Raw genomic sequence first — 60703 nt, 5'->3', positions numbered from 1 at the left:
TGATCTCTCTCTGTCAAATAAATAAATAAAATCTTTTTTAAAAAAAGTATATAGAAGGGCCCTTCGGTGGCCCAGTGTGTTAGGCATCCCACTCTTGTTTTCAGCTCAGGCCCGATCTCTTGGTGATGAAATGAGCCTCATGCAGGGCTCACCCTCAGCATGGAGCCTGCTTGAGATTCTCTCTCTCTCCCTCTGCCCCTTCTGCTCATGCTCTCTCTCTCTCCAGAATAAATAAATCTTTAAAAATAAATAAAATCTGGGGTGCCTGGGTGGCTCAGTTCGTTAAGCGACTGCCTTCAGCTCTGCTCAGGGTCCTAGGATCGAGCCCCACATGGGGCTCCCTGCTCAGCAGGGAGCCTGCTTCTCCCTCTCCCACTCCCCTGCTTGTGTTCCCTCTCTCGCTGTGTGTTTCTCTCTGTCGAATAAATAAAATCTTAAAAATAACTAACTAGGGGTGCTTGAGTGCCTCAGTGGGTTAGGCCTTCTGCCTTTGGCTCAGGTCATGATCTCAGGGTCCTAGGTCGAGCCCCACGTCCGACTCTCTGCTCCTCGGGAAGCCTGCTTCCCCCTCTCTCTCTGCCTACTTGTGGTCTCCCTCTGTCAAATAAATAAATAAAATTTAAACTAACTAACTAAATAAAACCTACAGAGATAGAAAGTAGATTAATAGTTGCCCAGGGCTGAAGGCAGGAAGAGGAAAATGGTTAAGAACTTTTTGAGATTATGAAAATATTATAAAATGGCGATTATTGCATATATTTTTTAATACATTGTACTGAAAATCATTGCACTGTACACTTTAAAGGGGTCCATTGATATGTCTGGATAAACTGTTCAAATGAAGGGGTAAACGCATTAAGTTTTTCAGTGCCAGAGTTTTGCCATCCAATCTGTTAAGTGTTTTAGTAGTTTTCAGGTGCAACCCAAATTTATAGGATGATTTGTTTTTCTTATATCAGTGAAAATAAGAATTCAATTGCCTTAGGAATATTATAGCCTTTCACACGTCAAAGTCCTCTAAGCACACACTCAAAATTTGATGTAAATTTCCTTCCAGTGTGAAAGGTACACCTGAGAACTTATTGAACCCGGCTCATAGTTTGTGGTTGTTCCCAGAGGAGTCCCTGTGCTTAGCATAGAGCTGTAAGATTCTAACTTCCCATCAGAGCCAAGGGGTGAGAGGTTAAGGGGTTCTTTAAATTACCAAATATATGTGGGTGGCCAAGGGAAGGGTGGAAAGCTGCAATCAATGGTCAAAAATCAAAATGGGGAGGGGGCTCCTGGGTTGCTCAGGGGGTTAAGCGTCTGACCTGCTCAGGTCATGGTCTCAGGGTCCTGGGATCGAGCCTCTCGTCGGGCTCCCCACTCAGCGGGGAGTCTGCTTCTTCCTCTAGCTTTCTCTGCTTGTACTCTCTCTCTCAAATAAATAAAATCTCTTAAAATATAAAGATGGGGGCGGACCCATTATTATATATGGCGAGGTGACTTTTAAGCGTCTGTGTTTTTAAACGAGGGTCACAATTCCACGAGCGCTTTCTTGCCAAGCTCCCGACCTCTAGACAACAACAAACCCTCCTATTCCAGTTTTTTGGCATGGTCGCCCCCTCTTCCTCCACCACTGGTAAGACCATCTAGAAACTGAGGTTTTTTTTTTGTTTTGTTTTTTGTTTTTTTAAGATTTTATTTATTTGTCAGAGAGAGGGCAAGCAGGGGGAGCAGCAGGCAGAGGGAGAAGCAGGCTCCCTGCTGAGAAAGGAGACCCACGCAGGGCTCGATGGGAGGACACTGAGGTCATGACGCGGGCAGAAGGCAGACGTTTAACAGGCTGAGCCACCTGAGTCTTGAATTCCCTGGGCACACCTGCCTCCCATTCCGGTGCAGGTAAATGCAAACATCCTGGAGAGGCCAAGTACTGGTGCAAAAGTGAAAGCAGTGTCAGTTCACCCACGTGACCACCAGCTGCAGTTACTCTGTCCAATCAGGGGCGCCGCCAGGGCAGGTGGGTGTGGCCACGCTCCGCAGCCACGTGGACGCTTGTGATCTTGCTCACGGTCAAGTCTCACCTCCGCTTAAAGGTCCCGGGTGGCTCTGCTGCCACGTCTATAGCGCGGAGAGCTGTCCCGGGTGCGGGAGCCATAGGGACGACGCTAGTGGATCGAGAAGCCGGGAAATGGTGAGTGTGCGGGGCCGGGTGTGCCAGGAAGGGGGTTAGGGGCTGGCGACGGGCGGTGGCGGGGACCCAACCTCCCGCGGGAGCCCCCGAGTCTGCGGAGCCAGAATCCCTGGTGGCCCCGTTCCGACCTTAGTCCCGTCCCGGGTGCCCGCCTCCTGTCCCGTCTCTGCGTGCAGCCGTGTGTCCCCCAGTCCTGCGGTGACCACGGGGATCATCAGGGAACAGTCGTGACTCTGTTTTTGAGGTTAGCGTGTGTGCGGGTGCTGTGGTCTGTGGGGTCCCCAGTCCTTCCTTTTGTCCTGAGGGGCACCCGTTTTCTCCTGAGGGATCCACATTTGGGGGAAGCAGAGGGTCAAATCCAGGATCCTTTCCCCCAGCCTAGCTCTTCCTAAGGGTAGCAGTAAATCCCGAAATTTCTGTATCGCTCTCCGCGTCCCCAAACGCCGCCTTCTGATTCACAGCATCGTCCACTATTAGTCTCCGTGGTGCGTTTCAACCTGAGCCGGTGTTTTAATTGCTTATCAGTTTCCCATAGTCCATGGCCAGCTGTTTTTAAAAGGTATATTTTTTGTTTGTGGTTATTTTTTTTTAATATTGTAATTCTATTTTTCTTTTCAGTGTTCTAAGATTCATTGTTTATGCACCCCACCCAGCGCTCCAAGCAATACGTGCCCTCCTTAATACCCACCGCCAGGCTCACCCATCCCCCCCCCCCAAAACCCTCAGTTTGTTTCTCAGGGTCCACAGTCTCTCATGGTTCCTCTCCCCCTCCGATTTCCCCAACTCACTTCTCCTCTCCTTCTCCCAGTGTTCTTCGTGTTATTCCTTATGCTCCACAAGTAAGTGAAACCATATGATAAATGGCTCTCTTTGCTTGATTTATTTCACTCAGCATAATCTCTTCCAGTCCCCACCCTGTTGATACAAAAGTTGGGTATTCATCCTTTCTGATGGAGACATAATATTCCATTGTCTGTATGGACCACATCTTCTTTATCTATTTGTCTGTTGAAAGGCATTTTGGCTCTTTGCACAGTTTGGCGACCGTGGCCATTGCTGCTATAAACATTGGAATACAGATGGCCCTTCTTTTCACTACATCTGTATCTTTGGGGTAAATACCCAGTAGTGCAATTGCAGGGTCATAGAGTAGCTCCATTTTTAATTTCTTAAGGCAGACAGATGAAAAAATGTTTGTGGTTATTTTACATGAGAAGCAGCAAATTAACCACCAGGAGCTATGTTGTATGAAATCCCACGCCTCTCCCTCACCACCCTACACCTTCCAGGATGTTTCCTGGGCACAGACATCCTATGGGAAGTCCTTTGGGTAGAGATGTATCTTTGGAAACTTTTCTGGGTGATCTCTCCTGTCAGCACTGCTCCTCCCTAGGTTTGTCCCCTTCAAAGTTTGTTTTCACTTGGGTTTGATTCTCAATAAATTAAAAAAAAAATAAATCAATAAATCTTGAAACACAGTGTAAAATATTTCCAAAGAGGCAAGAAAGAACTAAATTTCAGAACTTAAAAAAAAAAAAAAATAATGGATTCCATATTATAACATTCCATTTGCTAAAAGATTCTTCTTTCCCTTTTTTTGTATTCCCCTGGGGGCATTTAGTAATATTTGGAGGTTCTTGAGTTTGGATGATTTTAAATGGAATATTGAGGCTTAGACTTGCAACACCTAGGAGTGTTCAGATTTGTTTTCCAAGCAATTTCTTGCCATGTCAATGACAGTTAATTGACATCTTTATTTACTGAAAGGAATAGAGATTTGTGAATTTTCTGGTTGAACTAGAAAAAGTGCCTTACAATTTTTTCTTTCACACTCAAAAAACTGGGTTTGAGTGATTTTACTGAATTCTCTGAACACTGGGCTTATTGCTTTTTAAATATCAGTGGTGGTCCAAAGCAACCTGGCTTTGAGGTCAGAGTCTCTAAGCTAATGGCACAGGGAAGTACCACTTGGTTCTTCCTGGGAAGCCTCCCCCTGCAGATGTCCTGCAGCTCACAGGAGCCCTGTCTGCTGGGAGAAGCTACACCCCCCTGGATAGGTGGGGATGCATGTTCAGTGGTAGGTGGGTGGTGAGCAGGCGATGGCTTCCTATGGTTGTGGCCGCCAGCTCACAGACACAGGTTGGAGTTCTGCCTCCATAGATAGTGTAGGTGCACTCAGGTCTAAACTGTATACATTTGTATGTGATTGTATACATCAGTTGCCTACATTGAGAAAGTCTGTGAAGATCAGGAGTTCTGTCTTTTGACCAAGGGTCTATGACTGTGGGAGTTATTTGGGTCAGAATCCTGCTGAGATGGTCCTCACTTGTGAGAATGGAAGCCAGAGGGAGGGAGCATTTCCATTATGCTTTTGGGGTGAGTTTATTGGTATGGCTGCTCAGGCATCCCTACCCTCTCTTACCAGGGACTGTGCCACCCGCTCCAGGGCTTCCGTCTCCACCAGAGGAGTCCAGAGCCAAAGCTTGGGAAGGTGTTTGAACTTCAGAATGTGGCTTTTCCTCTTCAGTTATAGGGAAGCAGGCTGCTTATCTCAGCTGATTCAAAATTTTGCATTTCTTTCCTTTGGGTTCCTTTATCATTTGAACATTGTGGCCCTAATATACCTTTAATTTCCTTTTGTTGTCTGATTGCTGAGGCTAGGACTTCTAGTACTATGTGGAATAGCAGTGGTGATAATGGATATCCCTGCCGTGTTCCTGACCTTATTGTGGCCCTAATATAACTGATTTTCCCTTAGCATTTTGGAATTTGTTTCCTGTGTGAGTATGTAAGAGTTTTCATTTCTTGGGGTTTGAAAATTTCTTGGGGTTTGAGAAGTATGGTGTGAGTTAGGCAAAAACATTCTGGAGCCCGGGCTCTTTGTACCTTTTAGGAGAGAGAACCTCAAGAGGTGAGATGGGTGAGTTTAAGTTCTCAGATGCATTTCCAATTTTTTTAAAAAAAATTTTTATTAACATAGAATTTATTTTTTGTTTCAGGAGTACAGGTCTGTGATTCATCAGTCTTACACAATTCACAGCACTCACCATAGCATATACCCTCCCCAATGTCCATCCCTCAGCCACACCTGACTTCTGCCCCCACCTTCACTCCAGCAGCCTTCAGTTTGTTTCTTAAGATTAAGAGTCTCTTATGGTTTGTCTCCCTCTCTGGTTTCGTCCTGTTTCACTTTTTCTTCTCTTCCCCCATGATCCTTTGCCTTGTTCCTCAAACTCCATGTTTCAGTGAGATCCTATGATAATGGTCTTTCTCTGGTTGACTTATTTTAGTTAACATAATACCTTCTAAGTCCATCCATGTTATTGCAAATGGCAAGATTTCATTTTCTGATGGCTGTATAATATTCACACACACACACACACACACACACACACACACATCACATCACATCTTCTTTATCCATTCATCAGTCGATGGACATCTAGGTTCTTTCCATAGTTTGGCTATCGTGGACATTGCTGCTATAAACATTGGGGTGCAGGTGCCCCTTTGAATCACCACATTTCTATCTTTAGGGTAAATACCCAGCAGTGCAATTGATGGGTTGTAGGGTAGCTCCATTTTCAACTTTTTGAGGAACCTCCACACTGTTTTCCAGAGTGGCTGCACCAGCCTGCATTTCCACCAACAGTGTAGGAGTGTTCCCTTTTCTCTGCAACCTCACCAATACCTGTTGTTTCCTGACTTGTTAATTTTAGCCATTCTGACTGGTTTGAGGTGGTATTTCATTGTGGTTTTGATTTGTATTTCCCTGACACTGAGTGATGCTGAGCACTTTTTCATGAGTTTGTTGGCCATTTGGATGTCTTCTTTGTAGAAATGTCTGTTCATGTCTTCTGCCCATTTCTTGATTGGATTATTTGTTCTTTGGGTGTTGAGTTTGATAAGTTCTTTATAGATTTTGGATACTAGCCCTTTATCTGATATGTCATTTGCAAATATCTTCCCCCATTTTGTCTGTTGTCTTTTGGTTTTGTTGACTATTTCCTTTGCTGTGCACAAACTTTTGATCTTGATGAGACCCAGTAGTTCATTTTTGCTCTTGCTTCCCTTGCCTTTGGTGATGTTTCTAGGAAGAAGCTGCTGCAGCTGAGGTCAAAGAGGTTACTGTCTGTGTCCTCCTCAAGGATTTTGTTGGATTCCTGTCTCACACTGAGGTCTTTCATCCATTTTGAGTCTATTTTTGTGTGGGGTTAAGGAAATGGTCCAGTTTCATTCTTCTCCATGTAGCTGCCCAATTTTCCCAATACAATTTGTTGAAGAGACTTTTTTTTTTTCCACTGGGCATTCTTTCCTGCTTTGTTGAAGAGTAGTTGACCATAGAGTTAAGGGTCAATTTCCAGGCTCTCTGTTCTGTTCCACTGAGCCATGTGTCTGCTTTTTGCCAGTACCATACTGTCTTCATGATTACAGTTTGGTAATAGTGCTTGAAGTCTGGAATTGTGATGCCACCAGCTCTGGTTTTCTTTTTTAACATTCGTCTGGCTATTCAGGGTCTCTTCTGGTTCCATAAAAATTTTAGGGTTATTTGTTCCATTTCTGTGAAAAAGTTGATGGTCTTTTGATAGGAATTGCATTAAATGTGTAGATTGCTCTAGATGGCATGGACATTTAAACAATTTTTATTGTTCCAATCCATGAGCATGGAACATTTTTCCATTGCTTTGTGTCTCCCTCAATTTCTTTCATGAGTATTCTATAGTTTTCTGAGTACAGATTCTTTTTCTCTTTGATTAGGTTTATTCCTAGGTATCTTATACTTTCAGGTGCAATTGTAAATGGGATCAATGCCTTAATTTCACTTTCTTCCATCTTATTGTTGGTATACAGAAATGCAACTGATTTCTATGCATTCATTTTGATATACTGACACTTTCCTGAATTCCTTTATGAGTTCTAGCAGTTTTGGGGTGGAGTCTTTTGGGTTTTCCACATAAAGTATCATGTCATCTGCGAAGAGTGATGGGTTTGACTTCTTTGCTGATATGGATGCTTTTTATTTCTTTTGTTGTCTGATTGCTGAGGCTAGGACTTCTAGTACTATGTTGAATAGCAGTGGTGATGGTGGACATCCCTGTGTGTCCCTGACACTAGGGAAAAAGCTCTCTTTTTCCCCATTGAGAATGATATTTGCTATGGGTTTTTCATAGATGGCTTTTATGATAGAGAGGTATGTACCCTCTATCCCTACACTGTGAAGAGTTTTGATCAAGACAGGATGCTGTACTTTGTCAAATGATTTTTCTGTATCTATTGAGAATATCCTATCGTTCTTGTTCTTTTTTTTTATTAATGTAATATCACATTGATTGATTTGCAGATGTTGAACCAAACTTGCAGCCCTGGAATAAATCCCACCTGGTCGTGGTCAATAATCCTTTTAATGTACTGTTGGATCCTATTGGCTAGTATTTTGTGAGAATTTTTGTATCCATGTTCTTCAGGGATATTGGTCTGTAATTCTTCTTTTTGATGGGGTCTTTATCTGCTTTGTGGATCAAGGTAATGCTGGCCTCATAAAATGAGTTTGGTAGCTTTCCTTCCATTTCTATGTTTTGGACAATTACAGAATATTAGGTATTAATTCTTCTTTAAGTGTTTGGTAGAGTTCCCCCAAGAAGCCATCTGACCCTGGGCTCTTGTTTTTTGGGAGATTTTTAAAATTACTGTTTCAATTTCCTTGCTGGTTATGGGTCTGTTCAGGTTTTCTATTTCTTCCTGGTTCAGTTTTGGTAGTTTATACATCTCTAGGAATGCATCCATTTCTTCAAGATTGTCTAGTTTGCTGGCATATAGTTGCTCATAATATGTTTTTATAATTGTTTGTATTTCTTTAGTATTGGTTCTGATCTCTCCTCTTTCACTCATAATTTTATTTATTTGGGTCCTTAATCTTTTCTTTTTGATAAATCTGGTATCACTTATCTCTTGAATTCTCCCCTTATGATCCAGTAATTGTTTATCTCTCTTTTTCTCAGCTTCTCAATTCTATATCATCTGGTCTTCCATATCACTAATTCTCTCTTCTGCCTCATTTACCCTAGCAGTAAGAGTCTCCATTTTTTATTGCACCTTGTTAATAGCCTTTTTGATTTTGACTTGGTTAGATTTTAGTTTTTTGGTTTTTTTTTTTAAGATTTCATTTTCTTTATTCAAGAGACAGAGACAGAAATAGCGACAGAGAGCATGAGTGCAGAGGAGAGTGAGAAGCAGGCTCCCTACTGAGCAGGAAGGGAGAAGTAGACTCCCCGCTGAGCAGGGAGCCTGATGTGGGACTCGATCCCAGGACCTTGGGGATCATGACCTGAGACACTTAACCAACTCAGCCACCCAGGTGCCCCTAGTTGAAATATTTTTTAAAAGATTTGTTGTTGTTTTATAATCTCTACATCCAACATGGGGCTTAAACTCATGGCCCCAAGACCAAGAGTCACATGCTCTTCTGACTGAGCCAGAGAGGTGCCCCAGCTGAAATATTTTAAAATTTCTCTCAGGACTCCTTTGATGTATGTGTTATGTAGAAGTCTTCCATATTTTGTGGTTTTCCAGCTATGATTCTGCTACTGATTTCTAGTTTAAAACCATTGTGGTCTGAGAGCATACTTTGTAGGGTTTCTAGTCTTTACTGTTTTTCAGGTGTGTTTTATGGCCTAGAATGTAGTCTCTCTGGACTTGTTCCATGTTCTCTTGAGATAAATGTCTTGAGATGAATGTTCATCCTGCAGTCGGATGAAGTCATCTATAAATATCTATAAATCTATAAATATCACAAATATAAATATCACATAAGACTTGTTGATTCATAGTACTGCTCCTTCAACAATTCATTTGCCAGTTTTCTACCTGCTGGGTCTGTCTGATAGGGGAATGTCAAAGTCTTCAACTGTAATTGTGGATTTGCCTATCTTCTCTTACAGTTCTGCACATTCTGCATCAGTTATTTTGACAATCTGTTGTTTGGCACATATATATTAAGGTTTGATATGTTTTCCTGAGAATTAGCACATTCACTAGTAGGTAATTCTGTTTTCGCCCAGATAATCTTCTTTGTTCTGAAGTTGGCTTTGTGTGAAACAGTTATTTAAAGTTCATAGCCTGGTCATTCAAAGTCTCTTCTGTACCTGAGTCTTCTTTTGATGATTGCTTTGCCCCTTAAGAATGTTTTATCTCAGGGTGCCTGGGTGGCTCAGTGAGTTAAAGCCTCTACCTTCAGCCCAGGTCATGGTCTCAGGGTCCTGAGATCAAGCCCTATGCCAGACTCTCTGCTCAGTGGGGAGTCTGCTTCCCCTCCTCTCTGCCTACTTGTGATATCTGTCAAATAAATAAATAAAAATGTTTTAAAAAAATAATGTTTTCTCTTCCCTTTCAGTATGTCTTCCAATTTGGGGCTGAAAGCCAGACATGGTATATCCGTTAATAGGATTTGAGGAAAGTAAGCCTTTAATTGGGAGGTTTTATGTATTCTTGAAAGCGTTTAATACTTATTTTGGCTGTAGGTATCATGGGCTTCAGTATCCTCCAGTGTCCTTGAATTTTTCTCCCCAGTGTGTCTGGGTATCCCACCAACTCAATCTTAGGTAGAGTCTGTGTCTTGCAGCTATTTTAATCCAGTTCTTACATTAGGAATCTGCCAATATGATGAGTAGGTTTTTTGGGAAGGGACATATCCTATTATGATTAGACCTGTGATGTCTTTGGCAAATCCCTTTTCTTTGGAGGATGGCTTAAATTACAGAGAACAGAATGCATTGTGTATGTATCAAAACATTTCCTCCTGTTTTCTGCATGAACCACGAGGCAATTTTTTCTGATCTTCAGGGTGAGAACCTGGTTTGGAAGAATTTATGAATTGTAGGGAGCACCCCAAGACCTGGGCTCCTCAACCCACTTAATTCTCAAAGTGGTCTGTCCTCAAGCAACTCATCTCTTACATTTTGTGCTCCTATAGGTTCCTCGCTCAACAGTGAGTGGAAACTTGCAGTTCATTACTCATAGGCACTTTAAGAAGGTAGGGCAAGTACAGCTGGGTTTGGGTGGCTGGATCAACAGGGGAAAAGCAGGTACACCCTTTAATGTGTCAAGGAGTTGAGGTTGTGATTTTCAAGCTTTGAGCCCCCTACCGTCAGCACAAATAGAGAAGGGCCATGTGTGAACCCTCTTAGTTTTGTTGTCCATTGTGGGCCAGGCAGGGTGAGTGGGTATCTAAAGCCAACAGTCAAACATCAAAAAAGAGTCGGTGTCTTTTTTTTAAAAAATATTTTATTTATTTATTTGCCAGAGAGCACAAGCAGGGGGAGTGTCAGAGAGAGGGAGGACGAGGCTCCCCTCTGAGCAGGGAGCCCAACACAGGGCTCCATCCCAGCACTTCAGGATCATGATGTTAGCTGAAGGCAGACACTTAACCGACTGAGCCACCCAGGGACCCCAGGAGTTAGTGTCTTTATTAATGTTCACTCTTTGGTGATTGTTGACTGAATAATGGCATATTGCATTTACACAAATTTGAATATGAATTTTATTTTAAAGATTTTTATTGACAGAGAACATGCCAAAGAGGAGAGAGAGCACAAGCAGGGAGGAGGATCAGAGGGAGAGGGAGAAGCAGCCTCTCCAGTGAGCAGGGAGTCCAATACGGGGCTCAATCCCAGGACCCCAAGATCATGACCTGAGCCGAAGACAGATGCTTAACCAATTGAGCCTCCTAGGTGCCCCGAATATGAATTTTTAAAGCCACATGAAAAGTCCAAGCAACATGTTATAATCAAGATGAGGAAAACTTGAAAAAGCATAAGAATCTAGTCATCCTAAGGTTTTGGGAGAGACCCGGGAATATCATGTCAGTAGGCTTTCAGAGCTCTATTCAATTATTTTAGTAATGTATTTGGTTCTTTTCATCCATTGTCTCATTTGTTGAGTTACTGATGACACTTTGCCAGTGCTGTCTACATGTGCAGCAAGTAATACCTTTAAGGGACTGGAACTCTCCTCGCCTGGCCAGTAAATAGTCCAAAGCCGAGTAGTCATCAGCTACCGTAGTTGCCAGTTTCCCTCCATGGAAAACGTCTAAAACATCAGCTGTCTGCTACATGTGCTTAGAGTGTTTGGGACATTTTTTGATTGGGACCAATTACATGAGTTTGTTGAATAACGTCATCTGTGCCCGGACAGTGCTGGCGACTCCCATGACAATGAATGTGTGAGTGTAGTTGGTAGGAAAATATCCCATTTGTGTTGAGATGGCCCTGAGGTGGTTTTGAAAGAGGGAGCGCAAAATGAAATACTGACACGCAGGGTACAGAGTACAGGCAATGTTAGGAGGAAGGTCCAGGGGTGGGCTTTGAGAGTGTGGGCTGTTGGGCACTATTAGAGTGAATAAGGGCCTGTGAAAATGACCATTTTGACATAAATGTCGGATGTAGAAAGGCCTCTTCTCATAACGTATCAGCAAACATGATGACAAGAACAAAGTAATGGGCCCTAAAGACTGAGGGTTGAGTCTAATGCCTTGAACAGCAGAAAGACCCATTTAGAAGATAGCAAGTTTTGTCTAAGTAAGCCACTCTCGTTTCTATGAGGATCTACAGTCTGGGCTTATAAGAGACAAGCCTCATTGAATGCCTTTTTCAGAAGCTGTGTGTGTGTGTCTTTTTTTTTGAGAAATGAGTAAATCACATCAATGTCTAGAATGTCTTAGTCCTTGCATTTTGGTTTCATCAGTGGCAAGTCTGATCGGCTCAATGAGTAGTTTCTAAGTATCTAGCATGGTTTGATCATAGCAAGTAGCCCTATAGAGGGGATAAAGAGTCATGTATAGTGTATTTTCTCTTTGCTATAACCTTCTACTTGGCCTGGGAATTCTTCCATTCTTTATATTCCCAGTGGTGTGATTTTTCACAACGGGTGTGTTGGTCAGTCACTAAGCCGTGTCAGAGAAGGCCTTTGCATTCTGCCTAGAGCTTTAGGGTAGCGGTCTCGGTGGTTTCACATTTCATGGACGCACAGGGCCAAGGTTAATATTATGTCTGAGATGTCAGTATGAGTCTCAGAAATTTGAGTTAATTTATTGCCCTGAGTACTGAAATAAGCCTATGGAGTACTCATTTAATATGTACCAAGTCAGGAGGGATCTGTACATAATTGCATAATCGTGATTCAGGATATTCCTAGAGTTCTTTATCCCAAAAGGAGTAACCCTGGATAAGGAGTTGTTTCTATTGGTACAACCAGACAGAAGCTATCATTGGCCCTGGCCAAAGGTTGTGTAAAAACGTGTGGGTGAGTCTGACTCTTGGCCAGAGCATCCTGTAGTGCTAGCGTGATTGCCTGGAGTTTGAGTAACTGAGCGGACACTTGGATGAGGTCTTTGATCATGATGGCCTATTTGATCTGGGAACAGAAAGCAGTTGACTTCATCAGGAAGGGTGGTGGCACAGGGTCCATCAGGTTCATCAACTCTTCTCGTCATTCACGTGGTCCCCCCATCGGACTCCCCAAATGGCCAGTGAATGAGTCTAGAAAAGGGGTGACCTCCTCCAGAATGATCACCTCATCTGGAGGACAGGGGCACACACTTTCTCCTGTAGGTACCAATACCTTTTCAGTGAGGGGCCTCTGTGGTAAAGCAGGTTGGGACTCAAGACCCAAGGCAAAATGGAAGGCTGGCTTCCCCCTGGAGCATCATCTCAGGTCCTATTTCCAGGAAGACTATGGATTGCCGACACTGGCTGCTCTAATGGTGTTTAGTACCAGGCTGAGAACAGTTACTTGTACCAGCACGCTGTGGCAATTTCCATGTTTGGAGATCCCGGGAGGTCTGAAAGGAGGCTGTGGAAGCCTCTATGGTATAGGAGTCTGGGGAGGGAGACACAGATGGAGTGACCATTCTTTGGTCAGACTCTAGAGCCATGTGCTTTCCCACTCAGAGTCATCCAATTGTAGGTATCTGGTGACAAGGCCAGCAGAGCAGGTTAACTTTGCAACAGCTCAGATTGTTGTGGCTCAAGGGCACGTGCCCTGTGCTGTGCCTTCTACCCTCGCACCTCACAGCCCCTGCTCTTGGTAGAGAAATCTTCCCAAGTGGGACAGGAGTGGATTTCCAAAGATGCTCCCCAGTAAGCAGGCAAAGTCCGCTTGAGATGGGAAAATAAGAGCTGTCAGGGGCCTCAGGACAGCAAGGTAAGGATAGGGTCCTGCCTCTGAGACGTCAGGAGGTCCTCAGATGGTGCCCGCGGAGAACCGTGGGGTGCGCCGCCATGTTCCAGAACCATAGTATTTCCACAGATGGCCTGAGGAATTTAGATTCTCGGAGCCCTCACACTTCAGTCGAGGTGCCGACGGGATGGCAAGCAAAGGCCTGATGGGGACCGAGTCCTCCCTCCTCAGTCTGTTAGTTCCTCCTAAGTAGTAGCCCCGGTGTGGGGGAAAGAAGAGCTGCACACATGACAGTCGGGGTTTGGCAAAATTCAAGATTCTCCCAGCATATGAAAGCATTTTTGTCGTCTTCTGTTACTCATTTTTAGTCTATACATGCACACTATTTAAAGTGTAGTGGGGGGGTTTTCACAAGTGTGTAGTAACACCACAAAGGATGAACCCCAGGACATTCCTGTACTAAACCCCTTCACCACTGGCTACACTCATCTGCGTTAGGCTCCCAAGTTTGCCTTTCCCAGAATGTAATACAAACAACACACTGCCCTCAGAGTCATTTGTGGAACTTGATGGCAAATTTGTCAAAGTGGAAATTTCTCGCAGTGCTTTTGAGTTTAAAATTGTGACGATGCCTAGTTAAGTAGGTAGCACCCATCAGACCTCCAAATGGGAGCGAGTCCACTACTGTGAGCTGTGATCCTGGACCCTGCTCTCCTGTGCGCAAGTTTTTCTTTTGTGAGATGAAGGAATGCTGGTGGAGGCGTCCAAAGAGAGACTAATAACCGTGAACTTACCGCGACAATGCTAAAAAAAAAATGTCAGTACTAAAAAAATGAACAAGATTGACTTTCCTTTGCTCATAAAATTCACGATGGTCACTTTTATATCCGTCTAGTTTGTCACACATGCTGGAAGTGTAAGCATTTGGAAATGACACATGTGGACAGAGGTGGGCCGTGGGGCTTTGTGGGTCAAACAGAAAGCTTCCAATTACTCCTCTTACAGAAAGATATTTCCTTTTACATAAAATTACTCAAAATTATACTTTGTGTCTGCAGCTTTCCTTAGTTATTCCTTGAATAACTAACTGCCTTCTAAAGTTAGCTATTTCTGATGTTTCCACTGGGAAATCGCAGTGGGCTTGTGTAAATAGCTCTCTCTGCACAGAATAAACGGAAGAACTAGAACAGGCAGATTATCATAACCCTTTTTCAAACTGGGAGACACCCCAGGGCTTAATGGGGGTTTATATTATGCAGTTAGTACACAAGCAAAATTTAGGTGCCAAATACTGTAAAACTTAAATACAGGTAAATTGAAACGCTCTCAAAAATGACAGTAAACACGAAAAAATACCATAGATATCTGTGGCCCAAATTAGTGGTAAGTTTCAAGCCCCAGATACCCAGGCCAAACCCAAGATCACAAATTACATACAGAAAACTGCAAAAAGGAAGATGAGCCAGGACTGTATCTTTATGGGGAATCGTTACTGTTAATCACAGCAATGCCGGACTTTCTCCATTTCTACTGCCCTCTGTGTACTTCCACACCAAGGCTGTTCCTGAGTGTTGACGACGTACTGCATGGTGGGAATTCCAGGGGTCACTCACTACTGAGTGACATCCCTGCTCACTCAGGCTCCTATCCTCATAGAAAAGTAATACACACTCCTAGCTTCCCTGTTATTTAATGTCGTTTCTTTCTATCAAAGCCCGTACTTCTCTTATTATCCCAAATGTTACTATTTGTTAACCATCTCTCTTTTCCCACAAAAATATGAGCACCAAGACTGCAATAACTCGTGTTTAATGCCTCTATATTGAAATCCTACGCTGATTTTACTATTTTTGCTTGGGTATGTTTTGAGTACACAGTGTCTGACAGAGGAGGGATGTTCAAAAATTAGCATCAAGAGTAGTCGCGGAGCAAGAAAGGCGTGATCAGAACAGTAGTGTTCTCTTTTTTTCGCCCATTAGGTTTTGTTCTCTCACAATTTACCTAAACTTACAGGCTCAGTGACATTAAAAAGGAGATATTAAACATAGTTTACAGAGGAGAGAATTTACATATTTTCACTGAGGTTCTCTGTGGTAAATAGTGTCCGTCAGTTCACTGTAGGAAATATATTGGTGTTTAGATAACAAGTGGGAAGGGCAACAGTTGTAGGAGACTGGCACTGGCCTTGCCAAATCGTACTGTGTTGAAGAGAAAAATACCAAATACTTCCACCAAAGCAGTTTGGTGATCGTGATGGATCAAGAAAAAAAGAAGGGTATTTTTTAACTATGTTTTTCAAAATGGGAAAAAGACAGGTCTAAGTCACAAAAATGACCAAAATTCTCCTCTTCTTAGAAATATGTCTGAGTGGAGCTTCTTATAGGCTTAGCCCCACTATACTGGTAATCATAATTATTTTCTGGAAGGTAAAAACAATGGTGGAATTAAGTTTACCTCCACAAAGCATCGAGTACATCCAGAAACTTCTTGTCTTTACTAAATAGTAATCAAATCACCTAGCAAAAACCCAAATTATGTAAGTCCTTTTAACACTCTCTTACTGATAAGTCAGTCATTTAGGGTTTGCAGTCCTTTTTTTTTTTTTTTTAAAGATTTTTCATTTATTTATTTGACAGAGAGAGATCACAAGTAGGCAGAGAGGCAGGCAGAGAGAGAGAGTGGAGGAAACAGGCTCCCTGCTGAGCAGAGAGCCCGATGCGGGACTCGATCCCAGGACCCTGAGATCATGACCTGAGCCGAAGGCAGCGGCTCAACCCACTGAGCCACCCAGGCGCCCCAGCAGTCCTTTTTAAAGTAGGGCTCCAGGCCCACCTTGGAGCCCAACATGGGGCTCAAACTCACAACCCCGAGACCACGACCTGAGAGTCATATGCTTAACCAACTGAGCCACTGAGGCGCCCGTTATTCCTGAAGTTGATCACACTGCTGCTGACTGCTGATGGAAACACAGTGGGTTTTGTCTAGCAAGAGGACACTGACCAAATGAGAAGTTATTTTCATGACAGAGACTATACCTGTAAAAGAATGAAAAGTACCTCAGCACGTATACACAAGCTAATATTGAGAATGCGTGCTAAACTTGACAAAATTACAAAGCTGATCTGAAAATTCATAATTACAATGGGATATTTTAATATATACTCCCAGGAAATGAGAGACTCGGTATTTGGTAGCATACAAATTGTATTAAAACAGTTAATAAAATATTTTAAGATTTTGAGAGTGAGAACGACAAGCGCAAAAGCACAAGTCAGGGAGAGGGGCAGAGGGAGCGAAAGCAACAGAATCCCCACTGAGCACGGAGCTTAACAGGGGGCTTGATCTCAGGACCCTGAGATCTTTTTTTTTTTTTTAAAGATTTTATTTATTTGACAGAGAGAGAGAGAGATCACAAGTAGGCAGAGAGGCAGGCAGAGAGAGAGTGGGAAGCAGGCTCCCTGCTGAGCAGAGAGCCCGATGTGGGGCTTGATCCCAGGACCCTGAGATCATGACCTGAGCCAAAGGCAGAGGCTTAATCCACTGAGCCACCCAAGCACCCCAGGACACTGAGATCTTGACCCGAGTCGAAGGTAGGCGCTTAACCCACTGAGCCACCCAGGTGCCCCAGTTAATGTTTTAAGAAATGACTATGGAAGGTTTTGTTTGACAAATGCATTGCTTTTAATCACATACAAACATACTTGAAGACACACTGAGGAACTACACACAGCTGTGAACTAAGGGAAACATCCATAATCAGCCCGATACGGGGGAGGGGCCAGTTCTCACAGTCGCGGCACAGCAGAGGACCAAAGTCCAAGGTGGTTCTTTTGGATGGCATCATTGTAGCTATCGCAGTGGAATCAGGAACACGTGGTCACTAGCAGTATTACCAAAACAAGGTGTTTACTACACAAATTAGACCTTAAATGAATGCAGTCTAGAGGAGAGGAGAGTCTGAGCAGCAGAGAATACTTACAACCATGAAAGCTCCAATTAGTCGCCTGGATGCACGAGCACTGGCAGGAAAATCCAAACTGTGGTGGATCTTTGATGCAGAACATGTGAAGGTGTATGTGGAAACCTGGACCTCTGAGAAATGGAAGTCAGGCAGTTAATTGTGGTTTTGAGGGCACTCTTGACTGGCAGGGCAAGCGATCAGGAAAACAGGTTATAAGCAGGTTATCCTCCAAGCTCCTATACAGCTTCTGTCTGTCTGTCAGCTCTGAAACCTAACGCCTCCAGTACTCCGGCCTTCCAAACCTCATGCAAGTGAGGCTACAGGTAGAATCACAAAGGGAACAGATTCTAGGAAATGTCACATTACGCCGGTGACAAAAACTGGTTTTCTCCTAAGAAAGATGGAATATTTGATGGGTAATGGAGATCCAGTAGCTGACAGAGGCGGCCAGTGGGAAAATCCCAACAAATACCAAAATGTCATTTATCAACAATTCTAAACCATTATTTTAAAATTAAACCTACTCGCACATTTAGAAACCACCTCGATTCATCCATGGATCAGACTCTAAAATGGAAAGAGAAAAATGTTACTGATTTGAGGAGAAAACAAATATCTATTAATCTTTAAACAACAGTAAAAAGAGTACTTACAGAATTATCTCACCTCAATGTTCATTTTTGAAATTAAGTAGTAAATATCCACAGTCCAGAGATCCACTTTAAGAATGAGGCACTGATAAATACAATATATTTATAACTTTTACAATGATTGAGGTTACATATAATGTTCTGGAACATTACATAGGGATTCATGTGTATCAGGCTTTCTTATATTTGTTGGACTGCTTTCCCGTGGGGCTTTCACATGTGAAGATGAAGGTCCATTGACATTTTTCCCACGCTGCTTACATTCAGGAAGTTTCTATTCAGTGTGAGATCGCTCATGCCTTCGAAATGAGTTGGGACGACTGAAGGCTTTTCCACATTCTTTACATTTGTACGGTTTCTCGCCAGTGTGCATTCTCACGTGTCCTCGAAAGGTAGTGCGATAAATGAAGGCCTTTCCACATTCCTTACACTCATAGGGTTTTTCTCCAGTGTGCGTTTTCTCATGTGTCCGAAAGGACGTGTAACAACTGAAAGCTCTACCACACTGTTTACATTCATAGGGCTTCTCTCCTGTGTGAGTCCTTTCGTGTATCCGAAAGGAACTGGGAAAATTGAAGGCTTTCCCACATTCCTTACATTTATAAGGTCCATCTCCAGTGTGCATTATCATGTGCGTGCGAACACTCGAGGGAGAAATGAAGGCTTTCCCACACTCTTTACATTTATAGGGTTTCTCTCCAGTGTGCTTTCTCATGTGTCCCTGAAAGGTTGTGCGATAAATGAAGGTTTTGCCACACTCCTTACATTCATAAGGTTTCTCGCCAGTGTGTGTCCTTTCGTGTATTCGAAAGGAACTGGGCCAACTGAAGGTTTTCCCACACTGTTTACATTCATAGGGTTTCTCTCCAGTGTGAGTCCTTTCATGAGATCGAAAGGAACTGGGACAAATGAAGGCTTTCCCACATTCCTTACACTTGTAAGGTCCATCCCCAGTGTGTGTGATCATATGGGTTCGAATGCTTGACAGAGAAATGAAGGCTTTTCCGCATTCCTCACATTCATAAGGTTTCTCTCCTGTGTGAATTCTTTCATGTATCCGCAAGCCTAGAGGGGAGCTGAAGGTTTTCTCACACTGTTTACATTCATACTGTTTCTCTGCAGTGTGCGTCCTTTCGTGTCTTCGAAAGGAACTGGGACAACTGAGGGCTTTCCCACACTGCTTACATTCATAGGGTTTCTCTCCAGTGTGATTTCTTTCATGTATTCGCAGACCCAGAGGGGACCTGAGGGATTTACCGCACTGTTTACACTGATAGGGTTTCTCTCCAGTGTGAGTTCTCTCATGTGTTCGCAACGAAGTGGAACAACTGAAAGCCTTCCCACATTCCTTACATTTGTAAGGTCCCTCTCCTGTGTGAGTTATCATGTGTCTTCGGTAAGTCGTGAGCCACGTGAAAGCTTTCCCACATTCCTGACATTCGTAGGGCTTTTCCCCAGTGTGAGTCCTCTCGTGTCTGTGAACAGATTTGCGGTAACTGAAGGCTTTCCCGCATTCCTTACACTTGTATGGCTTCTTTTCACATTCGTGGTACTCATATGGCTTATGTCCACTGTGAGATCTGATGTGCCTACTAAGGGACGAATGACGCACAAAGACTTTTCCACACACGCTACATTCACATGGTTTTACTCCAGAAGGCGTTCCCTTGTTCAGATTAAGATCTGGAGTCTGGATGATGGTTTCTCTACACTGAAGACCTTCAGGTGGTTTTATTCCAGAAGGACTTTTCTTATTCAGACTAAGGTCTGGAGTCTGGGTGATAGTTTCTCCACACTGATGACCTTCAGGTGATTTTACTCCAGAAGGTGTTTTCTTGTTCAGAATAAGATCTGGAGTCTGGGTGATGGTTTCTCTATACTGAGGACCTTCAGATGGTTTTATTCCAGAAGGACTTTCCTTGTTCAGATTAAGATCTGGAGTCTGGGTGATGGTTTCTCCACAGTGATCCTCTTTGTTTTCATAAGGTTTTTCTACCATATGAATTCTGTAAAAAATGAGAAATATATGAATATTTCTTGGTTATTTGTATTAGCAGGATACTAGAATTACACTTTTTAAAATCTTTTTTTAAAAAATATTTATTTATTCGACAGACAGAGATCACAAGTAGGTAGAAAGGCAGGCAGAGAGAGAGGAGGAAGCAGGCTCCCTGCTAAGCAGAGAGCCCGATGCGGGGCTCAACCCCAGGACCCTGGGATTATGACCTGAGCCAAAGGCAGAGGCTTTAACCCACTGAGCCACCCAGGTGCCCCTAGAATTACATTTTTTATAATTTACAGCAAAATGAAGGTCTCCTGCCCTTTCTTAAGTGTTTGAAAAGTTAATAGACTGAATGTTTCATAAATAGAACTGGCCACAGTTATCATGTAAACAAAGATTATTAACCTACAGGGTTGTTTGTTTATTTATTAGAGACTGAGAGTGAGTGAGCATAAGCAGGGGAAGTGGCAAGCAGAAACAGGCTCCCCACTGAGCAAGGAGCCCGATGCAGGACTTGATCCCAGGACTCTGAGATTGTGACCTGAGCCCAAGGCAGGCACATAACAGACTGAGCCACCCAGGCATCTCAACATACAGGGATTTTCTTTACGCTATTTCCAAGTGGACAGTTTTGCAAACACTGAACACCTATGTCCTATTTAAGTAAATATTTTCAGTGAAAAAAAATTTAAGGATAAATTTGAACACTTTGGGCTTTATTTATTTAAAGATTTTATTTATCCATTTGACAGAGAGAGAACAAGCAGGGGGAGTGGCAAGCAGAGGGTGAGGGAGAAACAGGCTCCCTATGGGACTCCATCCCGGGACCCTGGGATCATGACCTGAGCTGAAGGAAGACATAGAACTGACTGAGCCCCCGGCACCTCTGAATAATTTGGTTTTAGAAAATTCATGCCGGGGCTCCTGCGTGGCTCAGTGGGTTAAAGCCTCTGCCTTCGGTTCAGGTCATGATCCCAGGGTCTTGGGATCGAGCCCCACATCGGGTGCTCTGGTCAGCGGGGAGCCTGCTTCCTCTTCTCTCTCTCTTTGCCTGCTTGTGATCTCTGTCAAATAAATAAAATCTTAAAAAAAAATTCATGCCACAGAAGGATTCTACGTGGGACACTGCTATACTGTGTGACTCACCTTAGTTTTCTCCCCTGCGTATAGTACCCATCTTCAGTGTCATGACCTTCCCATTTTTTCCCTAAAATGCAAATGGAGAAAAATAATTCCATGTTTTTAGAAATTATAAAAAATTACTAGATTTTAGGTCTCTGTTAGCTTACTAATGTATGCTTTTCCCACATGTTAGAACAAGACTGATGGGCAAGAAATACCTATTCTCTAACTGCTAATGTTCAGTAAGAATGTCATCATCTTTACCTATTGAGGCCAGGTTTCTGAAGGTTTCCCGCATCACATCTCTGTAAAGTTTCTTCTGCGAAGAATCCAGTAAAACCCACTCTTCCAGGGTGAAGTTCACAGCCACATCCTCAAAGGTCACTGAATCCTAAAACATCCCAAATGACAGCACTGGGGATTTATACCCAATTTATAGGAAGGTTATGTTATGTATGTGATTCTGTGGTCTCCAAACATTTACGTCTTGGTCGTGAGAATTTACTTTCTGTTCCCACTTCCTCATAAATTTAACAGTATCATGAACACATGCAAATTATTTACTCATTGTTACTGTGATCACTTTAAATGTTACTGTTCTCTAATGGTGGGGTCCAGAGCACCTTGGAGGAATGAGCGAAATGCTATACAAATGAGACCAGTGTTATTTTAAGCACGCTAATTATTGTTGAGAAGGACGTTCTCATCTCCTTCCTTCTTACATACCATTTAACTCAGCACTCCATGATGCACGGGCTCGAGTCTGCACGAGGTTTTAATGAGTAAAACACAGTGAAGAACTGGAGGCTTGTTCTAGTCCCAGCACCAGCCACGAGCGTCCCGGAGGCCTATGGAAATGCAACTTGTAACAAGGATCAGCTTTCCGTGTCGGCCCGAAGTCCTCCAGGCCATCAGAGGTAGCCAGACGTAGCTGGACAAAGGCAAATATTCTTGTGCAGAAGCCCTCCTCTGCACCGCTGCGGTACTTACTGCATCCGTTTTTCCGTATCTCCGTCCCGTTCACCTAGCCAGAAGTTACTCAGAAGCGACGGCTCAGAGGTCTCCACAGAAACCCCATCCAATGAGCCTCAGGGCTGCTTCTCACTTTTTAGGACACATGCTGAGTTAAGAAAGTGCTAGAAGAACTCTTTTTGGTCAAACCATAACAGCGTCCTTGGCCCAGGCTAACCTTGACGAATAGAGCTGCGGGTTGTAAGGGAGCTCACGAACATCCACAATGGTTTGATGGTGAGTCTGTTCATGAGGAGGAAATAATGGATTCAGCAGTGTTCTCCTCCAAGAGAACATAAAATCTCCATCCTCCAATTTCAGGAGGAAGTTCCCGACCAGTCCCTCTAGAGGGGACCCTCTCATTTTCTCTCATTTATGAGCTGTGACGTGGTGCACAGAAGCACCATAGCCAATCCCCAAGTACAGGAATCCCTCAGCTGAGGACACCAGCTAATGCCGCGAGGGGTAAGCACGTTCACTCTGGAACTGAGGTCTCCGGGGAGGAAGGCAGGCCTCTCACGCTGGCATGAAATGGCTTGAGAGACCAGGGAAAAGCAGGCAGACTTTTTTCTGAGGCTCTGAGTGGACTAAAGGTTCACACACAAGGGCAGGAGCCTGTATGAACAGAACCTCTTGCCGCTGCCAAAGCAGGAAGCACTAGGCTTTCTCCCTGTCTTGGATAGAAGCGGACCAAGGAGGGAGGAGGAGGGAGGAGTTTCAAAGCTGTACGCATCAAGCATCAAAAATCAGAGCCAGAGGGTGCCTGGGTGGCTCAGTGGGTTAAGCCGCTGCCTTCGGCTCAGGTCATGATCTCAGGGTCCTGGGATCGAGTCCCGCATCGGCTCTCTGCTCAGCGGGGAGCCTGCTTCCCTCTCTCTCTCTGCCTGCCTCTCTGTCTACTTGTGATCTCTGACTGTCAAATAAACAAATAAAATCTTAAAAAAAAAAATCAGAGCCAGAGATCTGGTTGTTGTTTGTCAAATAATGAACTCAGAAGCAGTCTCTCCCTCACAAGGAAAAAGCAAAAAACTTAAAATGAAACAACTCTTCTTAGATTCCGCCAGAGAACTGAGGACACAGGGCAAACCACAGTCTTCAAAATTGGAGACAGAAAAGAAGCTATTTTGAAATATGCCCAGAATATTCTATTCTTAACAAGGCCTGTCCTCCGAAGAATCTGTTTCACTGGGGCCTAAGCAAACAGGAAAAAAAAAAAAAAAGAACAACACACTCTCCAAGAACTTTGGGATAATGACAAGGATCAAATACACAAAATGGGACTAACTGATGGAAAAGAAAGGCAGAAAGGAACGGAAAAAGTGAATCTTCCTACCATTCGAGAGAAGCTAAGAGAAGACAAAAGGGAAAATGAAGGGGGAAAAAAAAAAACCCAAACAACTGAAAACACAAATTCAAGCACATCCTATTCAAACTGCAGAAAAATACAAAATGAAGAGAATACAGTGAAGGAAGCCAGGCGTGCGAGGGGAGGAACCAACCTCGGTCACACCGAAACGCAGGTCAGAATCAAACAGGACTTCTTTCCAAAACCATTTCAGCAAGAAAGAGACTGGAGTGAAACACTTCAGGTGTTGAAAAGTAAACCACCACCACCCTACAATTCGGTTAGAACTGTTCTTCAAAAATGAAGAAGAAATAAGGACTTTCTGAGGCAAAAATTGAGGAATTTGACACGAGTACACCTGGTTTTCAAAGAACACGAGAAGAAATTCACTGGGAGGTACGTAAGAGAATTAGGAAAGAAACTAAAATAAAATACCTTTTCTTTTACTAACAAATCTGATAGACCTCACTTTTGCATTCAGTAATAAGCTTTTGGGTAAGTGAAATGAATGACCATGTTACATGGGCCAGGGGAAAATTAGGAATACTCTGACATGAGGTAAACTCGGGAAAACAAAGTAAAGAAACTATAATTGATATGCTGCGAAGAGAGAAAATGTTCAATCAAAGCCAAAGAAGGCAGAAAAATGGCAGAAACCAAAGAAACAGGGACAACAAGAAAGAGTAAAAAGCACTGTAGCTACTAATCAACATTATCAATAACCACTTTAAACATCAATGGTCTAAATCCTACAGCCGAATGATACTGTAACAGCACATTAAAAAGAACACAAATATAGACACAAATAAATAAATACACAAATAAATAAATAAAGACACAAATATACATAAAAGGAGGGAGAGAGATGTACCACACCAACAGTAACCAAAAGAAAGCCAGCAGAGCAGATTAATTTCAGACGAGGCCTACGTCAAAGCAAGGAAATTTCAGATAAAGAGGGAATCATGTAATGATCACTGGGTCAAATCTCCAAGAAAATTTAACAATCCTTTCGTATATATAACAGAATAGCAAAATATGTTAGGCAAAAAATGGGCCTATCAACAACCCCGTATCAGTAACGCAAAAGTTCCAGCAGGAAGAAAATCAGGAAAGACTAGTTAATTGAACAGTACCAGTGAGCAACAGGTTTCATTGAAATCCATGGGATATGTCATTAACAGCAAATTTCCATTCTTCTCAAGTGCACATGCAACCCTCACCAGGACAAACCACCTTCTGGGCTATAAAACACCTTAAATTTGTGGGGCACCTGGGTGGCTCAGTGGGTTAAGCCTCTGCCTTTGGCTCAGGTCATGATCTCAGGGTCCTGGGATTGAGCCCTGCATCAGGCTCTCTGCTCAGCGGTGAGCCTGCTCCCCACCCCCCACTCTGCCTGCCTCTCTGTCTACTTGTGATCTTTCTCTCTCTCTGTCAAATAAATGAATAAAATCGTTGAGAAAAAAAAATTTTTTTTAAAACACCTTAAATTTGAAACAACAGAAATCCTACAAATATGTTCTCAGGAAACAGCAGCATTAATCTAGAAATCAGTAACAGGAAAGTAGTTGGAAAACCCCAAAGACATGGAGATAAAAACTTCTAAATACTGGGAGCAAAAAAGTCTGAAGAAATCATTATACTGAATGATATGAAAATAGAATTTATTAAAAGTTGTCTGGTGCAGCAACTGTAGGAGCCTAGCAATTACAAATAGCCTTCTTGGACAATCACAAAGGTCTGAGAGACAACAAAGGGCTCTCTTCCATGAGTTCATTCCTTCAAAACTGGGAGAGGGGGCTGTTTTGTCTAACACATAAAAACCAAGAGAGTGTCAAGTAAACCAAAGAAACAGAACAATGTATTCCCCCCAAAAGCAAAATATAAAACCTTAGAAAAAGACCTTAACAAAAAGGAGATAGGTAATTTATCCGATAAAGGGTCCAAAATAACAGTAATAAAAATGCTCACCTTGCTCAGGAGAAGAATGGGATGAAAAAAGAAAGAATTCCAACAAGCAGAAGAAAACAAAGTACCAAACAGAAGTCATAGAGCTGAAGAAGAACTGAACTGAAAAATGAAGACAGGGCAGAACTTACCCAATCAGAACAGTATACAGAAAAAGGAATGAAAAAAAGTGAAGACAACTTAAGGGACTTATGGGACTACATCAAGTTGACCAAAGTCTGCATTACTGGATTCCCAAAGAGGAGAGAAAGGAGCAGGAAACTTAAATAATAGCTGAAAACTTCCCTAACCTGGAGAAGGAAACAGCAAATTCAGGAATCCCAGAGAGCTCCAAATACAATGAACCCAATGAGACTCACACCAAGAAGCACTCTACATTTAGTGTCAAAGCTAAAGTATAAGGAGAGGCACTTAAAACCAGCAAAAGAGAGAGAGAGAGAGAGAGAGAGAGAGAAACCAAACGTGTTATGTACAAGATAACTCCCATAAGATCATCAGATTTTTTCAGCAAAAACTTTGCAGGCTAGAAAGGAATGGTGTGACATATCCAAAGTGCTGGGTGGGGGGAGGAAAAAAAAGTGCCAGCGACACCAGCGTGGCTCAGTTGAGTAAGCATCTGCATTCAACTCAGTTCATGATCTCAGGGTCCTGGAATCAAGCCCCACATCCAGCTCCTTGCTCACTGGGGAGCCTGCTTCTCCCTCTGCCTGCCACTTCCCCTGCTTGTGTTAGCTCATGCTCTCTGACAAATAAGTAAAAAAATTTTTTTTAGATTTTTTTTTTTTATTTGACAGAGAGAGAGATCACAAGGAGGCAGAGAGGCAGGCGGGGGATGGTGGTGGGGGAAGCAGGCTCCCTGCTGAGCAGAGAGCCTGATGTGGGGCTCGATCCCAGGACCCTGAGATCATGACCTTAGCGGAAGGCAGAGGCTTAACCCACTGAGCCACACAGGTGCCCCTAAAATATTTTCTAAAAAGAGAAAAAAACTGCTAACAAAGAAAACTCAACTCAGTAAAGTTTTCAGAATTGGAGAATAAGAGTTCTCCAACTGAAGCAAAAGCTAAAGGAATTCATCACCATTAGACTGGCCTTGCAAGCCATGCAAAAGGGACTTCTTTACATTGAAATAGAAGGATGTTAATCAGTAACAGGAAAATATGAAAGTACAAATTACACCATTAAAGGTAAATATGTAGTGAAATTCAGACTAATGTAAAGGTGGGAGGTTAATCATATGAAGTTGAGGTTAAAAGTCAAAAGTATGAAAATAACTATACTAACTTGTTAACTGAGACACAAAAATGCAAACTGTGATATCAAAAACATAAAATGGAGGTAGAATAAAAATGCAGAGTTTTAGAATACACTCAAACTTAAATTGTTATCAACTTAGATTACTAAACATAAGCTATTCTAGTAAACTCATGGGAATCGCAAAGACCTATAGTAGACACACACAAGAGAAAGGAATCTAAACATAGTCCTACAGACAATCAGCAAATCACAAAAGAACCAAGAAAAGAACAAATTACAAAAAGAGCTAGAAAACAGTGAACAAAATGGCAATCAGTACATACCGACCAATAATTACTTTAAAATGTTAATGGACGGGGCGCCTGGGTGTCTCAGTGGGTTAAAGCCTCTGCCTTTGGCTCAGGTCATGATACCAGGGTCCTGGGATCAAGCCCTGCATCAGGCTCTCTGCTCAGCAGGGAGCCTGCTTCCTACTCTCTCTCTGCCTGCCTCTCTGCTTACTTGTGATCTGTCTGTCAAATAAATAAATAAAATCTTAAAAAAAAAACTAGCTATTTTGTCTGACACAAAATAGACTTTAAGACAAAGACTATAAGAGACAAAGGAGGTCATTATATGATAAAGGCATGAATAAGAGGATATATTACTTGTGAATGTTTATACCCTCAAAATATATAAAGTTTATACCATCTAAATATATAAAGCAAATAGTAACAGATCTAAAGGAAGAAACAGCAATACAATAATAGTGGGGGACTTTAATATCTTAACTATCATTAGATGTATCATCCAGACCAAGAAAGAAAAAAAGAAAAACAGTAAGGAAACACTGAAATTAAGTGACCCATTTTTAACAGACATTTCCATCTAAAAGCAACAGAATACACATTCTTACATGCACATAGAACATTCTCCACAATGGATCATATATTAGGCCACAAAACAAGTCTTAATAAACTAAAGAAGATTAAAGTCACATCAACCATCTTTTCCAATCATAATGGTGGGCCTACAGATCAACTCAAGGAGAAAACTGGACAATTCACAAATATGTGCAGATGAATTAACATGCTACCGAACTAACAGGTGAAAATAATCAACTTGAGAAGTCAAAAAATACCTTGACAAAATGAAAATGGTAATACTACGTATCAAAACTTACAACATGCAGCAAAAGCAGTTCCAAGAAGGAATTTCATAGCAATTAATGCTTACATCAAGAAAGATCTCAAATAAATCCAAATTTATACCTCAAGGAGCTAGAAAAAGAAGAAAAAAGTCCAAAGCTAGAAGAAGAAATAACAAAGATCATAGTGGAAATAAACAAAATGCAAATTAAAAATAGAAAAAAAAATCAGTGAAACTAAGAGGTTTTTTTTTTTTAATATTTTATTTATTTATTGAGAGAGAGAGACAGTGAGAGAGAAGGAGGTCTGAGGGAGAAGCAGACTCCCCGTGGAGCTGGGAGCTGGGATGCGGGACTCGATCCCAGGACTCTGGGATCATGACCTGAGCCAAAGGCAGCCGCTTAACCAACTGAGCCATCCAGGTGTCCATATTGTTTTTGTTTTTGTTTTTTTGATAAATAAAATGGATAGACCTTTCGTTAGAGTCTAAAAGAAAAGAAAGAGAGGACTCAAATATATTAAAAAAATGAAGGAGAAGACATTACAACTGGTACAACAGAAATACAAAGGGTCATAAGAGACTACTATGAACAATTATTCACCAAAAACTGGACAACCTAGAAGACATGGATAAACTCTTAGAAACAAAATACATATCAGGACTGAATTATGAAAAAGCTGAAAATCTGAATAGACTGATTACTAGTAAAAAGAGTCAACCAGTCACCAAAAGCATCCCAACAAATCAAAGTCCAGGACCAGATGGCTTCACTGGTAAACTCTACCAAACATTCGAAGAAAAAGTAATACCAAATCCTTCTCAAATGCTTACTAAAAAATAGGAGGGAATACTTCCAAACTAATTTTATGAAGCCAGTGTTACCTTAATACCAGAAGATGCCATAAGGACATTACAGTCCAGTATCCCAGACGAACATAAGCTAGGAAAGTCCTCAACAAAATACGAGCAAAGTGAATCCAACAACACACTAAAAAGATCATCTACCACAATCAAGTGGGATTAACTCCATGATGCAAGTATGGTTCAGCATCTACAAATCAATGTAATAAACCGTATTAACAAAATGAAGATCAAAAGTCATGATTTCTCAATGGATGCAGAAAAGGCATATGGCAAAATTCAATATCCATTTATGATAAAAGACTCTCAACAAAGTGGTACACAGAGAAAATACCTCAGCATAATAAAGGCCATGACAAGCTCACAGATAACCTCATACTCAGTGCTGAAAAGCTGAAAGTTTTTCCACTAAGATCAGGACCAAGAGGAGGATGCCCACTACACAAAGCTGGAAAGTTCTACCAGGGCAATTATGCAAGAAAAAGAAAAATGCTACCCAGTTTAGAAAAAATGAGGTGAAGTGGTCTGTTTATAGATGATAGGATATTCTGCAGATCTTCCTCAACTTATGATTGTGTTATGTACTGATACATCATTAATTGGAAATATCTCTAAATTGAAAATGTAGGGGCAGCTGGGTGGCTCAGAAGGTTAAGCACCTGCCTTCAGCTCAGGTCATAATCTCAGGGTCCTAGGACCAAAGCACCAAGTTGGGACTCCCAGCGCAGTGGGGAGTATGCTTCCTCTGCCTGCCCCCTTCCCCAGCTCATGTGCTCTCACTCTCTCAAATGAAATTTTTTAAAAAAAAAAAAAACTAAAAATATATTTAATATACCTAACTTAATGAACATACAAGCTTAGTGTCACCTACCTTAATCATACTCCACTTACATTAGCCTGTAGTTGGTATAATCAGCTAACACAAAGCCAAATTCTTTTTTTTTTACAAAGCCTATTTTTTACAAAGCCTTTTTAAAAAAGATTTGTTTGGGGGAAGGGATAAAGGGGAAGCAAGAGAGAGACTCTCCAGCAGACTCCCTGCTGAGTGAAGAGCCCTTCACAGGGTTCAATCCCATAACCCTGAGATCATGACCTAACTGACTGAGCCACCCAGGTGCCCAACAAGGCCTATTTTTTAACAATGTGTTGAATTTCTCATGTTGTTTATTGAATACCATACCAAGAGTAAAATACAGTATGGTTGGGGCACCTGGGTGGCTCAGTGGGTTAAAGCCTCTGCCTTCAGCTCAGGTCATGATCCCAGGGTCCCAGGATCAAGCCCCACATCGGGCTCTCTGCTCAGCAGGGAGCCTGCTTCCTCCTCTCTCTCTGCCTGCCTCTCTGCCTACTTGTGATATGTCTGTCAAATAAATAAATAAAATCTTAAAAAAAAAAAAAAAACAACAGAATGGTTGTATAGGGACAGAAGGGTTTTAACAGTAACAGTCATTTACCCTCACAATTGTGGGGCTGACTGGAAGCTACAGCTGGGGCTGCTTCTGCCACCCAGGACAGGAGAACACGGAATTGTATACTGAGAATGGAAAAAATCAAAATTCAAAATATGGTTCCTACTGCATGTATGTTGCGTTTGTACCATCAAAAAGTCAAAAAATCTTGAGCTGAACCATCATTAAGTTGGGAACTGTCTGTATACAGAAAACTCTAAAGATTCCACCAAAAAAAAAAAAAGGTTACATTCCTCTACACTAATAAGGAACAATCAGAAATTAAGAAAACATATTCACTTTTTCTTAATTTCTGATCGTTCCTTTTGTGTAATAAAAATTTGTTTAAAGTTAAAAAAAAAAAAGAAAATTAAGAAAACAATCAACCTTAACTCCATAAAAATATTTAAAGGTATGTTAACTATATTGAAATTAAAATGAAAAACTTAATAAAATTTAAAAAATAGTCCAGGGGACACCTAAGTGGCTCAGATTGGTTAAGCACCTGCCTTCAGCTCAGGTCATGATCCCCGGGTTCTGGGATGGAGCCCCCTATTGGGCTCTTTGCTCAGCAGGGAGCCTGCTTCTCCCTCTGCCTGCTGCTTTCCCTGCTTGTGCTCACTCACTATCTCTCGGATAAATAAATAAAATCTTTTTTAAAATAAATAAATGACGTCCACTTACAATTGCATCAAAAAGAATAGGAATAAGCTTGATCAAAAAGGTGAAAGGCATATATACTGAAAACTGTAAGACACTGATTAAAGAAACTGATGACACAAAATAAATGGAAAGATATTCCATGCCCAGTGGATTGAAAGAATTACTACTGTTAAAATATCCACACCATCTAAAGCAATTTACAGATTCAATGCAATCCCTGTCAAAATCTCAATGGCATTTCCACAGAAATAGAACAGTCCTATAATCTGCATGGAACCACAAGGACTCTGAATAGCCAAAGCAATCTTAAGAAAAATCTGGAGGCACAACATTCTCTTATTTCAAACTATGTTACAAAGCCCTAGTAATCAAAACAATAAGGCATTGGCATAGAACAGACATACGGATCAATAGAATAGAACAGAGAATACAGAAATAAACCCACACTCTGTGGTGAATTAATTTACAGCAAAGGAAATAAACATTTACAATGGAAAAAAGGACCGTCTCTCCAATAAACAGTCCCGGGAAAACTGGACCACTTTCTTACACCATACACAAAACTCAACTCTAAATGGATTAAAGACGTTGAGTGTAAGACATGACTCCATAAAATTTCTAGAAGAAAACAGGTGATAAGCTCCTTAACATCAATCTTAAAGATGACTATTTAGATCTGACAACAAAAGCAAAAGTCAACAAGTAGGTCTATATCAAACTAAGAAGCTTCTGCACAGCAAAAGAAATCATCCTTAAATGAAATCCTTAAATCATCCTTAAAAAGAAATCCTATTCGATGGGAGAAAATTATTTACAAATTGTATCTCTGGTTATATCCAAGGGGTTATATCCAAAATACATAAAGAACCCCTAAAACTCAACACCAAAAAAAGAACCCAATTAAAAAATAAAATGGAGGGGCGCCTGGGTGGCTCAGTGGGTTAAAAGCCTCTGCCTTCAACTCGGGTCATGATCTCACCGTCCTTGGATCAAGCCCTGCATCGGGCTCTCTGCTCAGCAGGAAGCCTGCTTCTCCCCCTCTCTCTGCCTGCCTCTCTGCCTACTTGTGATCACTCTCTCTGTCAAATAAATAAATAAAATCTTAAAAAAAAAAAAACGGGCAGAGGATCTAAACAGACATTTATCCACAGAACACACACAGGTGGCCAACAGGTACATGAGAAGGTACTCTACATCATGATCACCAGGGAGAGGCACATCAAAACCACAATGAGCTATCACTTCACACCTGTCTGAACAGCTGGCATCAAAAAGACAAATAGCAAGTGTTGGTGAGGATGTAGGGAACCTTTGTGCACTACAATGACCACGTGATCCAATAATACCACTTCTGGGTATTTATCAGAAAAAAACTAACTCTAAAAAATATAAGCAACCTATATTCACTGCATTATTACTTACAATAGCCAAGATATGAAAACAAGTGTTCACCAATGGACAAACTGATATGCATTAATAGAATATTATTCAGCCATGAAAAAGAATAAAATACTGCCCCTTTGAGAGAGCAGGAAGGGCAGAGGGAGACAAACTTAAGCAGGCTCCAGGGGTGCGGAGCCCCACGTGGGGCCTTATCTCACGACTTGAGCCAAAATCGAGAGACAGAGGCTCAACCCACTGAGGCACCCCAAAGTCTTACTATTTTTAACACATAAACTTTGAGAATATTATGCTAAGAGGAAAAGTCAGAAGAGAAAGACAAATACTGTATGATCTCACTTATACGTGGAATCTGAAAACAAAACCACAGGGGAGCCGGTGGCACAGTCGGTTCAGCATCCCACTCTTGGTTTCGGCTCCAGTCATGATCTCAGGGTCGTGAGATCAAGACCCACATCGGGCTCCATGCTTAGGCAGAGCTGCTTGAGACTCTCCCTCTGCCCCTCCCCACCATGCGTGCACACAAGCTCTCTCTGTAAATAATCCTATAAAAAAATAAAAACTGAAACAAAAACACAAACTCATACACAAGGCAAACTGGTGGTTGCCAGAGGTGAAGGGTGGGGAAAATGGGTGAAGGGAGTCACAAGGTACAAACTTCTGGTAATAGGGGCGCCTGTATGGCTCATTTGGTTGAGCAACTGCCTTCGGCTAGCGTCATGATCTTGGAGCCCCGGGATCGAGTCCTTTATCGGGCTCCCTGCTCAGCGGGGAGTCTGCTTCTCCCGCTAACCTCTTTCCTCTCATACTTTCTCTCTCTCACAAATAAAATTTAAAAATCTTAAAAAAAAAAAAAACCTTCCAGTAATAAAATAAGTCACGGGATGCAGCATGCGACATGGTACCCACAGCTCTTAACACCGTTAACACTGAATATTTGAAAGCTGCTAAGAGAGTAGGTGTTAAAAGTTCTATGGTAAGTAAAGAAACTGTAACTATGTGCAATGAAGGATGCTAACTAGACTTAAACTGTGGAAGCATTTCATGGTATACACAAATACTGAGCCATTATGTTGTACACCTGAAACTGTTACATGTCAGTTATATCTCAATAAAAATAAGGAAAATAAAATAGTAAAACTTATAAAAGACATTAAGAGTTAGAGGAAGTGAAGAGACAATATCAAGAAAGCCAAAGGCTAGTTCCCTGAAATGACGAATGGAATTGGTGCATGTTGAGTCAATCTAAGTGAGAAGAGAAGGAAGACAGAGATTACTACTATCAGGAGTACAAGGAGGTGAAAAAGAAAAAACATGTGAGAACTCAACACACACGGTAACACACTAGGAATAGAGGGGAGGAGTTCCTGTTCTTGGAAAAGAACATCGACATGAATCTTGTAGTTAACACGATGATAATGGCAAGAGACTCGTTGCTTTTCTGGTAAGCTAACCAGCAAGGTACGGAGTCTCCTCTCTCCACTCCTATTCCCCATCATCCTGGAAGACCTAGCTAATGCAGTAAGGCAAAAAAAGGAAATAAAAGTTATATAGATTGAGAAGCAAAAAATAAACCTGTGAATTACATAGCACATGGTTTACTATGTAGACTATCTGATAGAGCCCCCAGCAATTCCAGAGATCACTCTGAAAAAATCAGTAACAGAGCACAGCAAGGTTGAAGGAAGCAGCAGTCAACTGTTTTCCTACAGACTCACACAAATACAGTCAACTGACCTTTGACAAAGGACAAAAAGGCAATACATAGAGAAAAAGTCTTTAAAAAAAAAAAAGATTTGGGGCACCAGGGTGGCTCAGTGGGTTTAAAGCCTCTGCCTTTGGCTCAGGTCATAATCCCAGGGTCCTGGGATCAGGCCCCACATCGGGCTCCCTGATCTGCAGGGAGTCTGCTTCCTCCTCTCTCTGCCTGCATCTCTGCCTACTTGGGATCTCTGTCAAATAAATAAGTAAAATCTTAAAAAGAAAAAAAGATTTTGAGAGAACGCATGCATGAGCAGGGGTAGGGGCAGAGGAAGAGAGAGAATCTGAAGCGGACTCTATTCTGAGTGTGGAGTCCAACATGGGGATCAATCCCAGGACACTGGGACCATGACCTGAGTCAAGATTACGAGTCAAATACTTCATGGACTGAGGGAGCCAGGTGCCCTGAAAAAATTCTTTTAAACAAACAGTGCTAGAAAGAGTGGCTATCCACATGCAAAGGATAAACAAACAAACATATTGTAGGGGCGCCTGGGTGGCTCAAAGGCCTCTGTTTTCAAGATCTCAGGGTCCTGGAATCAGACTCTCTGACCTTATCTTTGTCTTTCCTCTCTCTGTCAAATAAATAAATAAAATCTTTAAAAAATATTATATATATATAAATCTAAAGTTAAAAACCCCTAAAAGATCACACAGGACATGATCCTGAATTAACTGATGTATTTTAAGATACAATACCAAAAGCAAGATCCATGAAAGAAAAAAATGGGAAGTTTCATTTCATTAAAATAAAAATCCTGTTCTACAAAATAGAGTGGTAAGAAAATGAATAGTCACGGGGCGCCTGGGTGGCTCAGTGGGTTAAGCATCTGCTCTCGGTCAGGTCATGATCCAGGGTCCTGGAATCCAGCCACGTGCCGGGCTCCCTGCTCAGTGGAGAGCCTGCTTCTCCCTCTTCCTCTGCTGCGCCCCCTGCTTGTGCTCTCTCTCTCTCACTCTATCTCAAATAAAAATAAAATCTTGAAAAAAGAAAAATAAAATGAACAGTCACATACAGGGAGAAAATTCTTACAGAACAGTTATCTGATAAAGGACACCCAAAATGTCCAAAGAATTCTTAAAGCTAAGACAAAAAATCCAATTTTTTAAAAAGATTTTATTTATTTATTTCACAGACAGAGATCACAAGTAGGCAGAGAGGCAGGCAGAGAGAGAGGAGGAGGAAGCAGGCTCTCTGCTCTGTAGAGCAGAGAGCCCGATGCAGGACTCGATCCCAGGACCCTGAGATCATGACCTGAGCTGCAGGCAGAGGCTTTAACCCACTAGCCACCCAGGCGCCCCCAAAAATCCAATTTAAAATGGGCAAATGATTAAAAAAAAAAAAAGCAAATGATCTGAACACACACCACAAAAGACTGTACACCACAGACTGCAAATAAGCATATGAAAAGAAGTTTAACTTCAAATGTCATCAGGGAATTAGAATATAAATGGGTGTCACTAGACACTTATTTATAAGGATACAACTCAGAACACCAAACGCGGGTGACGATGTAAACCTACAAGAATCTCATTCACTGTTGGTAGGAAAGGAAGATGGTAAGCTTACTTAGGAAGACAGGCAGTTTCCTATAAAACTAAACATACTCTCACCAAAGGATCTAGTGATCATACTCCTTGGTAGTTCCTCAAATTAATTGAAACTTCGTACTCACACAGAAACATGCAAATGAATGTTTACGGATGTTTTATTCATAACTGCCAAGAGTTCAGCAGGATATCCTTCAGTAGCAGAATGAGGAAACACCCATGATATACGCATGTGATAAATACTGCTAAGTGATCAAAAGAACTAAAGGATAAAGCCAACAAAACACCAGCAGGAACCTTTAAAGTATATTAAGTGAAAGAAGACACTCGCACAAGGTGAAACGCAGTAGTTTTTTTTTTTTTTTTATTTTATTTATCTATTTGACAGAGAGAGAGAGAGATCACAAGTAGGCAGAGAGGCAGGCAGAGAGAGAGGAGGAAGCAGGCTCCCTGCTGAGCAGAGAGCCCGATGCGGGGCTTGATCCCAGGACTCTGAGATCATGACCTGGGCCGAAGGCAGCGGCTTAACCCACTGAGCCACCCAGGCGCCACCTGAAATGCAGTTTCTAAGTGCAGGACATTCTGCACGTTAAAAATCTTTCCGGTTAGAGACTGGGGTGTTGGAGGGAATGCTGACTGAACAAATAGGGGGAGCACAGACTATTTTTAGGAAAGCAAGAGATTATTCTATACTAGAGAGAAATGATGGACACGGGGTGCCTGGTGGAGCAGTTGGTTAAGCGCCCAACTCTTCGTTTTGGCGCAGGTCGCAATCTCAGGTCCTGGCATGGAGTCCCGCGTCGTGCTCCACGCTCAGCAGAGTCGGCCTGAGACTCTCACTCTCCCTCCTCTTCACCCCGCCTCTCCCCACACATGCACGTGCTCTCTCCAAAATCAGTAAATACATCTTAAAAAGAAATGATAGACACTTGTCATTGTACCTTTACCAAAACCCACAGATTGTACTGAATACAAAACATCTATGTTTGTATCAACAGCGGACTTCAGGCCAGGACTACTGCTCCATCAGTTGTAACAAATACACCACAGGAACAGGAGATGTAAAAAATACTGCAAACTGTGGATGCAGAGAGGTCAAGCGGGACCTCTGTACTTTGTGATCAATTTTTCCGTAAACATAAAATGCTCTAACAAAAAAACCCTGAACTTTCGTCTTTTCGTATCTTGACATTTTTTCTGGTCTACTAGTTTTTTATGAATTGTAATCCTTAGCATGCAATTAATACAAAAGAAACACACTTATATACACTATATTTTACACACTTATATACACTATATTTTACCACTATATTTTGCTACTTTAAATTCAATTTTAAATTAATTTAAACTTGGGATGCCTGGGTGGCTCAGTGGGTTAAAGCCTCTGCCTTCGGCTCAAGTCATGATCCCAGCGTCCTGGGATTGAGCCCCGCATCGGGCTCTCTGCTCCAAAGGGAGCCACCTTCCCCATCTTTGTCTGCCTGCCTACTTTTGATCTCTGTCAAATAAATAAAATCTTTTTAAAAAATTAATTTAAACTTTTCTACACAGGAAATCATTCTAAGATCTAATTCTTTAAGTACTAGCCAGTATAAAAGTGCAGCCCATAAAAAATGAAAAATTTTAGTGCTCCAACTAAAAGGACAAGGGACAAATAAATAAAAGGACAAGGGACACCACAGTTTGTCCCTCTGCCACATGTCACACTAGGGATACTGTCAGGAATGAACAGTATGTTGCACTGCATTAGGGGACTGCATTTAAATCCTGAAACCTACTAGGATTTTTAAGATTTACATAAGCTCGGGTAGTTTTACTGACATCAATTAAAACAAATTCATTTGCCTTAAAAAAATAGTAAAGCCTTTTAAACATCAAAATTCCCTGGAGGGCGCCTGGGTGGCTCAGTGGGTTAAGCCGCTGCCTTCAGCTCAGGTCATGATCTCAGGGTCCTGGGATCGAGTCCTGCGTCGGGCTCTCTGCTCAGCAGGGAGCCTGCTTCCTCCTCTCTCTCTCTGCCTGCCTCTCTGCCTACTTGTGATCTCTCTCTGTCAAATAAATAAATAAAATCTTAAAAAAAAAAAAAGTTCCCTGGAGACCTGCACATACAAAAACGGCTCTATATGTGAGAAATGAGGGGTGTCCTGCGGGCTCAGTCAGTAGAGCATGCGACTCTTGATCTCAGGGTTGTAAGTTCAAGTCCCAAGTTGGATGTGGAGATTTCTTAAAAATAAAATCTTTAGGGGCGCCTGAGCAGCTCAGTGGGTTAAGCCTCTGCCTTCAGCTCAGGTCATGATCTCAGGGTCCTGGGATCTAGCCCCACATCGGGCTCTCTGCTCAGCAGGGAGCCTGCTTCCCCTGTCTCTCTCTGCCTGCCTCTCTGCCTACTTATGATCTCTCTCTGTGTCAAATAAATAAATAAAATATTTTATAAATAATAATAAAATAAAATCTTTAGGGTACCCGGATGGCTCAGTTAGTTGAGTGACTGCCTTCAGCTCAAGTCATGATCCTGGAGTCCCAGGATTGAGGCTGGCTCTGGCTTCCTGCTCACCAGGGGGGCTGCTTCTCCCTCTGACCTTCCCCCTCTCATGTTCTCTCTCTGTCAAATAAAATCTTTAAAAAATTTTTTTAAATAAAGTATTTTTAATAAAAGACTTTATTAGAGAGAGAGATCACAAGTAGGCAGAACAGCAGAGAGAGGGAGGCAGGCTCCCTGCTAAGCAGAGAGCCCGATGCGGGGCTCGATCCCAGGACCCTGAAATCAAGACGTGAGCCAAAGGCAGAGGCTTAACCCACTGAGCCACCCAGGTGCCCCCCAAAAATAAAACATTTATATTAAAAAATAATAATAATAAAGATGAAAAAATGTGCCTGAGAACTTCAATATGCCCACCTCACAGCTTGAGACTGTGCCTAAAAGGAATAAAAATTGTTTGGTTTCAAGATTTTCTTGCCTCACACATTTTTCTCAATCAACTTACATTTTCAAAGCCCGAGAAATAAAAATAAAAAATCTTACCCATTCAGACAGGAAATAAAACTGCAAACTACTAAGGAAGACTAGACTGAAAGGACTGGAGTATGCAACAGATAAAAAAGAATGCCAAGGAAAGAAATGCAAACATTCAAGGCCGCTCAGATAAGCAGCCTGCTTACCCAGAGCTAAGAAGGAAAACCCATATTCAGAAATTAAACCCACTTCCAAGCTGGGCTCTAGACATTCCCAGGTGAGACAGCACCTCCACAGGGGGTCAGCCCCTGGTGCAGGAGAGGATCACCCGAGAACCTGCAGGAATGGGCTCTAGGAGCCCCGCACACCCTACTTTCTCCGGGCAGCTTATGGGAACTTCCTCCCCCAGGAAAGGAAACTCTCAGGCAGATTCAGTTTAAGGTTGTGACCCTAATAAATGCCCAAATTCATAAACATCTTGTCCAGGAGACAGAACTCCAGACTCTCACAATTTCTCAGTACACAAATTCCACTCTGAGTGCACCTGTATCACGGATGCAAAACCCAAACACACAAAAACATTTAGGACTAACTAAGAAAACGCCCTGTGCCTTTGCCAGCTCAGAGCTGGTCTCAGCTTGGGAGTTACTGGCCTCAGGCCTCTGCTCCCCAATCACAACGCTCCGGACCACCACTGGTCATTTAAATGACAGAAACCCAGGGGTTCAAGAATCCCGCAAAATCTCACACATCAGTGTTTATGTGTAAAGGAGGAAAGAAAATTTTAAGGAATTGTACTAGTTCAACCAGAAAACCAACTTTCTACTATCAGAAAATGAAAATGTCCATTATTTCCAAGAAAATAAATCGATTTGTAAACAACTGGGTTGGGACACTTATTGTCACAGGTCTGGGCCCTGCTATGCCATTTAAAATCACCTGAAAGAACTAAAAGATCTCAGAATATTACTGTACCCACTTAGAAGAAAAAAGGGAACTAACTGTAACAAATAGGAAGAAATAATTCTTTTTTTTTTTTTCTGAAGTTCACCTTTTTGGAAATACTTTATACTGTCTCCCAAGTGAAGTCTCAAGTGAATAAATCTTTTCAGAATGACAAATGCAAGGAGGGCAATGCTGACAGGACAGATCACCAGGAAAGTTTTAAGGAAGAACCTCCACTCAAAGGACATCCGACAGGATGTCAGTGTCCAGGGAAGATCCTGCTGGGGGTCGGGACACAAAGATTTCATAAAACAGTTCCAGGTGGTTATTCTCCGCTTTCTTCTCATGTAAAATACCCACAAAAATAAACCTTTAAAAAGAGCCATCCATGGCTCTGTGGATAAATGATAAAATACTGCGTAATATGAAATATGAAATGCATCCCGGAGAACAAATAGTTAATAATGATGCTCTGAACTGGAGAGGAAAGATGGCGTTTCAGAAAACACGGAAAGATCTGGAAATTGAGGCATTTATTGCCAGTCCCATGAAGAGCTAGGCTGGGGGCACAGGGTCGTGACTTTGAGACCCTACTCCCCAAATGTTTGGAAAAGTGCAGGGATACTGGGTCCCCCCAGGGAGAGAGGAAGGGGACCCCATAGACCACAGCATCTCCCGCGCACGAACCCGGGAGACCGAGGCATGACCGTCCCCTGATGACCCTCCCTGTGGTCACCGCCCGATCTGAGGGGATCGCGGCCACGCAGGGACGGGACAGGATGGCATGGGTCCCTGCGGCCGGGCCGCCCCGCGCTGCGTGCCGCGCCACCCGCGGCCTCGGGTCCCCAGACTCCGGAGTTCACCGCGGGGAAGCCAGGTTCCCCCCCTCGACCGATTCCAGCCGGTCCCACCGCCCCCGTTTCCCGACTCCCGGCCCCGCACACTCACCATTGCCCGCTTTCTGGGGTACCGGGTCGACCACCATGCGATTGCCGCGGCCGGCGGGGCTCACGGCCACAGAGGATGTGGCGGAAGCTCCCCAAGCCTTTCAGGACAGCGCGAGGTGATGCGAGCCTCAGCCGGACAGCGGCGACGGCACCCAGTCCCCACCGTCCACAGCGCGTCGCCCGCACGTACCGTTCCAGCGACTCCCCTGATTGGGCCGTGCGCGAGGCCCCGCCCCCACCCGCCTGAGTGACAGCGGGCCGGAGGTCACGTCTTTGAGTCGACCTTGCTCGGGCGGCGGGCTGCCACCTGGTCTCTGCGAGGACGTCGCTCTGAACCGCGAGGCCGCCAGGCCACTCACGGAGCCGGGACCCTTCCTCACCAGCACGGGCCCAAGTGACCTCACTTAGTGCGGAGTCTGGTTCCATTTGGATCCTCGACCGTCTGCCACCAGGGAGTCTTCTGCCCACCACGCCCCCCAACCGCACTCGTTTGTCTGGAAAGAATCTCGAAGCCTTGGGCCACTTAGCGTGCTGGGAGGTTTGAACCCCACAGTCCTAGACCAGCCCCGAAGCCTCAGGTGCTCGCAGGTCAGAGACCTACTGAGGCAAAAACCCACTGGAAAGCCTTTCAGCGTCATTCCGTGGATACTTACCTGCTCAAAGGTCACAGGAGGAAAACGGAAAGAACACTGCTTAGGGACAAATAAGAGACTGTGAAGGTACCGCGGATAAACAAAGCATGGGGACAGCGGCCATCGAAGGGGCAGGACAGAGGCGAGCCACGGAGGGGAACATGAGACTCTCACTACTGCCCACACTTAGGAATCTTGATGATGACTTCGGGGATGTTTATATTATTAGCAAATCCTACCGCAAAACATTTTGTACATTCTTTCCTCAATATATGTGATGATAAAAATCTTAAGAAATTCTGTTTGAAAAGAACATAATTTGTTTATGTTTGTTGTAATTTGGCAATCTGAGTTTTTACTCATGGTTTCGGTGGCAAAATTGGTTAAAATCCAACTGTCTATTTAGAAAGAATTGCTTGCATAAACTCATTATCATACCTACTTTTTTTTGAAAACAAAGGGTGGCACGTATTGATATGAAAAGATCTGGACTATTTATTAATAGAATAATTAAGTAAAGTGTATTACAACATATATACCATGTTACCCCTCCTGTAACTGTCACCTGAAGAGTCAGGCTGGGGGTGGGGGGTGGGGGTCACTCTAGGTTCGGTTGACAGCATATCCCTTCCAGGAACAAATGAAAAGGTTAATTACTCTGATTATGGAAGTGTCCAGGGAGGGCAGGCCTCCCAAGCAGGTGGGAAGTGCCTTGAAAGAGCAAGGAAAGGGGGCACCTGGGTGGCACAGTTAAGCAACTGACTCCTGGTTTCAGCTCAGGTCCTGATCTCAGAGGCATGAGATCAAGCCCCATGTTGGGGCTCTACACTCAACACTGAGTTTACTTAAGACTCCCCCTCTCCCTCTTCCCCCCCACCAAAATTAATAAATAAATAAAGTCTTTAAAGAAAGAAAAAGGAAAGAAACAGCAAGGGAAAGAGCCTGTCCTAGGTTGTCTTGACGTTCCAGGGTTGTCTGGAATGAGAGTTTGGGCACAAGGGCAGGGCCTCCCGGGATGGAATGTCTTGTCGGCACCAGAGCAGTGAGCAGCCGGACTTTCTTGTCACCTTGTTCAGATGCAGGGCACAAGGAAGAGGAGGAATGAGGCTTTTACAGGTGTCAGCCAACAGACATTAAGAAATAGAGACCTCTGGGTTGTCATCTGGTATGTAAGGAACTTAGAGGGGACATTCCTATCCTTGCCAGAAGACTTAAAATCAACACCATGTAACTGTGAAAGCACTAATCACAGGGCAAACTGCGGTCTCTAGAATTGGAAACAAGAGACAGAAATGTAGCCATTTTGACATATGCCCATATCGTTCTCTTTAACAAGACCTGTCCTTAATATAATCTGCTTTTCAAGAGCCTGACTGACTTGGGATTTTGCCAGAATCGACCTGACACGGCGGGCATGGGGAGGTGGGGGGGGGGGGGGCGATAAAACAGCCAACCTGAGTTCCCTTTAGCTTTCCTCCATGACCTGTGCTGAGGGGAGGTGGGGCTTAGAAACATTTGTAAGGTTGAGAGGGTTTTTGTTTTTGTTTTTTCTAACTCCTGAGAGCAAGTACATGGTGTGTTTCTCACCACCGGTTTTCCCAGCTCTCCAACACTAAGGGTGAAGGTGGCCTACAATTCTATTTAGTTCTTTTTTTTCTTTTTAAACATTTTATCTATTTGTCAGAGATGGGGGGGAGAGAAAGAGAGAGAGCCCGTGCACAAGCAGGGGGAGTGGCAGGCAGAAGGGGAAGCAGGCTGCCTGCTGAGCAGGGAGCCCCACGCAGGACTCGCTCCCAGGACTCTGGGATCAGAGTCCTGACCGAAGGACCTGACCGAAGGCAGGTGCTTAGCCGAGTGAGCCACCCAGGCATCCCAACAATTCTATTTAACTCTGACACAAAATACAGTTAACATCACATTCCACAGTTTAAGGGCTCAGTCCCACAAAACTGCCCCCACACTGGAAGGCAGCCACAAACAGGGGAGAGGCGGCTGGCTACACTCATTTCTGCATGGCCAACTACAGATTCAAAAGTTCCCTGAATCATGTTTGTTAATTTGACAGCAACACTTTACAACTAATAAAATGCTCTTATTATTACTGATTCATTGTAAAAGGTACAAGTGAGAAACAGCCAAATGGAAGGGGCGTACGGGGCAAAGGACATGGGGGAGGTAGGGGACATCCATGCCTTCTCCAGATGCAACACACTTCCAGCACACTGATCGGAGAATCTCTCTGAATCCTGAGGTTTCGGGAGGTTTATAGAGTTTCCTTATGTAAGCATGAATGACTAAATCATTGGCAGTTAGCTAATAACTCCATCTCCAACTCCTTTATCCCCACTACCCAAGGGCTGGGGGCTGAGCTAAAGGTTCAAAGCCTCCAAATCCAAGCTTGGTCTTCCTGGTGACTCACTCCCATCCTGAAGCTATCTAGGGACCAGCAAACAATTACCTCCTTAGAACACAAGATGTTCCGGTCACCCTCACCACTCAGAAAGTCCAAGGGCTTTAGAAAGTCTTGGCTGGGAACCATGGACAAAGACCAAATATCTTTCCTATTATACCAAAGAAGGTCACAGTCCAAGGACACATGCTCATTAAAATCCACGGAGAAATCCATGAATCCACTCATAGTTGGAGACTTTACCATCCTCCGTCAGTAATTAAGAGTTTTGGCAAGAAAAAAATCAAGAAGAACATAATTGAATTAAGCAGCACCGTCAAATAAGGGGATATAATTGAATTCCACGAAGCACTTCATTCAAACACAGCAGGATATACATGCTTCTCAAGTTCACATGAAGCATTCACCAAAACAGACCATACTTTATGTCTCAACATAAAAGAGAGCTTAAAAAATTTAAAGAAAAGAAATCATACCAAATATGCTGCAGAGCACAAGAGTACTAATCTAGAAGTCAGTAACAGAAAGATAGCTGGAAAACCCCCAAATACTGTGAGATTAAACACCACACTTTTAAATTACGTGTGAGTCAATAAAAGAATGACATCACAGGGGCGCCTGGGTGGCTCAGTGGGTTAAAGCCTCTGCCTTCGGCTCAGGTCGTGATTCCAGGGTCCTGGGATTGAGCCCCGCATCGGGCTCTCTGCTCCAAAGGGAGCCTGCTTCCTCCTTTCTCTCTGCCTGCTTCTCTGTGATCTCCATTTGTCAAATAAATAAAATCCTTTAAAAAAAAAAAAAGAATGACATCACAAAGAAGGTAGATTAAGACTTTTCTCCTAAAATCTCCCAGTGCACGAGTTTTGACAACCACCCAAAGCTGAGAATACCTTTCGGGAAGTCCAGGGGCGAGTTTCCAGCACAAACCGGAGCAGATAAACTGAGAGCAGACAGACTGCAGAGAGGACGAAGAACACTTTCACTTCACCTGCGTCCCCCCGCCCCCGCCCTCAGAGCAGCACACCTCATTGGTGAGACCCCCCCTCAGGTTGCCCTGGGATTCCTTCCATGGGGAAAGAGAGAGCAAAGTGACTGAGCACTGGCTTCCCCAGTGGTACAGGACACTGCAAAAGAGACCCATTGCTTTCTTCTCTAAAAATATGTAGGGGAGGGGCGAAATATGTTCACAGGGGCGAACTGGGGGGCTCAGTCAGTTAAGCATCTGCCTTCAGCTCAGATCATGATCCCAGGGTCCTGGGATGGAGCCCTGCACTATGCGCCCTGCTCAGTGGGGAGTCTGCCTCTCCCTCTTCCTCTGCCCCTTCCCATGCTTGTGTGTTCTCTCTCCCAAATACAGAAAAATCTTAAGAGAAAAGAAAGAAAGAAAGAAAGAAAGAAAAAAGAAAGAAAGAAAGAAAGAAAGAGAAAGAAAGAAAGAAAGAAAGAAAGAATATGTACAGGATGGCATGGATGGGCAGCTGGAAGGCTGATACTGGCTAGTCTGCAGGGCTCATACCATCCGGGACCTGGAAATTTTTTTAAAAGGCTGCAGACCCTAGTGTCTGCTACAAACACCATCAGGAGGCTCCCAGAACAGCTGCTGGGGACAGTTCCGACTGGCTTATGGGTGTGCCTGATGCTCTACGTGCCTCAATTCTAACCCTGTGTCCAGCTCCCTGCAAACCCTGAGATCGCAAGCACAAGCAGATGTCTTTCAAGCATGTGCATTCAGCCAGTCTGACTTGGAGGAGTTGGGAGAAGACACAGACACTTGAGTATTTCAGAGGACAGAAGAAGTATTTCATTGAGAATATTGAGTATTTCAGAGGACAGAGAGAAGCTCTCAGCACCCATCTTGACTTTGAAAGAGCAAGAGAAGGCATAGAGCCTTAAGAATATCCCCCAAAGGGGCGCCTGGGTGGCTCAGTGGGTTAAGCCTCTGCCTTCAGCTCCGGTCACGATCCCAGGGTCCTGGAATCGAGCCCCGCATTGGGATCTCTGCTCATCGAGGAGCCTGATACCCGCCTCCCCACCCCCCCCTCCCCGCAGCCTGCCTCTGCCTGTGATCTCTATCTGTCAAATAAATAAATAAAATTAAAAAAAAATTTTCCCCACATTTTGGCGACCATGGCCATTGCTGCTATAAACATGGGGGACAGATGGCCCTTCTTTTCACTACATCTGTATCTTTGGGGTAAATACCCAGTAGTGCAATTTCAGGGTCATAGGGAAGCTCTATTTTTAGTTTCTTAACCAAGATGCCCTTCAACGGATGAATGGATAAGGAAGATGTGGTCCATATACACTATGGAGTATTGTGCCTCCATCAGAAAGGATGAATACCCAACTTTTGTAGCAACATAGACGGGACTGGAAGAGATTATGCTTAGTGAAATAAGTCAAGCAGAGAGAGTCAATTATCACATGGTTTCACTTATTTGTGGAGCATAAGGAATAACATGGAGGACATGGGGAGATGGAGAGGAGAAGGGAGTTGAGGGAATTTGGAAGGGGAGGTGAACCATGAGAGACTATGGACTCAGAGAAACAATCTGAGGGTTTTGAAGGGGTGGGGGGTGGGAGGTTGGGGGAACCAGGTGGTAGGTATTATGGAGGACACCTATGGCATGGGGCACTGGTTGTGGTGCATAAACAATGAATTCTGTTACGCTGAAAAAAAATTAATAAAAAAAATTTTTCCCCCAAAGATGGTGCCTGGGTGGGTCAGTGGGTTAAAGCCTCTACCTTCGGCTCAGGTCATGGTCTCAAGGTCCTGGGATCAGGCCTCACATCAGGCTCTCTGCTCAGCTGGGACCCTGCTTCCTTCTCTCTCTCTTCCTGGCTCTCTGCCTACCTGTGATCTCTCTCTGTCAAATAAATAAATAAAATCTTTAAAAAAAAAATTTCCGCCAAAGAGGCAGCAAAAGAGGCATGATGTGGTGTATCCATAGAAAAGGTTTGAGACAGCCTCAGAATATCTAGTTGGGCTGACTGGTGAAGGTGTTTCTCTCCCAAAGTCAGTCAGTAAATACTATGAGTGCTGACCACGTCTTCAAATGCAAAGACAGCAACACAAAACTTCAAGAAACACAAAACAGCAAGGAAAAATGATACCACAAAAGAACACAGTATTTTTTCAGTGACCAAACCCACAGAAATGGAGATCTACAAATTGTCAGACACGGATCTTCAGGGTTCCGGGGTCTAGCCCTGCGTCGGGCTCTCTGCTCGGTGGGGAGCCTGCTTCCTCCTCTCTCTCTGCCTGCATCTTTGCCTGCTTGTGATCTCTGTCTGTCAAATAAATAAATAAAATCTTTAAGCAAAAAAGAGAGAGATTTACTGACTAATTTTAAGGACTGTGCCACAGGGACAGGAATCTGTAGGAAGTTCCCCAAGGAAGGAGGCACTGCCAAGAACCAATTTTCTTGCACTCCTTCAGACTAGCTGACCGATGCTAGCAGGTGCCAGTTTTGACGCTCTCCATATGCCTTGCTAGCACTGTTCCCCTCACCCCAGTGTCCCCTGCAGACCCACCCTGGCAGGTGCCATCCAGACACATCTTAGGACCAAAGCCCCCCAAAAGCAGCTACTGCACCATCATATCCAGCAGCTGGCCTTGGTCAGCACACCCCTCATAGCTCCTGCACCCATCTCCACCATCAAACATAGCACGCAGCCCTGGCCAGGACTGGTCCCCCTCCAAACACCTCCTATACTGGTGGGTGCGGGAGGCCCCATGCACCAGTTTGCCCACAACAATCACAGCAGGGCCTTCCCACAAGCAAGCCTGCTGCAGTCATGGCCCATCCGCAAGAGGAGGGCATAGGCAGTCCACGTGGGTAACACCACTGGAGTGCCTGGTTCTGGTGACTAGGGGAACTGTACTTCTGGGCCCCAAAAGATGCCTTCTACATAAGGCTACTCCTTCAATATCAGGAGACATAGCTGATCTACCTAAAATAGAGAAACAAACACAGAATCAGGCAAATTAAGGAGAGAGAAGAGTAAGTTCTAAATTAAAGAACAAGACAAAACCTCAGGAAAAGAAATAAATGAAATGGAGGTAATCTACCTGATAAAGAGTTCAAAGTAATGGTCCTGTGCTCATCAAACTCAGGAGAAGAATGGGTGAACACAGTGAAATCTTCAACAAAGAGAAACTATTAAAAATGAGCCAATCAGAACTGAAGAATACAAATAAGAAATGAAAAATACACTAGAGGGAATTGACAGCAGATTAAAGGATGCAAAAAAAAGTCAGGAATGTGGATGATAGGGTAATGAAAATTATCCAAACTGAACAGCAAAAAGGAAGAAATAATAGAAATGAGGATAGTTTGAGGGACCTCTGAGATAACATCAAACACTGACATTCACATTGTAGGGGTCTTAGAAGGAGAAGAGAGGGAAAGGGGCATAAAACATATTTGAAGATAATGGCTGAAAACTTCCCTACTCTGGAGAAGGAAACAGACATTCAGGTCTAGGAAGCACAGAAAGTGAGAAGCTAGATGAATCCAATGAACTCCACATAAGACATATATTAATATGTCAAAAATTAAAGATAAAGAAAATCTTAAAGGCAGGAAAAAAAAGCAACTAGTCACATATAAGGGAACACCCATAAGACCATAAGCTGATTTTTCAACAGAAACTTAGCAGGCCAGAAGGGAGATCAAGCCCTACAGTGGGCTCCATTCTGGGCATGAAGCCTACTTAAGATTCTTTCTCTCCCTCTCTTTCTGCCTCACCTCCCCTCTAAAAATCAATTAATTAATTAATAGGAAAATAGATAATAAGTAAATAAATGACATCCAAATTGGTAAGGAAAAAGTAAATCTATCACTTATTGCAGATGACATGATATAATATGTAGAAAATCCTAAAGATTCTACCAAAAAACTATTAGAACTAATAAATAAATTTAGTGAAGTTGCAGGGTATAAAACTAATATACAGTCTGTTGCATCTCTATACAATAACTATTAAAAAAGAAATTAAGAAAAAAATTCCATTTGCTATTACATCTGAAGGAACAAAAAGACCCATGAATAAATTTAACCAAGGAGGTGAAAGACCTGTACTCTAAAAACTATGATAAGATGATGGAAGAAGTTTAATATGACACACATAAATGGAATGCTATACCATGTTCATGGATTGGAAGAATTAATATTATTAAAGTCCATACTACCAAAAGAAGCCTACAGATTAAGTGCAATTTCTATCAAAATACTAATAGCATTTTTGGCATTCTTCACAGAACTAGAACAAATAATCCTAAAATTTTATGGAACCACAAAAGACTCTCAATAGCCAAGGAAATCTTGAGAATGAACAAAGCTGGAGGTTATCATGCTCCTAGGTTTCAAATTATACCATAGAGCTATAATAATCAAAACAGTATGCACTAGTATGCAAACAGACAACACAGATCAGTGGAGCAGAATACAAAAACAAACCCACGCTTACAAGGTCATCTATGACAAAGGAGGCAAGAATATATGATTAGGAAAAAACCAATAAATGGTGTTGGGAAAACTGGACCTCAGCATGCAAAAGAATGAAACCAAACCACTTTCTCATACCACATACAAAAATAAACCCCAAATGAATTAAAGACCTGAAACTACAACTCCTAAAACAAAAAACAAAACATGGGCTATAAATCTTGGACATTGGTCTCAGCAGTATCTTTTTGAAGGTCTCCTCAGGCAAGGGCACCAAAAGCAAAAATAAATAAGCAGGAGGGACGCCTGGGTGGCTCAGTTGGTTAAGCAGCTGCCTTCGGCTCAGGTCATGATCCCAGCGTCCTGGGATCGAGTCCCACATTGGGCTCCTTGCTCCGCAGGGAGCCTGCTTCTCCCTCTGACTCTGCCTGCCACTCTGTCTGCCTGTGCTCGCTCTCACTCTCTCTCTCTTACAAATAAATAAATAAATAAATCTTAAAAAATAAAAAATAAAAAAAATAAAAAAAAAAAATAAGCAGGAATACATGAAAGTAAAAGGATTTTTACAACACAGGAAACAATCAGCAAAATGAAGAGGCAAACCACTGAATGAGAGAAAATATTTGCAAATGACATATCTAAGTAGTAGTTAATATCTAAAATATAAAGAACTCGGGACGCCTGGGTGGCTCAGTTGGTTAAGCGGCTGCCTTCGGCTCAGGTCATGATCCCAGCGTCCTGGGATCGAGTCCCACATCTGGCTCCTTGCTTGGCGGGGAGCCTGCTTCTCCCTCTGCCTCTGCCTGCCACTCTGTCTGCCTGTGCTTGCTCTCGCTTCTCTATGACAAATAAATAAATAAAATCTTTAAAAATAAATAAATAAATAAATAAATAAATAAAAATATATATAAAGAACTCTTACAACTTGGGGCTTCTGGGTGGCTCTGTCAGTTAAGCATCTGCCTTCAGCTCAGGTCATGATCCCAGGGTCCTGGGATTAAACCTCATGTCAGGGCTCCCTGCTCAGCAAGAGAACCTGCTTCTCCCTCTTCCTCTGCCCCTGTTCATGTGCTGTCTCTCACGCTCGTTCTGTCACTCAAATAAATAAAATCTAAAGAAAGAAAGAAAAGAAAAGAATTCATACAACTTAACACCAAAAAAAGTCTTATTTTAAAATGGTCAAAGGGGGACGCCTGGGTGGCTCAGTGGGTTAAGCCTCTCCTCTTGTCTTTGGCTCAGGTCATGATCCCAGAGTCCTGGGATTGAGTCCCCCATTGGGCTTCTTGCTCAGCAGGGAGCCTGCTTCTCCCTCTGCCTGCTGCCCCCCTGCGTGTGCTCTCTATGACAAATTAAAAAAATCTTTAAAAAGAATAAAAATAAGGGGTACCTGGGTGGCCCAGTAGGTTAAAGCATCTGCCTTCGGCTCAGATCATGATCCCAGGGTCCTGGGATTGAGTCCCCCATTGGGCTCTCTGCTCAGCAGCGAGCCTGCTTCCCTCTCTCTCTCTCTCTCTGCCTGCATCTGCCTACTTGTGATCTCTGTAAAATAAATAAAATCTTGAAAAGAAAAAAAAATAATACAAATAAAAATGGGAAAAGGACCTGAAGAAACATATGTCCAAAGAAGACACACAGATGGCCAACAGACACAGAAACAGATACCCAGCATCAGGGAAAATCAGGGAAACACAAACCAAAACCACAGTGAGATATCACTTCACATCTCTCAGAATGGCTAGTATCAAAGACAAAAAAAAAAAAAAAAAAAAAAAAAAAAAAAGAGTAAAATCTTGCCATGTGTAACAACCCAGATGAGCCTAGAAGGTATTAAATTAAGTGAAAAAAAGTCAGAGAAAGACAAATACCACGTGATTTCATGTGTACGTGGAACCTAAAAACAAAACAGAAATATAAATACAGAGGACAAACTGGTGGTTACCAAAAGGGAAGAGTCTGGGTGATTGATGAAATCGGTAAAAGTTATAAAGGGGTGCAAACTTCCAGTTATAAAACACATTAAGTCACGGAGATGTAAAGTAAAGCACAGGGAATATAGTCAATAATACCGTAATAGGGGCGCCTGGGTGGCTCAGTGGGTTAAAGCCTCTGCCTTCGGCTCAGGTCATGGTCCTGGGGTTCTGGGATCGAGCCCCGCATGGGGCTCTCTTCTCAGCGGGGAGCCTGCTTCCCCCACCTCTCTTTGCTGCCTCTCTGCCTACTTGTGATCTTTGTCTGTCAAATAAATAAATAAAATCTTTTTTAAAAAAATAATAATACTGTAATAATTTTGTACGGTGACCGATGGTAACCAGCCTTCCATTTTATACCTATCTGTCACACCGTCTTTATTCATCTATCACTGAATACTTAGGTTGCTTCCGTATCTCCACTATTGCAAATAATGTAATGAACATATGGGTGCATACACCTTTCCAAATTAGTGTTTTCACTTCCTTCGGGTAAATACCCAGAAGTGAAATTCCAGGACTGTATGGTAGTTCCACTTGTCATTTTTTGAGAAACCGCCACACTGTTTTCCACATGGCTGCACCGATTTCCATTCCCACCAACAGTGCAGGAGGATTCCCTTTCCTCCACATCTCGCCAACACCTGTTATTTCTTGAAAACATGTCTGTATTCCCATGTTCACTGCAGTATTGTACATCATAGCCAAGATATGGAGACAACCTAAGTGTTAAAGAAAGTGGGGCATATATATACAAAGGAATACTTTCAGCCTTATGGAACAAGGAAATCCTGACATTTGTACAACCTGAATGAATCTGGAGGACATTATGCTAAGTGAAATGAGTCAGACACAGAAAGAATAGCACATGGATTTGCTTAAAGCAGAATCTGTAGGGGCGCCTGGGTGGCTCAGTGGATTAAGCCTCTGCCTTGGGCTCAGGTCATGGTCTCAGGGTCCTGAGATCGAGCCCCGCATCGGGCTCTTTGCATAGCAGGGAGCCTGCTTCCTCTCTCTCTACCTGCCTCTCTGCCTACTTAGGATCTCTGTCAAATAAATAAAATATTTTTTAAAAAGCAGAATGTAGGGGCGCCTGGGTGGCTCAGTTGGTTAAGCAGCTGCCTTCGGCTCAGGTCATGATCCCAGCGCCCTGGGATCGAGTCCCACATTGGGCTCCTTGCTCGGCAGGGAGCCTGCTTCTCCCTCTGCCTCTGCCTGCCATTCTGTCTGCTTGTGCTCACTCTCTCTCCCTCTGACAAATAAATAAACAAATAATCTTTAAAAAAAAAAAAAAGCAGAATCTATAAAGTTTCTTCAATACTAAATTGTGGGAAATTTTTCACACGAAAGGGTGTTGAGGTTTGTCAAAGGCTGCTTCTGCACGTTTGAAGATGACCATGTGATTTTTATCCTTCATTCAGTTAATGTGGCATAGCTCATTGATTTGTCCAGCTTTGGTATCCAGGTAATGCTGGCCTGATAAAGTAATTTTAGAAGCGTTGTTCCCTCCACTTCAGTTTTTGCAAGAGTTTATGAAGGATTGGTATTTATTCCTCTTTAAATGGTTGGTAGGATTCACCACTGAAGTCATCTGGTCCTGGGCTTGTCTCTGTCGGGACTTTATCGATAATGCCATTTCTTTACTCATTATTGGTCTCTACGATTTTCTGTTTCTTCATGATTCAGTCTTGGTAGGTTGTATGCTTTGAGGAATTTATCCAAATATATTAGGTTATCCGTTTGTTTGCATGTATATAGTCTCTGACCATCCTTTGTATTTCTGTCATGTCAGTTTTTCCTCTTGCATTTCTGCTTTCAGTCGTCTGAATATACAATACTTTTTTCTTAGTCTAGCCAAAGGTTGTCAGTTTGGTTTATCTTAAAAACCTACTGGGTGGCTCAGTCGGTTAAGCGTCCGACTCTTGATCTCAGGGTCGTGAGTTTAAGCCCCACATGAGGCTCCACCCTGCTCATGGAGCCTACTGAGCCTTTGGCTCAGGTCATGATCCCAGGGTCCTGGGATCGAGCCCTGCATCGGGCTCTCTGCTCAGTGGGGAGCCTGCTTCCTCCTCTTTCTCTGCCTGCCTCTCTGCCCACTTGTGATCTCTGTCATATAAATAAATAAAAATCTTAAAAACAAACAAAAATAGGGGTGCCTGGCTGGCTCGGTCAGTGAAACATACAACTCTTGATTTCAGGGTTATAAGTTTGAGCCCCACGTTGGGTGTAGCGATTACTTAAAAATCAGATCTTTAAGGGGCATCTGGGTGGCTCAACTGAGCACGTGACTCTTGATTTCGGCTCAGGTCATGATCTCAGGGTAGTGAAATGGAGGCCCATGTCCGGCTCTGTGCTCAACAGAGTCTGGTTGTGATTCTCACTCGCTCTCTCTCCCTCTGCCTCTCCCCTGCTCATTCTCTATCTCATAAATAGTTTTTAAAAAATCAAATACTGAAACAAAACAAAATATAGGTTAGACCAGTTTCATACATCCATATTTTTTTAAGATTTTATTTATTTATTTGACAGGGATCACAAGTAGGCAGAGAGGCAGGCAGAAAGAGAGGAGGAAGCAGGCTCCCTGCTGAGCAGAGAGCCCGATGAGGGGCTCCATCCCTGGACCCTGGAATCATGACCTGAGCTGAAGGCAGAGGCTTTAACCCACTGAGCCACCCAGGTGCCCCATACTTACACATTATTTTCATGTTGCTAATTAGCATCCATTCATTTAAGCTTGAAGAACTCCCTATAGCATTTCTCTTAATGCTATTTTATCACCAGTAGGTCTACTGGTGGATAAAACCCCCTCAGGGATTGATTGTCTGGGAAAGTTTTTCTTTCCTTCAATCCTGAAGGACAGCTTTACTAGGAAAAGCATTCTTGGTTGTTTCTTTCTTTCGGCACTTTGAATATAGCATTTAATTCTGTTCTGGATTGTAAGCAGGGTTTCTACTTGAGTAGTACACTGACGGTGTAACTGGGATTCCTTTGTTTGTGATGAGTCACTTTCCTCTTGTTACTTTCAAAATTCGGTCTTGATTTTTGATGATTTGATGATAATGTGTCTGTGAAGTTTTCTTTGGGTAGAACCCATCTGGTGACATTTGACTTCATTTACCAGGGTATCCATATCTCTCCCAAGATCTGGGACATCTCCAGCCATTATTTGTCTTTTTTTTTTTTTAAACTGAATCACAGATGTGTTAATTAGCTTGATTGTGGAAATCACTTCATAGTATATGTGCATATCTGCACATTATACATCTTAAATATATGCAAATTGTATTTGCCAATTATGTCATAATAAAGCTATGGTGGGAGGGAGAGAAGCTGTCACAAGAATAGAAGCATATTATTTTACTATTCTTTTTTTTAAGATTGTATTTATTTGACAGAGAGAGACACAGCGAGAGAGGGAACAGAAGCAGAGGGAGTGGGAGAGGGAGAAGCAGGCTTCCTGCCGAGCAGGGAGCCTGATGCTGGGCTTGATCCCAGGATCCTGGGATCAGGACTTGAGCCAAAGGCAGATGCTTAATGACTGAGCCACCCAGGCGCCCCTGTTTTACTATTCTTAAGGCAATTGTAAGAACTGAAAACAGTGTTTGTAATGCAATATTCTGTTTCCATGATTATTATCTTCAAGAGAATAGAACCTCAGATGGGATCTTCTCCGATCCTTATCAAAAAAATTTGTAAGTTGTAGTTTCATTAACTGATCATTTTTCCTCCCATTTTCCTCCCATTTTTTTCTAATTTATCAAGGAAGTTTTAAAACAATATCACTGACTGATGTTTGTTAATTTGGATTGTTAGTTTGGGTTATGTCCGGGTCCCATTCTTTATCAAGGATGCCCCAAGAAAGTGATAAAAAGCAGCAAATCTCACTGAGCCCCATCATGTACAAATGTGGTAATGTCATCCAAAAAGGTAAACTCCCGGGTGCCTAGGTGGCTCAGTTGGTTAAGCAACTGCCATCATCGGAGTTGCAGGATTGAGGCCCGGAACAGGCTCCCTGCTCAGCGGTGAGTCTGCTTCTCGCTCTGACCCTCCCCCCTCTCATTCTCTCTCTCATTCTCTTTCTCAAATAGTCTTCAAAAAGATAAACTCCCTACTGCAATTTACTCAGTTAAACCCAAGGAGCTCCCCAAGGACCCAGTGGGTCTGGGACAGGGGTGACCTCTTCCAGAACAACGGCACTTAGCAGGGCACTGAGGAGAGGGGAGGGCCAGCCCTCCTGCAGCAGCATGCTGGGGGCGTGGGTTTGCTTCCTGTGTCTCAGGGTCTCAGCAGCTGTGCTGAGCTCATGGGCCGCTGTTTCCAGGACCAAACGCATAATGGACAACTGGGTGGTCCCATGCTCAGGGTCCAGGGGAACGTCTGTTTTCAGGAAAGTCCAGTACCTCGTGGTAACTGCAGCTCTAATGGCATACAGTGTGCGTGGAAAGTGGCAGGTTCTTGCCTCGGAAGCCTACAGACAACTTCAAGCCGCATGTGTAACTCCCGAGGCATGAGAGGTCCCTGGAGCCTTGAGAGTAGAGGAGAACCTGGGGGCATTAGCAGGAGTATGTCTTCTCTAGCGGTTTAAACACTCTGGAGCCTTCTGTGGGGTGGGCAGGCTCATTCAAGGTGGGCCAATTTGCACAGAATAGCATAAAGAGGCTCAAGCAAAATTTTTTCTTTTGAGATTTTCTTTATTTGACAGAGAGAGAGCGCACAAGCAGGGGGAGCAGCCGGCAGAAGGAGAGGGAGAAACAGGCTCCCTGCCGAGGAAGGAACCCCAGTTTGGGATTCGATCCAGAACCCTGGGATCATGACCTGAGCCAAAGGCAGACACTTCACTGACTGAGCCACCCAGGTGTCCCAGAGTTTCCTTAAACATTAACAATTACAAAAGTGTAAACCATACGAAGAACATTTCCAAATCTCTAAGTAAAAGAGCACACGGCATCGTTAAGCAGACAGTTACGGGTCCCCAGCAAAAGAAAGATGAGACACGGTTTTCATGACCCAAGAGAGGCTGTGTTAGGCCCCCAGCTATTCTGTGATCTGTGCCTTCCCGGCTCCACTCGCCCTAGCACGCCTCTGGCCGAACTTCCTAGGAGCAAACTCCCATTAGTTCGGTTCCACATCACTGATGAGAGAGCCAAAGGCAAGCTGAGGGCAAAACGGGAGCAGACACCCTGAAACCACCCCCTTTATAAAGATTTAATGATTTATTTATTTATTTGTTTGTTTGTTTGACAGAAAAAGATCACAAGTAGGCAGAGAGGCAGGCAGATGGGGGGAGGGGCAGGCACCCCACTGAGCAGAGAACTCCATCCCAGGACCCTGGGATCATGACCTGAGCTGAAGGCAGAGGCTTAACCCACTGAGCCGCAGGTGCCCCGAAACCACCCCCTTTACGGTGGGATGTACACAGGATGTTCCTGAGGCACTAGTAGTGCCCGAGAACAAAGGCAGGGGAAAAACAAATGATCAGCTGATAAAAATCACAGTCATTTAGAACCTGAAACTACACTCCAGTTGCTGTCTTAATGATTTACAAGAAAAACACCACCTTAATAATGGGCCTCCAGGAACGGAGGGACTCAATTTCCTGGGGCCCTAACGTCACCTTCACCTCCAAAGGAGAGAAAACCCTGTGTAATCAGTGATTCCTCACAATCACAGTATGGCTCTCTGCCCACCTGTCCTGTCCCTGTGCTCTAACAAAAACTACTTTTCGCACCATAAAACATCACAAGAATTCTTTCTTGACCATTGTGGTCAGCAATCTTCCATCAACGGTGCGTCCTATCCCTAAGCCACACTCAGGATATTTTCAGGAAGAGGTAGCATATTCTAAGGCTTTAGGGGTTTGAGTTTAGCTCCTTTTTTTTTTTTTTTAAAGATTTTATTTATTTATTTGACAAAGAGAGACACAGCCCGAGAGGGACCACAAGCAGGGGGAGTGGAAGAGGGAGCAGGAAGCCTCGTGCAGGGCTCCATTCCAGGGCACTGGGATCATGACTTCAGCCTAAGGTAGATGCTTAACGACTGTAGTTCCTTAAATGCACTAGATTTTCAAAGATTTCCATAAGATTTGGGCCATTTTCTTCACATCGATTAAAACAGTTATTCAATTTGCTGTAGCCTGTTGACTGTCAGTGTTCTCCAGGGACACCTATAAACAAAAGCTGATCCAAAAATGAAAAATAACCTGAGAACTTAAATACATTCATCTCCCATGTTGAGGTTCACTTGACTAAGCAGATCACAAATTCTACTTGGTTTCCCTAGCGTTCTAGCTTTCTACCCTGTCTCTCAATCAACTTACAGCCAAGGAGCCCAAGTGCTGAGGGAAGCCAGAGCCAAAGCGCTGCACTGTTGGATCAGGAACGGAATCCAGGAAACAAACATGGGATTCAGCACAGAGGGGCAGCCCGCTTCCCCCAGGACAGAAGGGGAAGGCACGTTCAGAAGGTTCCACATTCTAGACTCAGCCAGTGGGGACAGAAGCCTCAGAGTGGGTCTGTCCCTGGTGAGGGAGGATGTCACCTAGGAGGCAGGGGCACCTAAGAAGCCACAGGCATGAACCCTGGGAGCCCTGCACGCCCTCCCCTCCCCAGGGTGAAATGGAACTGCTTCCTCCCTTCGGCTTCCATTCTCCCAAATGAAGAAACTCTCACAAGGATTCAGTTCAAGGTTCTTAGCCGAACAAGTTCCCCATTCACTGACCCTAACCCAGAACACAGAACTTGACTTTCATAATGGAAACAATTTACACTCTGAGTTCCTCTACATTGGGAATGCAAAACTCCAATTTATGTTTAGAAATGGCCCAAAGAAAAGCGTTGCAAACTCAGAAAGAGTGTCTCACCGACCACCATCCCCAACCCCATGCACTCCCATCCCCCGCTTTCCAGGGCTCCATACTTTCTCTCAGTATAAAGGGCTCCTTCTCTATGGTCAAATAATCTTCAACAAAACAGGAAAAAATATACAGTGGAAAAAAGACCGTCTCTTCAATAAATGGTGCTGGGGAAACTGGGCAGCTATAGGTAGAAGAATGAAACTCGACCATTCTCTTACACCGTACACAAAGATAAACTCAAAATGGATAAAAGACCTCAACGTGAGACAGGAATCCATCAGAATCCTAGAGGAGAACATAGGCAGTAATCTCTTCGACATCAGCCACAGCAACTTCTTTCAAGATATGTCTCCAAAGGCAAAGGAAACAAAAGTGAAGATGAACTTTTGGGACTTCATCAAAATCAAAAGCTTCTGCACAGCAAAGGAAACAGTCAGGAAAACAAAGAGGCAACCCACGGAATGGGAGAAAATATTTGCAAATGACAGTACAGACAAAAGGTTGATATCCAGGATCTATAATGAACTCCTCAAACTCAACACACACAAAACAGACAAGCATATCAAAAAATGGGCAGAAGATCTGAACAGACACTTCTCCAACGAAGACATACAAATGGCTATCAGACACATGAAAAAATGTTCATCATGACTAGCCATCAAGGAGATTCAAATTAAAACTACATTGAGATATCACCTTACACCAGTTAGAATGGCCAAAATTAGCAAGACAGGAAACATGTGTTGGAGGGGATGTGGAGAAAGGGGAACCCTCTTCCACTGTTGGTGGGAATGCAAGTTGGTGCAGCCTCTTTGGAGAACAGTGTGGAGATTCCTCAAGAAATTAAAAATAGAAATTCCCTTTGACCCTGCCATTGCACTACTTGGTATTTACCCCAAAGATACAGATGTAGTGAAAAGAAGGGCCATCTGTATCCCAATGTTTATAGCAGCAATGGCCACGGTCGCCAAACTGTGGAAAGAACCAAGATGCCCTTCAACGGACGAATGGATAAGGAAGATGTGGTCCATATACACTATGGAGTTATTGTGCCTCCATCAGAAAGGATGAATACCCAACTTTTGTATCAACATGGACGGGACTGGAAGAGATTATGCTGAGTGATATAAGTCAAGCAGAGAGAGTCAATTATCATATGGTATCACTTATTTGTGGAGCATAACAAATAGCATGGAGGACATAGGGAGAAAGAGAGGAGAAGGGAGTTGGGGAAAATTGGAAGGGGAGGTGAACCATGAGAGACTATGGACTCTGAAACAAACAATCTGAGGGTTTTGAAGGGGTGGGGGGGGGGAGGTCGGGGTACCAGGTGGTGGGTATTATAGAGGGCATGGATTGCATGGAGCATTGGGTGTGGTGCAAAAATAATGAATACTGTTATGCTGAAAATAAAAAATTTTTAAAAATTAAAAAAAAATAAATTGAAGATTAAAACATAAAAAAATAATAATAATAAAGGGCTCCTTCTCGGGTGTGTTTGAGTGCATAGAACACCTGCAGGGGGAGCTCCACAAAAAGAACTGACTGGGCTTTGAAGTACTTTGAGGGCAGGATGGACCTTATTTTAGAGGTGAATGCCTCTGACACTCCCCAGAGTGGCTCAAGATCACCGCTGCTATTTGAAGTAACCCAAACCCAGTGTCTGAACAATCCAGCAAAATCCCTCAAACACGGGGCACCTGGGAAACTCGTGGTTGAGAGTCTGACTCTTGATTTCAGCTGGGGTCATGAGCTCAGGTGGTGAGGCTGAACCCCAGCCTTGGGCTGCATATAGCTTCTCTCTCACTCTCTCGAGGGGGTGTGGGTGCGTGTGTGCTCTTTCTCTCTCCCAAATAAATAAATAAATCTTAAAGAAAAAAAAAAAATCCTTCAAACCCAGGGATTATGTAAAAGGTGAGAAGAAAACTGTCAGGTATTTTTCTAACAAGAAAACCCACAATTATATCCTGCTTTCAGAAAATAAAGATGTCATTATTGCACTATTGTATTAAAGAATAATTAATTATTATTTGCATGACATCGTTTTATAAACGATCATGCTAGAACACTCTGGTGTTGCAAGTCTAAGCCCTGGAATTTCATTTGAAATCACCCAAAAGGAAGGAAGAGACCTCAGAAACAAACTCCACGGTCTAGGGGAAGAAAAAGAGAAGCAAAGAAACCTTAACAGGCTCAGGTCACGGTCCCAGGTCCCAGGTCCCAGGGTCCCAGGGTCCTGGGATCAAGCCCCGCATCAGGCTCTATGCTCGGCTGGGGAGCCTGCTTCCTCCTCTCTCTGCCTGCCTCTCTACCTGCTTGTGATCTCTGTCAAATAAATAAAATCTTAAAAAAAAAAAAAAAAACTTAACACATGCAATATAATACTATTTTTTCCCGAATTTCTCCTCTTTCTTGCCTCTGGAAATACACTGGTTTTCAAGGACTATTGATTAAATGTGTTTTACACTTATCGTACAGGAGAGACTTTAAAAGAGTGAAATAAATGTTTTCTATGTGACAAAACCAGGAAGGGGCAGTGGGGTCAGAATAGACCATCCAAGAAAGTTTCAAAGATTGTTCAAAGTTCCAAAGCATAGCTGAGCCCAGGAAAGACCCTGGGGAGCGGGGCACAAGGATATCACGCAACGTTGTTCCAGATGATTATTCTCGGCTTCCTCTCGTGTAAAATATCCAGAAACAAAAAATAAACTTTTTAAAACGAGCCATCCACTGACTGTAGATAAATGATGTACAATTAAAATACTGAGCTGAGTGACATTGCACCGCGGAGGACAAACGGTTGATGCGGATCCCGTGAACTGAAGAGGGGAAGCTGGCGTCGGGCCAGGCGGGCGGGACTGGGAAACAAGCATTCATTGCCAGTCCAAGGAAAGGATAGGCCGAGGGACAGCGTCGTGGATTCGACCCTCTGCTTCCCGAACATCGGGAACACTCAGGAGAAACGGGTGCCCCTCGACAGAGAGGAGGGACTGGGGCCCCGGACCACAGCACCTTCCGCGCACGAACCCCGGAGGCCGAGTCACGACTGTCCCCTGACGACCCTCCCTCTCCGTGGTC

The 60703-nt window shown here is 43.2% G+C and overlaps 1 protein-coding gene across 1 annotated transcript; it reads right to left on the bottom strand.

Moving 5' to 3' along the window:
• Window positions 1-17002: 17002 nt before the first annotated feature.
• On the bottom strand, window positions 17003-40522 carry LOC101687397 (zinc finger protein 791). Its single transcript, XM_013054125.2, has 5 exons — window positions 40318-40522; window positions 21807-21928; window positions 21345-21471; window positions 21105-21165; window positions 17003-19962 (listed from the first exon to the last, which is right to left on the bottom strand). Exons 2-5 carry the CDS (start codon window positions 21807-21809, stop codon window positions 18231-18233), a joined length of 1923 nt encoding a protein of 640 aa, XP_012909579.1. The 5' UTR covers window positions 21810-21928; window positions 40318-40522; the 3' UTR covers window positions 17003-18230.
• Window positions 40523-60703: the final 20181 nt, after the last annotated feature.

This window comes from Mustela putorius, unplaced genomic scaffold (assembly GCF_011764305.1).
Source record: "Mustela putorius furo isolate JIRA1106 unplaced genomic scaffold, ASM1176430v1.1 tig00000095_pilon_pilon_pilon, whole genome shotgun sequence".
Lineage (NCBI taxonomy): Eukaryota > Metazoa > Chordata > Mammalia > Carnivora > Mustelidae > Mustela > Mustela putorius.
This window is presented reverse-complemented; position numbering and strand designations above follow the sequence as displayed.

Excerpts from the sequence above, each read along its gene's own strand:
- LOC101687397 (XM_013054125.2), bottom strand. Across the intron at positions 21,166-21,344 it reads CAGAAACCTGGCCTCAATAG|GGAAAAAATGGGAAGGTCAT; the intron begins GTAAAGATGATG and ends TTTGCATTTTAG. Across the intron at positions 19,963-21,104 it reads ACGCAGGGGAGAAAACTAAG|AATTCATATGGTAGAAAAAC; the intron begins GTGAGTCACACA and ends CATTTTTTACAG.